At 47.1% G+C, this 72,089-nt stretch overlaps 2 protein-coding genes across 2 annotated transcripts; one reads left to right on the forward strand and one right to left on the reverse strand.

Moving 5' to 3' along the window:
- Positions 1-21,974: 21,974 nt before the first annotated feature.
- On the reverse strand, positions 21,975-24,205 carry GJA3 (gap junction protein alpha 3). Its single transcript, XM_030307419.1, is given in 4 exon segments — positions 21,975-23,050; positions 23,053-23,993; positions 23,996-24,187; positions 24,190-24,205. Coding segments are annotated over 4 exon segments (1,344 nt in total). The 3' UTR covers positions 21,975-22,855.
- Positions 24,206-28,488: 4,283 nt separating this feature from the next.
- Positions 28,489-41,957, forward strand: LOC116738357 (basic proline-rich protein-like). The gene is made up of 2 exons (XM_032595064.1): positions 28,489-28,526; positions 39,872-41,957. Exons 1-2 carry the CDS (start codon positions 28,489-28,491, stop codon positions 41,955-41,957), a joined length of 2,124 nt encoding a protein of 707 aa, XP_032450955.1.
- Positions 41,958-72,089: the final 30,132 nt, after the last annotated feature.

Genomic DNA, 72,089 nt, shown 5'->3' on the forward strand with positions numbered 1-72,089 from the left:
TCCCTCTCCCTGGTTCTGAGTTCGGCTGTGTCACTTGCTTTGGCCGCGGAAAGCGAGCAGATGTGACACAAGCGAGGCTTAAGAAAACGCTTGTGTGTCTCTATTTCCACTCTTATTCCTCGCGTGCCCTCAAGGGCATGCCTCGGTTAGCCTACTGGGACCTGGGGCACGCAGAACACAGCAGAGCCACCCAGGTTTCTGCCAGCAAACGTGTCCTATGTCAGCCAACAGCCAGCGACTGTCAACCATCCGAGTGGCCCCAGCAGCGATAAGAGAGCTTTCTGGCCCTACTGGCTAGCCTGATTGACACCAACAGTCCAGCCCAGATAAAGTGAAACCTGCGGTCTCATAAATGAAACAAATGTTTCTTGTCCTATGTCACTGTTTGTTAGGCAGCATTATTGTGGCAATAAATAACTGACACACCCAGGTTCCTAAAAGGTAACTCTGGGTTTTCCTTTTCCACTGATTCAACTGCCAAGGATGTAATCCACTAAGTAATGATATTAAAGAAGCAGAGGAGGGGCACCTGGGTGGCTCAGTCGATTAAGCGTCCGACTTCAGCTCAGGTCATGCTCTCACGGTTCGTGGGTTCCAGCCCCGGGTCAGGCTCTGTGCTGGCAGCTCAGAGCCCGCAGCCTGCTTTGGCTTCGGTGTCTCCCTCTCTCTGCCCCTCCCCTGCTCACGCTCTGTCTGTCTCTCTCTCAAAAATAAATAAACATTTAAAAAAAGCATATGAAAAATCTGAAATGTATTTGTGTACATCTCACGATTTCTCTATTTGCAAGGAAAATATTTATCTTCCATGTTAAATTACCAAGAACGTGGCAACTCTACCTGAAACTCTCCTACCCTGTTGGCACAGATATAAAATTGTACAACCACTTTGGCAAACACTTGAAAGCTTATTTTAAAAGTTAAATATACACTCACCATACAGCCCAGCCGTGGCACTCTTAGAACTAAAAAATATGTCTCCATAAAGGTTTGTACACGAATGTTCATAATAGCCCCAAACTTGGTTCAAGCTGGGTTGAAAAATGAACTCTTTGTGACGGTTCATTTTATCAGTCAACTGGACCGGGCCACAGGATGCCCAGATATCTGGTCAAACAGTACTCTGGGTGTTTTTCTAGGAGGGAGTTTTCGGACGAGATTAACATTCAGATTGGCAGACTGAGTGAAGCAGATTGCCCTTCCCAAAGCGGGTGGGCCTCATTCAACCAGTCGAAGCCCTGAAGAGAACAAAAACGCTGACCCTCCTGTGAGTAAGAGAGAATTCTCCTGCCTGACAGCTTTCAGTTGGAACGTTGTTGTTTTTTCTTGCCCTCAGACTTGAACTGGAACATGGGCTGTTCCTGGGTCTCAAAGTCTACTGGCCTTGGAACTAAAATTCACACCTCAGACCTCGCTGGGGTCTCCAGCTTGCCAACTGCAGATTGGGACTTGCCAGCCTCTATAATCACGTGAGGCAATTCCTCATGATACACACATACATATGTACATAAATCCCCCCTCTCCCCGGAGAACCCTAACACACTACCCAAAAGTTCATTAACAGGAGAGTGAACAGATAAAGGAATTCTCAGCAAAAAAGGAACAAGCTATTGAAACCTACAACAGACATGAATCTTGAAAACGTTATGTTGTGTAAAATAAGACAGACGTAGAGAGTTGATTCCCACTGTATAATTCCATTTATGTGCAACTCCAGAAAAGACTATTCCATGATGTCAAAAAGCAGATCAGTGATTGCCCAGAGTTGGTGGTGAAGAAGAATTGACTAGAAGGAGCTCAAGGGAAACTTTTGGGGTGACAGAAATGTTCTTGAGTGTGGCAGTATACATTTGGCATATACATGTGGTGAACACAAATTATATCTCAGTGAAGCTGGATTTAGAAAAAGAATTAGCTCTGGCAAGGGAATAAGCTTCTCTGATATCTATTCTGTGTCAGTTTAAGTTTAGAACCCAAGTTTTCATTCATTCAGTCATTCACTCATTGGGTCACTGTTAAGGGCCTACTGTGTGCCAAGCCATGGTGCAGGCAGACACGGTCCCAGCCCAGCACAGGGGGGCGAGGAGGAGCTATCCTCACTGGGTCCACTTCTAGGCTGTAACCCAAAGTTCTTACCCTCCTAAATGACTCATTCTAGAGGCATAGGGAAAGTTAAAGGTTGGGCTGGAATCAGAAACTGGCCAGTGCTTACCTTTTGGTCTTCTACCAGTCAGCGCCATACTTACATACACAAAATCGCCTGGGTGTCTGAGTTCAGTCAGGTGTCTATATAAATACAAACTCTGGAGGACACCGTTTCAGTGTGGACAAGTAGGTTTGTACCTGGAAAAGCAGCTGAATCCTCCAAGCAGGTTTTCATTAGAGAATGTTTCCCAACTTTAGCTCAGGTCGTGATCTTGTGGTTCATGAGTTTGCTGCCCACCCGCCCCCTCTCCGCCACCAGTCTTCATGAGTTTGCAGCGCCCCCCCATCACCAGTCCTCATGAGTTTGCAGTGCCCCCCCTCACCAATCTTCATGAGTTTGCTGCCCCCCCCACCAGTCTTCATGAGTTTGCAGCTCCCCCCTCACCAGTCTTCATGAATTTGCTGCCCCCCTCACCAGTCTTCATGAGTTTGCAGCGCCCCCACCACCAGTCTTCATGAGTCTGCTGCCCCCCTGCCACCAATCTTCATGAGTTTGCTGCCCTCCCCACCAGTTTTCATGAGTTTGCTGTCCCCCCACCAGTCTTCATGAGTCTGCTGCCCTCCCCACCAGTCTTCATGAGTTTGCAGTGTCCCCCATCACTTGTCTTCATGAGTCTGCTGCCCCCCCGCCACCAATCTTCATGAGTTTGCTGCCCCCCCTCACCAGTCAGTGTTCATGAGTCTGCTGCCCCCCCACCACCAGTCTTCATGAGTTTGCTGCCCCACCACCACCAGTCTTCATGAGTCTGTTGCCCCCCCACCACCAGTCTTCATGAGTTTGCTGCCCCCCACCAGTGTTCATGAGTCTGCTGCCCCCCCACCAGTCTTCATGAGTTTGCAGTGCCCCCCATCACCAGTGTTCATGAGTCTGCTGCCCCCCCACCACCAGTCTTCATGAGTTTGCAGTGCCCCCCATCACTAGTCTTCATGAGTCTGCTGCCCCCCACCACCAATCTTCATGAGTTTGCTGCCCCCCCACCAGTCTTCATGAGTCTGCTGCCCCCCACCAGTGTTCATGAGTCTGCTGCCCCCCCACCAGTCTTCATGAGTTTGCAGTGCCCCCCATCACCAGTGTTCATGAGTCTGCTGCCCCCCCACCACCAGTGTTCATGAGTCTGCTGCCCCCCCACCACCAATCTTCATGAGTTTGCTGCCCCCCCCACCAGTCTTCATGAGTCTGCTGCCCCCCCTCACCAGTCTTCATGAGTCTGCTGCCCCCCCACCAGTCTTCATGAGTCTGCTGCCCCCCCACCAGTGTTCATGAGTCTGCTGCCCCCCTGCACCAGTGGAACTGTTTCCTGTCTGTGCAGACCCTGCTTCAGATCTTCTGTCCCCCACTCTACCCCACCCCTACTCATGCTCATGTAATCTCTCCCTCTCTCTCAAAAATAAATAGACATTAAAAAACCAAATTTTATGAGGTCTTGAATAAAAAAAATAAGAAGCAACTATTTTCCATCTTAGCTGGATTTGCCAAATGGATAAACTCCAAATTTTTAGTATTCTGTCAGCTGCTTTGTGTCTTACCCAAACCAGCTACATCTCCGCCTACTAAAGGCAGTAATAAAAGACATAGTCTTGCAGCCAACGTTTGATAGTGATCTTGTTTTTGTAGTTAAAGAAATAGTTTTTCAACAATCCTTTCAGCGATATTAAAAATGCTTCCCAGAATTGAGAACTCATTCAAAGGAACATATCATAACATTAATAATCTGATTTTTGTCAAAAACACTGTATTTAAAATTCGTTTTTATTTTTTTTAATTTTTATTAAAACTTTTTTTATGTTTTTACTTTATTTTTGAGAGACAGAGACAGACAGAACCCGAGCAGGGGAGGTGCAGAGTGAGAGGGAGAGGGAGAAAATCCCAAGCAGGCTCCACACTGTCAGTGCACAGTCCGATGTGGGGCTCAAAGTCAAGAACCATGGGATTATGACCTGAGCTGAAATCAAAAATCAGATGATTAACCGCGTGAGCCACCCAGGCGCCCCTAAAATTCACTTTGAATAGAAATGTATTGTTGGGGCGCCTGGGTGGCGCAGTTGGTTAAGCGTCCGACTTCAGCCAGGTCACGATCTCGCAGTCTGTGAGTTCGAGCCCCGCGTCAGGCTCTGGGCTGATGGCTCAGAGCCTGGAGCCTGTTTCCGATTCTGTGTCTCCCTCTCTCTCTGCCCCTCCCCCGTTCATGCTCTGTCTCTCTCTGTCCCAAAAATAAATAAACGTTGAAAAAAAAATTAAAAAAAAAAAAAAAGAAATGTATTTTTTTGTTGAGGGCTTTAGGTTGCATCCTATGGTATGAAAGAGGCCAAGCCCCACCGGAGTGCACAACCCACATGCCAAAGATGGGACACTTTCCTACGAGTTCTGAAAGGCACCTGTGGGCTAGACACGGCGGGTGGTCAAGAGAACCAGCTCTGAAGCAGATCGTCTCACTGGAGTCCTGGCAAGTGTCCTCCTGACCTCAGGTCTCTGTGCCTCAGCTCCTATCCGTGAAGTGGAAGTACCTGTAGGACCCTCCTAATAGGGCTGTGAAAAGGACTCAGAGCAGTGACACTTAAGTGGTAGTGTTAGTACTAATGTCTTTACACGTGGTCTAATTTGCAGCTTCTCCCGGGTACATCGGCGATGATACTTTCTCGAATGGTTGTTGTGAGGCGTAAGTGACATGATTCATGTAAAGTGCCTGACACATTCAGTGAATAAAAGTTATTTATTTGGGAAGTTTATAGCTAGGCATATACTTGTAAAAATAATTGGGGGTGGTCATTTTAAACCTAAAATTATATATTTGCCTATTTTCAATTTGGAGATAGAGACATTTGTTTTTTAAAAAACTTTTTTTTTTTTTAACGTTTATTCATTCTTGAGAGACAGAGAAACAGAGCTTGAGTGTGGGAGACGCAGAGAGAGGGAGGGAGACGCAGAATCCGAAGCAGCCTCCAGGCTCCGAGCTGTCATCACAGAGCCTGACGCGGGGCTCGAACCACGAACCGTGAGATCACGACCCCAGCCGAAGTCGGACACTCAGCCGTCTGAGCCACCCAGGCGCCTCATGGAGACGGTCACACTTGGGTTTTACATGTTCTGTCATTTCACCGCAATCGCACGAAGTAAGGGTCTCTGCTTCACAGCTGAGGTTTAAATACCTTGTCCAAGGACACACGGTGGGTAGTGGCGAGCAGGGCCCGAAGGGCGGCCGGGCCAGTCTTCCCAAACCTGGGTCCTTAGATGGGAGGCCGGCCCACTTCCACATCACTCCCATGTTTCTACGTGGACAGTGAAAACCCGGAGTTGTCAGATGGCTTGTCCGAGGCCTGCAGCTGGCTGGAGGTGGCATTCAGATGCAAACTCAGGCCTTTCCGGTTCTGATGCCCAAATTACTCAGCCCTGCCTGGATGAGGATAGAAGGGTTGACGAAAAGCTAGAGACGAGACCAAGGAGAGAGGGTGGGGAGGAGCAAGGAGAGAAAGGGAGAGAGGAAAGCGGAAAAGGTGAAGCCAGAGATATACCGCTCCCCTCACAGCTGCCTGCGTCAACCTGGGGCGCACAGTGGGCTTGTAAACTGACGCCACGGGTGGAGAGATTAGAATTCACGTCTTTGTCTGAGCACACTTAGGAGTCAGTGTAGCAAGTGGCTCTGGTCATCAAAAAGCGTTCAACATTACCCACACTGGGTTACTATAGGTCTGTGGTATATCTTGAAGTCTGGGGTGGTGAAACCTCCAGTTTTCTTCTTTTGCAAGATTACTTCTGTGGTTCCATACAAGTTTTAGGGTTATTTGTTCTAGCTGTGTGAAAAATGCTGTTGGTGTTTTCACAGGATTGCATTGAATCTACAGATTGCGTTGGGTAGTACGGATAAATATAGACACATGGATCAACGGAACAGGATAGAGAGTCCAGAAATAAACCCACAATTGTAAGATCAGTGAATCTTCAACAAAAGAGGCAAGAATACACAATGAGAAAAAGACAGTCTCTTCAAGAAATGGTGTTGGGAAAACCGGACAGCGACGCGCAAAAGAATCAGTTTCTTACACTCTACACAAAAATAAACTCAAAATGGATTAAGGACCTAAATGTGAGACTTGAAACCATAAAAGTCCTAGAAGAGAGCACAGGCAGTAATTTCTATGTCAGCTGTAGCATCATTTTTCTAGATATGTCTTCTAAGTCAAAGGAAACAAAAGCAAAAACAAAATATTGGGACTATATCAAAATAAAAAGTTTCCACACAATGAAGGGAACAATTAACAAAAACTAAAAGACAACCTACTGAATGGGAGAAGATCCTTGCAAATAACATATCTGATAAAGGGTTAGTATCCAAAATATAGAAAGCATTTATACAACCCAATACCAAAAAACCCAAATAATTCAATTAAAATAGGCAGAAGAGACGAATAGACATTTCTCCAAAGAAGACATCCAGATAGCCAACAGACACATGAAAAGATGCCCAACATCACTAACCATCAGGGAAATGCAAATTAAAATCACAAGAGATATCACCTCACACCTGTCAGAATGGCTAAAATAAAAAATGCAAGAAACAACAAGTGCTGGAGAGGATGTGGAGAAATAGGCACCCTTGTGCACTGTTGGTGGGAGTGCAAACTGGTGCAGCCGCTGTGGAAAACAGTATGGAGGTTCCTCAAAAAATTAAAAGTAGAACTACCACATGATCCAGTAATTCCACTACTGGGTATTTACACAAATAATACAAAAACACTGATTTGAAAAGACGTATGCACCCCTATGTCTGTTGCAGCATTATCTACAATAGCTTAAATTATGGAAGCAGCCTAAATGTCCATAACAGATGAATGGATGAAGAAGAAGTCACATCCATCCATACATACATGTCACGGAATATTGCTCAGTCATAAAAAGCATGAAATATTCCATTATAATATTCCATTATATATACATTCCATTAACATATTCCATTATATATATATATATATATATATAATGGAATATTAGTCATAAAAAGCATGAAATCTTGTTATTTGCAGCAACATGGATGAGAATATAATGCTAAGTGAAATTAGTCATAGAAAGACAAATACAACATGATTTCACTCATATGTGGAATTTAAGAAAGAAAACAAATGAGCAAAGGAAAAAAAAGAAAGAGAGGCAAGAAACAAAAGACTTTTAACTATGGAGAACAAACTGATGGTTACCAGAGGGGAGGTGGGTGAGGGGATGGGTGAATTGGTGAAGGGGATTAAGAGGACACTTATTGTGATGAGCACTGAGTGATGTATAGAATTGTTGAATCACTATGTCGTACACCTGAAACTAACACAACACTGTATGTTAACCCTGCTGGAATTTTTAAAAAGTGTTAAACGTCTATATCAACAATGATGCCGCTTCCTACACCTGGAGGTGGCTTATATGACAACTAATAATCCAGAACATAAACGAGAATCAGACTGAAGCAAGCAAAACAAAATACAACAAAACAGAAAGCCAACTTTCTGAGAATTATATTGCATTTGGCCTATAGAAATTAAGGCTACCTCCCTTACCCCCTTTTGAGCCCACCCTTACTTTGGTTCTTTGGATGATGCGGTAGGTAGAAAGATGTCCACATCCTGACCCCCAGAACTTGTAGATATGTTAGCTGAAACAGCAAAGGGAGAATTAGGGATGCTAATGCAATTAAGGTTTCTAACAAGCTGACTTTAGGATACGTAGGTTATCTGGTGAGCCCGATGTAATCACAAGTGTTCTTAAAAGTGAACGAAGGAGGCGGGAGAGGAGGTTGGAATGATCTGGTCCCAGATGGACTCAACTATTCTGACTTTCAAGATGGTGGAAGAGCCACAGGTCAAAGAATGAGGGCATCTAGAGAAGCTGGAAAAGGCAAGGAGACAGACTCTTCCCCAGAGCTTCTGGAAGGAACCAGTCCTGCCAGCACCTTGATACTGGCTCAGTGAGACTCACTTTGGACTTCTAATCTCCAGAACGATAATAAATTTGTGTTGCCTTAAGCCATGAAATCTGTGGTAATTTGTTGTGGTAGCAACAGAAAATGCATTCGGGTGGCAATGGGAAGAATATATTTCAGAACTCCCAAATTTTACTCTCCCTTTATTTTCTGACAGGAATATTGCCGAGTTATCGAAACTTCCCAAGCTTCCTTTCTTTCAATGAAACAGCGATCCTTCCTTCGCAAGGTTGTGGTGAGACTCATGCCAGATGATAGTATCGTCGCCAACGTACACGGGACAAAGTGCAAATTAGACCACGTGCAAAAGCATTCATACTGACACTACCGTTAAGTGGCACCCACTGCTCTGAGTCCTTTACAACAGTCCCGTGAGGGGGGTCCCACTGATACCTCCATTTTACAGAGAGGAGCTAGGCACACGGTGTGAAGTCACTTGTCCAAGGTCATGGAGCCAGGAATCCAGCATGGATCTGGCCTCAGAGTTGGTTCCCTTGACCACCACTTGCATTTGCAAAAGTGCAAATAGGAAGTTAGGTATTAAGTATCACCTGGGTGGCTCAGTCAGTTAAGCCTCCGACTCTTGATTTTGGCTCAGGTCGTGAGATCAAGCCCCTTGTTGGGCTCTGCACTGGGCGTCTCCCTCCCTCTTGTGCGTATGGGTGTTTTTCTCTCTCTCTCAAAATAATAAAATAAAATAAAAATAGGTAAAACCTAAATTAAAAAAAAGAAGTTAGGTACGAGAATAAGTATTTCTTTAGAAATGGATTCAATGAGGAGTGCCTTTAGAATGCCCTCCAGCACTCCATGCGTGAGGGAGGGAAGTGTGCTGGCAGTTGAGTGGAAAGAGAATTGGAGGCTGAGCCAACTGTGGTTAAGTACTTTTGTGAATTTTACAAAACATCTGACTATGTAAACAGATTGCCACTTCCTCTTAGAAGGCCTTGGAGGGAACCAAGGGAGAGGCCTGAGGTGCATGCTTGATTAGAGCTGCAGGGCAAATCCTCGCAGAGGATGGGAGGAAGTGTGGTGGGAGGTGGTGGTTAGGAGGTTGTTCTGACCCTGTCAGTCCCTTGGGGTCCCATAGAGACCGACAATTACAATGTATTATTTTGGGGGGGGGGCATAGAAAATTCTCAAGTATATATGAGAATATACTCAAGGACACAGGTTTTCTAGACAAAGCAAATATAAGCAGATTTGCAACGTTAGAAGTTCTGTGACAATGTGGATATGCAACACTTCTTTTCTCAACGGGCCCTGAGCCCCGTGGTTGGCTTGCTTAAGAACTATGGGCGAGGTTCACCTCTGTTAACCCGCCTACTTCTCAGGAAAAGGGAAAAATAATAATTGGGTACCGTGATTCATTATAATTATATATAAAAATATATAGCTAGTTAATTGTAATGGTTATTAGTAATAATGACTTGATGGCCCCGGAGGTTTGAAGAGGTTATTGTACCTGGGGTCTCCTGTAACAGATGTCACAACATCCGTGCATTAAAATCACACTCTTTCTCACAAGATGCTCCCTCTTGGCCACTGAATTTTATATCACAAATATGTATCCTAGTATCTGCCCTTTATATCTGATGTCACAAGTACTTAGTTTATTATAAAACTGTAGAAAAGGGAAGCAAAATTCATCTGTAATCCCAGAAACAATCACTGTTATTTCCTTCCGGTCTTTCTTTAAGACGTACAATTTATAAACATTGCCGTTTCATTCAGACTTACTTGGACTTGTCCTACAAGCTCACAAGCTGAGGCAGGGCTTCTGGAAAGGCACTCCTTCTCAGCAGACAGCCTCAGGGCTGGACGCTAGACCGGGCTCCCCAAGGGAGGGGGACTCCGAGCTGATGGGTAGTGCAGTTGTAGAGCTTGGCACTGGTCACTGAAGTGTGGACATTTCACCAGAAAGAGAGGCTGATGCTTGATAGAGCATCAAACTACAAAGCCCATGAGGCCTGGTGGCCCAGAGTGCCGCAGCAAAAAAAAAAGGGAGGCCCAGTTCCCTTTGGAGCCATTGCCGCCCGGACACGGTCTTTCTCTCTTGCAAGGGAAGGGTGAACCCAAAGCTGGAAGGCTAGGGCAGGGACCATTCCAATGGAGTGAGTGGGACACAGGCACTCTCCTTGTGTCCCAGGATTTGAAATTTTAATACTGGCTTCTAATCCAGAATGGCCAGAACAAGCCCCCTGAGGATGGGTGTAGCCCGTGAGCCTTCAGTTTGTGATCTCTGCCTTTTTTTTTTAAGTAAACTTTTTATTGAAGTGTGATATGGATGCACAAATCTAATAAAGTCATTAGAAACTTTAAAAAAGTTATATATATATATAAACTATATATATATAGTGTTTGGGTTTTTCTGGTTTTTTTGAAGTTTTTTTAATGTTTATTTATTTCTGAGACAGAGACAGAGCATGAGTGGGGGAGGGGCAGAGAGCGAGAGAGAGGGAGACACAGAATCCGAAGCAGGCACCAGGATCTGAGCTGTCAGCACAGAGCCTGATGTAGGGATTGAACTCACAAACTGCAAGATCATGACCCCAGCCTAAGTGAGATGCTTAACTGACTGAGCCACCCAGGCGCCCCAGGGTTTTTCTGTTGTTTTTTTTTTTTAATTTTTTTTTTTTCTTTCCACGTTTTTATTTATTTTTGGGACAGAGAGAGACAGAGCATGAACGGGGGAGGGGCAGAGAGAGAGGGAGACACAGAATCAGAAACAGGCTCCAGGCTCTGAGCCATCAGCCCAGAGCCCGACGCGGGGCTGGAACTCACGGACCGCGAGATCGTGACCTGGCTGAAGTCGGACGCTTAACCGACTGCGCCACCCAGGCGCCCCAAGGGTTTTTCTGTTTTTAAATGTGACCTCAAAATAGATTTCTCTTAGAAATTTTCAGAAATGCCCTACGACCCAGAAATTGCACTACTAGGTATTTATCCAAGGGATACAGGTGTGCTGTTTCGAAGGGGCACATGCACCCCCATGTTTATAGCAGCTCTATCAACAGCCAAAGCATGGAAAGAGCCCAAAGGCCCGTTGATGGATGAATGGAGAAAGAAGATGTGGTGTATATATTACCAATGGAGTATCACTCGACAATCAAAAAGAATGAAGTCTTGCCATTTGCAGCTACGTGGGTGGAACTGGAGGGTATGATGCTAAGTGAAATTAGTCCGAGAAAGGCAAATATCATATGACCTCACTCATATGAGGACTTTAAGACACAGAACAGGTGGACACAAGGGAAAGGAAGCAAAAATAATATAAAAACAGGGAGGGGGACAAAACAGAAGAGACTCTTAAATACGGAGAACAAACAGAGGGTTACTGGAGGGGGTGTGGGGGGGGGATGGGCTAAACGGGTGAGGGGCATTAAGGAATCTACTCCTGAAATCACTGTTGCTCTAGATGCTAACTTGGATGTAAATTAAAAAAATAAATAAATAAATAAATAAATAATTAAAAAAAAAAAGAAATTTTCAAAAATGAGGGCGCCTGGGTGGCTCAGTCGGTTAAGCGTCCGACTTCGGCTCAGGTCAAGATCTCACGGTTCCTGGGTTTGAGCCCCGGTCGGGCCCTGTGCCGACAGCTCAGAGCCTGGAGCCTGTCTCTCTCTCTCCACCCTACCCCACTGTTCTCTGTCTCTCTATGTCTCTCAAAAATAAATAAATGTAAAAAAAGGTTTTTTTAAAATTTTTTTTTAACGTTTATTTATTTTTGAGACAGGGAGAGACAGAGCATGAACAGGGGAGGGTCAGAGAGAGGGAGACACAGAATCGGAAGCAGGCTCCAGGCTCCGAGCCGTCAGCACAGAGCCCGACGCGGGGCTCGAACTCACGGACCGCGAGATCGTGACCTGGCTGAAGTCGGACGCTTAACCGACTGCGCCACCCAGGCGCCCCAAAAAGAGTTTTCTTAAAGAAGTTTTCAGAAATGAAAATAGCCTTTTGAAAACTACGAAAGCAACATAAACTCAGAAAAATTAGAAAATAGAGACAAATATAAAGAAGTCACCTTTAAGTCACAGACACCCGAAGGATGTTAGAATGTAAAGAACCAGATAAGAAAGGTCAGGGCTTTGGGGTCAGCAAAGCAGCCCCGTGTTTGGTTTGAAGCGTCGGGAATCCTGTGTCCGGGGTCTGTGACACGGCTGACGGCGGGGCCGGAGGCTGAGTCGGGGTCCCGTGGGCCGAGTAGGGCCGTCGCCCTCACAGGTGTCCCCCGACCAGGCGGCGGGGCCTGCCGGTCTGTCGCCGGGGCCGATGCGGGGGGTCGAGGGAGGCGGTGCCTGTGTGCGGAGCACGCGCAGCAGGCCGGGCAGAGCGGCCCCAACCCAGCAGGTGGCAGGCGACTTTCCGCCCCGGGTGAAGTGGGAAGCAGCGTCCCCTCTGGACGGCTGTGCTTGTTACAAAGACCCTCCTCGCTCCCTCAAGTCTCCTCCCATTTGGGGTCAAACGGCTGAGTGTCACCTTCCACGCCAGAACCTCCGACACGAGCGGACACAGGATGGCGGTCATCTTTCCTCTGCAGCCTGACTTCTCAGCTCCTTCACCAGTTTCCTCTACGGTTTCCAGGCCTCCCTGGAGTAGCTCTACGCTTGCATCGCCCCGGCCGAATGTCCCCCACTGACCCTCACGGCCATCTCGGGAGGTCCCGCCGGAACCGAGGAGAGGTGGGAGGCCTCGGGGGCTGTCGCTGATCGCGCCAGGCACGTCGCACTGCTGGCTCCCGGGAGCTGTGTTCCAGCTCGTCACACGTGCCCCTGCCCGGAGTCCCTCTTACGCAGCTGGATTCGGGAGCCAAGACCAGCTCGTACCTCGATCTCTACGCAGACTCACGTAGTTGGACGCAGCCCGAGGGGCCAGGACGGCCAGGTATCGGGGAACTCTGAGCACCCCATTCCGCCAGTCCCTTCCATCTCGTTGCCTATCTATTCCATAAACTCTCTCTGCCCCTTCATCCACTTCCGGGTACAGACGGTGAGGGAAGATGGGGGCTGGGCACGCAGCACTGAAGGTAGGCCGTGAAAAGTGCCAGTCGCATCCCAAACGCTGCCTCCTCTGTGGTGGGCTGGTGGTGCTCCATGGGTCCACACCCCCGTCCCCAGGGCTTGAGACTATTACCTTAAAAGGAAAAAGGGACTTGGCAGAGGTGACCCCATTAAGGGTCTTGAGATGGGGGGATGATCATGGGTTATCAGGCCGTGCCCTCCGTGTAATTACCTTGTAAGGTTGAGGGCACAGAGGGAGATTTGGCAATCGCTGAGATGAATGCAGGTGACGTGCCCACGGAAGCAGATACTGACCGCAGGGACAGAGCCAGGAGCCGGGGATGCCACAGCCTGGAGAAGCGGAAGAGAGGAGTGGCGGGTTCTCCCGGAACCTTCTGGAAGGGACCGGCCTGCCAACAGCTTGGCTTTGTCCCAGTGAAACTGATCTCAGACCTCTGTCCTCCAGAACCGTGTGAGGATAAACCTGTACTGTTTTAAGCCACCGAGTTTGTGGTAACGTGTCACAGCAGCCGCGGGAGACGAATCCGCCCACTCTGGCTTTTCAGGGAGGGTCCCCCCCCATCCCCCCCCCCCCCCCCAGGCACGCGGGGGTGCGCGGTCCCGGGCTCTGACCAGTCCACCAACCACGATCCTTCCGTGGCCACGGTTGCTTCCTCAGCTTGGGATTCCCTGTCGCCTCACCTCTCAGACGGTAACCATACAAGAACGATTTCCAATTAAGTATAGAGATGATAGAATCAATCAAACTCAAGATCTAGTGTTTTGGCGTTAATTTCAGGTTTTGCATTCATTGAGTATATATAAGTGTATGTGTGTGTGTGTGTGTGTGTATATATATATGTACATGTTTTCTTTTAAATCAACTTTGTAGGCATATAAGTAATACACAATGAAATTAATCCGTTTTAAGGGTGCAGTTTAATGCATTTTGAAAAATGTATGTATCTGTGTAACCACCACCACAGTTAAGATGGAGCAGCTGGGTGACTCAATCAGTTGAGCACCCGACTCTTAATGTCCGCTCAGGTCATGATCCCAGGGCCGTGGGATCGAGCCCTGTGTCAGGCTCCGTGCTGAGCCTGCTTAAGATTCTCTTTCTCTCCCTCTGCCCCTCTCCCCCTCTCACACTCTCTCTAAAAATAAAATAAAATAAAATAAAATAAAATAAAATAAAATAAAACAAACAAACCCAATCACACACAGACTCATTCTCACTTCTTTAGTTTGTATAGTGCTGGACATTCTTATACACTTCATAATTAGTAATTGAATACAGGCCTTCGGATTTCTTTTACAGAGCATCAGCTCTCCCAGACTTCAAAGGTGGGGGGGGAGGGGGTGAAGGGGTTGCCTCCTGAAGACAGGGCGGCTCTGAAAGTTAAACTTGAGTGAACATCGTAAGAGAAACTTCCATACTTGTGCTTGGATCTATGATATTAGTGTTGGATTTTTCTTTCTTTCTTTTTCTTTTTTAGTTTATTTATTTATTTATTTACTTACTTATAGGCAGAATGTAAGTGGGGGAGGGACAGAGAATCCCAAGAAGACTTGGGACTGACAGTGCGAGCCGGATGCCGGCTCCGTCTCCCCGTGAGGTCATGACCGGAGCTGAAATCAAGAGTCAGACGCTTAACCCACTGAGCCACCCAGGCGCCCCAGTGTTGGATTTTTCTTAAGACAAGAAACAAAAATTCTTCCTTTCCAGACCCACTGCCTTTTCTCTGAACATTGTCTTGATTCCCGGCACATACCCTCATCCCCCACCTAGGGGGAGATGCCCTAGGGGAGAGATGTTTTCGTAGCACCTTTGGGCAAGAGAAACGCAAGCTCACCCCACGCTGGCGACTGCCGACTGCCGGCAGCTTCTATCAGCCGTGGGTGGCACGCGAATAGATTTGGTTGTGTACCTCCTCGTGTTTTGTGTGGCTTGGCCCTGAATATTTTAAGAACAAACCCGGAAGTGCAACGAGGAAGGACAGGCCCACACATACACACTCACACAGTGATACACAGACACACACACACTTGAGACAAATGCTAAAATAGAGGTGGGGATAATGTACTTTCTGAATGTCTTTTGAGGATCTTGGAAATAAGATTGTTCATTCAGGGATGCTTTTAAGACCATTCTTTATTCTGTCACAGGGGACCTTGTCTAGGTAATCAGCACCCCCATTTGTCTCCCTGCAGACACCATAAGTTAGGGATGATCTCACGAGATGCAGGGCCCTGAGCCTCTGGGCTCTGTGTGCCCTCAATTCTGCCATGTTAGGTGGCCTTTGTTTCCTGTCTACCGTCGTCCTGGGTGCTCGCTTCCTCCTGTCCACGTGGGCTGTGGCAGGCAGTATGAGTTTCCTTAAGGTGTACTATAAGAATGTATATGCTTCTTCTGAGCTCGTGCAAGACATGGCTGACTTTTGAGGATTATTTTTTCCCATTTATTTTGTTTTAAACTTTCAGGGGAAATCAGAAAGAAGGGCACCTCTTGTATTCCACAAAAAAGCATTTGGTTCCATAGTTGGGGCCTCCAGCCCAGTGGAGGCCCTCTGAGCCTGTCCCTCATGACTGGGAGGGGGTGGTGGGGCGTATTGTGGTGGGGCGTAATCGTAGGCAATACAACCTACAGTTCTGCGGGGAGGCAGAAAACGTCCAGGTTCGTGTCCTGGATACGTCACACACACACATGAATGCTGCACGTGGACAGATGAGTACCACTTTTCTGGGCAAAGTGGGCTATAGCCTGTTCATTGAAGGGACTCACTAGACCTATTAGAACTGAGAGGAGGTTCTCGCAGAAGGTGTAAGTTTTGATCCAAGGGCCTGGATGTGTTTGGCTCCCGTGGTGTGTGGTGAGTAAGCATTCATATCGGTTTGTTCAATACCTAGCACGTATTTGCTGAGACCGTTATCCAATAAAACGATAAATCATGAAAAAAATGAAGTCTTTTGTTCTTCCCACTAAAAAAGGCAATGAAACTCATCAAATGGCTCAAAGAAGGTTCCAAATTAGGGGGCAATTGTAGTGTCTGGGGTATGCTCAGAGCTTGCCAAGTTGACTTCTTTCTACGACCAGCACTCAACCGGATGGCTGTCCTTCCTTTTCCCTCCCTTGGTCTCTTTTGTTTCCATAAGGAATACTTTTAGCTGAATAGTGACAACAAGAAAAGGGTGAGGAGTGGTGATGTAAAAAAGAAAAAGGGGAGACTTCTGGAATAAAGAAATGTTCTGTTTCTTGCTCTGCATGTTGCTTACCTACGTGTGTTCAAATGCATGTGTTTTATTGTGTACCTAGGTGTTGCGTCCTGTACGTGTCTATTTTAGTTCCATTTAAAATGATTTTTAGCTTTTGAAAAAATGTATCTAAAGTTCTAATTATGGCAAAATGCACATAACATAAAATTTACCGTCTTAACTTACCACTCAGTGGTACTAAGTGTATTCAAACTGCTGTGCAGGTATCCCCACCATCCATCTCCGGACATTTGTCATCTTTCCAACTGCGCTGTCCCCAGTTCTCCCTCCCCATCACAGTGCAGTCAGTGCAATCACCCAGTATTTGTCTTTCTGTGACTGGCTTATTCCCTTAGCAAAACGTCCTCAAGGTCCACCCATGCTGGAGCCTGTGCCCGGATCTCTTCCCTTTTTAGGGCTGAATAGTATTCCACGGTATGTGTAACACCGTTCTGTTTTAAGATAAAGGCAGAAGGTGACAGTGTGCAGGCCCCAGAAACACTGTGGCGGGGTGACTTTTTATTTATTCTCGCTGAGGCTGATTAAGTGTTGTCATGGGTCAGGCACGACGCACGTGGTCCGTTCTCACTTCCGCCGCACAAATCTATTTCCGTTTTTCGAGGCGAAACCCGTCGACAACGTCAGAGGCTACCAGCGTCCCTGAAGTCACGTGGCTGGAAAGGAGCGGCGTGGAAGCCGACCCCGGTCCTGGGGCCCGGGACGGCCCTCTTACAGGAACTGTGTGTGGTCCCCAGACGAGGCTGCCTGCTAATTAAGGTACCATGTGCTTTATAAAGCGTCACCGAGGCCCGCAGCTGACGGGCGCAGGGTCCCATTCCTGTCCCCGAGGCCTGGCGGCAGCCACGTCCACACGGCGTGGGTCTGCGGGAAGCCCTCCCGCACCGGCGAGGGGACAAAGGCTGCCCCTGGTTGGTCGCCCTCTTGGATCCCCCGGGGCACCATCCCTCCGCCTTCCTGCCTCCTCCCCTCGCAGGGGTGCCACCGGGTGGGGTCGCGGGGTGGGCGTTCGGCCCCGCCACCCTCCCCCTAGGGCCGCCCCGCGGGGGCCCCAGCACCAGAGTGCCAGAGCCTTCTTTCCAGAACCTGCATCCAGAACAGTCTTTAGCGCCTATGGCCTGGAATGCGGGGGAGGGAAGGAGGGGGACTTTTCACCAGTTCGTGTTGGGGACTAACACTGACTTTGAATGTCGTGTTACTTTAGAGCCTCGAACGCAGCCAGGCCCCTCCCGTTTTGTTCCAGCCACCGCGTCCCTGGAGATCGGCCCAGAGTGGATTCATAAAGCGGGAGACGTGTAAATGGGCATCGCGTCTCGGGTAAGGACAGGGTCGGACACAATGACAGGTATTGCCAGAGGTCCGTGAAAGCAAAGACGGCAAGCACACGGTTACGTAAATACAGAAAAGTCTCCCCACGAAGGATAAGCTGCAGGCTTGCTAAAGTGACCTCTCCGCTCTTGAACCCCATTACAGCCTAGCAGGACCGTGCACGAAGGAAGAGTGAAGGGGATAGGGTTAGCATGCACATATTTCTTCTGCAGAACACATCGCAAGAGGTAGTAGCAAAGCTACAAGACCCTTGGAAGGCGCTACTTTAAGTTCCTAGTACCCTGTGAGGCCACGCAGAAATTTCTCAAGCTTCTTTTGTACAAAGAGGTTTTTGCTCCTTGTTCTATGTAGATGAAAATTTTACTTGAAAAGCTGCTCAAGGATTCTATCATAAAAACAATTAACCAGGAGCTGGTGATTTAAATTGATGGCCACTTTTTATTTCTTAGCTTATAAAATGCCTATTTTCAGTTACAATTTAGGCTACGAAGGATACCATTATAACACCAAAAAAATAAAGTTTTTAGTAAGAGTTTTTGTAAATATTATGATCTAAATTACATTTAGATACCAAACATCTTCCAATATCATACTAGAACAGTGGCACTGCTCTTAGAGTTATTTAATTCCTCACTGACCATAAAAATCGTGCTAAGGCCATTCCTATATGCAAAGAGAAGAAAAATATTTTGAGGATGAGAAATCTTAGAGCTTTGCAGTGCAATAATATAAAATTAGAGTGAGAAATAAACAGTTTCGGACTTTAATGAACACGCTATGTGTTAGCCTGTATTTAAAAGTGATTTAGAGGGCTCCTGGCTGGGCTCAGGTGGGAGAGCGTGTGACCCTTGATCTTTGGGTCATGGGTTCGAGCCCCATGTTGGGTGTAGAGATTGATAAATAAACTTAAAAAAAACATAAAGGTTATTAAGAGAATATCCTGGATTCCATGGAAGTGGGGGGTGGGGAGGGAGGCAGTAATCTCCTGATCTTTACAAAAAACACACTTTGAAATCATGCACCGCTTTGTATAAGAATTTGTTTGGTGGAGATCCACAAATCATGTTACAAATATCAGAAGAAAAAGTTCACAAGAAAAAGAAATTCAGAAAAAGGATTCTTCTGAAAAAAAAGGAATTATAGTGTTAATAGGAAAAAACTGAAAAGAGACTAAATCTCACGAAGTTAATTTTTTTTAAAGGATGCGTGAATTGTATTCATAGTTCTAATTCTAGATGTTCTTGCATAAGAAATCCACAACCTAGTCACTTACTTAACAATCCAGGAAAGCCAGATGGACCAGAGATATTCTGGCTTGCTCTTTCCCCCTTTCTATTTTCTTTTTAAACTTAACGTATTTTTTTTGTTATTTCATGGAAAATAATAATTCAGTAAAATGAAGTTTAAGAGGAGAAAGTGAATGATTATAGAAGAAATGTTTTTAGAATTTAATACATGGATCTGGGGATGGATTAGTAATGATGGGACATTGTTAGAATTATCACACATTATGTAGCGTCACCGATAACTGAGCTTCTGCAACACAGATGCAAAAGTAATTGTCTTGTATGCGGCAGATTAAAGAGTAACATGTGTTGTGGGCGCCTGGTGGTTCAGTCGGTTGAGCCTCCGACGTCAGCTCATGTCAGAGCTCACGGTCTGTGAGTTCGAGCCCCACTCGGGCTCTGTGCTGATGGCTCAGAGCCTGGAGCCTGCTTCAGATTCTGTGTCTCCCTCTCTCTCTGACCCTCCCCCGCTCATAGCTCCTCGTGCGTCGAAAAAATTAACATAAAAAAATTTTTAAAAAAATGTGTGCACTACTAGGTAATTATCCAAAGGATACAGGTGTGCTGTCTCAAAGGGACACATGCACCCCAATGTTTATAGCAGCGCTATCGACAATAGCCAAAGTACGGAAAGAGCCCAAATGTCCATCGATGGATGAATGGATAAAGAAAATGTGGCATATATACGCAATGGAATACTACTCGGCAATCAAAAAGAATGAAATCTTGCCATTTGAAACTACGTGGATGGAACTAGAGGGTATTATGCTAAGCGAAATTAGAGAAAGTCACATATCGTATGACTTCCCTCATATGAGGAATTTAAGATACAGAACAAATGAACAGAAGCGAAGCAAAAATAATATAAAACAGGGGGGGACAAAACAAAGGACTCTTAAATATAGAGACCAAAAAGAGGGTTGGGGGAGGGCGGGTGGGAGGGGGGACGGGCTAAGGGGGGGAGGGGCATCAAGGAAGACATTTGTTGGGATGAGCACTGGGTGTTACGTAGGGGATGACTCACTGGCTTCTCCTGAAATCATCACTGCCCTATATGCTAACTAACTTGGATGTAAATTAAAAAAAAAAAAACAACGTGTGTACAATTATTAGGTAGAGCATTTGAGTTTTAAAATAAGCTTTATGGAATTATAATTTATTTCCTTAAATCAAGAAAAATAATTTTAGTGAAATTTCCACATAATTAACAGGCTAGAGAAAATATAGCTGGAATCTTAACCATAGGGAGAGGTGACTTCTATCCTATTGCACTTACTGATGCTTACGGTGATGGAAATACTTACTGCTCATGCCCCCAGGGCAGAGAAGGGCTCTAGCCTCCAGGGCCCTGGATACCTCACATAGCCACAAAACGTTAACGCGTGCTTTGATATTTTACGTGAATGGAAATCACAACAGCCCCTGAAAAAACACCATCGGCCCTGTTGGATTGCAGAATTCTACTTCTTAATAAATTTGTGATTTTCAAGGAGACGAATCTAATTTCACACTCCTACCCATTCGCTAAATGGGCCAATTAGACTATGGTCAGTTCATAATACTGGCATCTTCATCAACGTATGGTGAAGAAAATCCAATTTTAAAGTGCAGAAACTTAAAAACTTTTTAAAGATGACTGAAATGTAAAAACTATAATTATAGTTCTCATTCTCATCTCCAACCCCACTCAGAATTCCATCCTGGGTAAGTCAGAAGGTTATTACTAACATTTATAATGGTAGGACTTGAAGAACCTGTGGTCACATCCCCTGAATGAGTTGTGCTTTCGCCATTAGCTGCAGTCGCGACCAAAGCTTTTTTTTATCGGGACGCTTTTCAAACCAGGGTTTTCCGGTGGCCCTCCTCGGCCAGGCCGGCCGGGCCCTACTGCCTGAGCCTAAGGCGTCCACTGTATGCGACGAATGTCTGCGTCTACAATGGCACTAGCTATGCCCAGCTGAGGGAGAACTGGGAGAGCAGTCACTCAAATAGTTTTCTGTAAGGCTCAAATCTGAGAGAGGCTGAACGCGTGCGTATGGGAAATTAGCATTTCTCAAGCCGCGGAGGGGCGGTTGTCCACGTCTGCAGCAAACGTTAACACTCTAATGAACATGCTGCACCCATTCATCCGAGAATGGGAATCACAGTCTTTTTCATCAGATGCTGGTGGGTCACTCTTTATGACATAAAACACCAAGTGCGTTTGGAGTGTGGCTCCAGAGGGATTGTCAGGAAATTGGAGTTCATTCATATAGAGAAAGGAATCAAGTTGGAAAGTGTTTGGTGTTTTGCTGAATAAGGGCTGACAATACTCAGTGGAAGTTGGAGGGCGAGAAGGACCAGGCTCAGCATGACTCCCGTTCATCGGTCTATAAACAGAGACGAAGACAGGACAGCAGAGTGTGCAGTACAGAAAATTCTGCCGCCTTCCAGCCACAACCCACAGAGAAATAGCCCTGTCAGTGCAGCGATCTGCATGGGTGACAAATGAGGCGCACACACATCCGAAATCAGCACATGCATTTACACAGGAAGTAAAACCCAGATACTTTTATTTACACTTTAGAAAGCAAACAGGCTGCCCACAAACAATGGTTAGGAAACTCTAAGAGGTTTTTTTTTTTTTGGTTTTTTGGTTTTTTTTTTACTCTTAAAAAAATGTAGGTCATTGATTCATCTGTATAAATCATTTTTCTGGCAAGAGTGGTTAACTTTTAACCTCCCATTCAAAAACTTCACAACTTCAAGTATTTGAAATGCACTTAAAATTTCCCCTGCTTTTATTTTGTATCGTACATTCTCGTAGCCGTTAGCGGACTCCTGAGGTCGAAGAATTTCTTTTAAAAGAAAATCCAAATCTTTACTAGTATGTAATGGGACAAATTAGCATTCTCTCGGTCACTATTCATCTTAATGGTACTATTTTTCCTTCATTTTTCCTGAAAGAAAGTCGGGGGGGGGTGGTGGATAGGCATACCTGTACAATTCAGATCAAAGCACAAAATATCATTTAAAAAAAATACCTAAGGCATACCTGCCACACTTGTATTTCAATTTCCTCAACTGTTTAAAAATTACCCCAAGTGTCGCTGCGTTTCTACCTGCTCTCTTACCAGCAACCTCCGTGGCTCTCGCCTGTTGGATCTCCGCCCCTGCAGGGTACCTGCTCATCGTCACTCGTCACGAAGCGTACAGTGTGGAATCCTGGGCTTCCCAGGCAATTTCAGAAACTCAAATGACAGTCTACGGACTCGCTCTAGGTCTTTTTTTAGTGCAGTTTGGCAAATATCCCGAATGAAATTCAACTCTAAGTTAAAAGTATCAAACAGAGATAGTGCTAAGGGCATCTGTGACTTTGTGGGCTGCCCAGAGGCTCTGGGGAAGCGTAGGAATGGAAAAGCCAATTGCCCCCAGGTAAAGACACCTGTCGCTTTACCACAACGGAACAGTTACCCACAGAGACGGCGGGAGCCCAAGGCCGGACAGCAGCAGCACCTGCAAAGGCGGCCCAGGTTGTTGGACTCTTGGGTTGCCGTGAACATCTTTCAAGGTCAACAGCCCCTGCACCCACGTTGCCCCCACCTCCCCATCTCAGCAAGCACTGACGTTCTCCCCACTCTACCTCACAGTGTTAAGAACAGCAAGCATGGACACACAGAAACCTGCTCTCCTCCTCGTGATCTTCCCCTTCCGCCACTGCAGTGCCCTCTCCCTTCCAGGCTCTCTGTCTACCTGCAGACTGGAACTGCACTTTGGTTTTGGTTGCGAGAAGAAACGGTGATTATAAAGCTGTCTGGAGAGACGCCCGCTAGATGGCCAAGTCATTCGGTCTGGCCCGGCCGCCGCTGCACTTGCTGGCCTTGCTCGACCGCCCGGGGTCTGCGGGGGGCAGAGGAGGCGCGAGCACCTCCCCCTCGGGGCTCGCCGCCTGCTCCCCGTCCAGGTCGGGGGTCCCCGCCGACTTGCCGTCGTCGCCCAGGCTGCTGCCGGTCCCGTCCGCCAACGGGCCGGGGCGCTGCCGCCCGCGCCTGCGTCCTGAGCCAGCCGCCCGGTGCTGCCCGCAGGGCTCAGGGAGGCAGCAGCGGACACGGGCGGCGAGGCCTTTCTCCGGGCCGCCTGCTGCTCGGCCTCCTGGTTGGCCCAGTTCTGCTCTGCCGCCAGCAGGCGGTGGTTGCCGTTGTGGAACCTGGCAGGGCGGGCCTCCTCGCGCGCCTCAGACGGGGCGGCCGTGCCGAGGTCGGTCGCCGGCGGAGGGGCCCCGGGGTAGCCCGCGGCGGTGGCCGGTCCCAGGGAAGAGGCGGAGCGGGTGTAGTACGGCGGGAATCCGATGGTGACCGTGGGCAGGGCGGAGGGAGGGGAGCGGCAGCGGGCTCGCGCCGCCAGGCTTTGCGGCCCCCAGCCTGGATTCGGGGAGTCTGAGCGGTAGTGGTTGGTCATCCCCTGTTTGAGCTTCTTCCAGCCCAGGTGGTAGATCTCCAGCATGTTGAGCAGCAGCGACACGCAGGCCACTGCCAGCATGAAGATGATGAATATGGTCTTCTCCGTGGGCCTGGAGATAAAGCAGTCCACCGTGTTGGGGCAGGGCCACCGGTCACAGCGGTAGAGGGGCTTCAGCTCGAAGCCGTACAGAAAGTACTGGCCGGCGATGAAGCCCACTTCAAAGAGCGTCTTAAAGATGATGTTGAAGACATAGGTCCGCAGCAGGGCGCCGGCGATGCGGACCCGGCCCCGGTCATCGCGCACCGGCGGCCGGTCCTTCTGGCCGTGGCCGCCGGGCCCGCAGCGCGCGGCCGGCCCGGGGTGCGGGCCGTCGGCCTTCAGCAGCTCCTCCTCGCGCTCCTTCTTCTTCGCTTCCATGCGCACGAGGTGCAGCACGTGGCCCAGGTAGATGAGCGTGGGCGTGGACACGAAGATGATCTGCAGCACCCAGAAGCGGATGTGGGAGATGGGAAGGCCTTGTCGTAGCAGACGTTCTCGCAGCCGGGCTGCTGCGTGTTACACGTGAAGTCCGACTGCTCGTCCCCCCAGACCTCCTCCGCCGCGGCGCCCAGCACCAGGATCCTGAAGATGAACAGGACCGTCAGCCAAACCTTGCCAATGACCGTGGAGTGCTCCTGCGCGTTCTCTAATAGTCTCCCAGAAAGCTCCAGTCGCCCATTGCTTCAGCTTGCTAACCTGCAAGGGAACATCGCCGGTTAGTAGAAGGAGGCGGGGGGGCAGGGGAAGGAGGGAGAGGGAGGGGAGGGAGGCAGAGCGGCGCTGGCCGGTCGCTCCCCGCGAAGCCGTACTCGCTGCCACAAACGAGGGGGGGCGCGTGGGGGACCTCCAACGGCGCGCGCGCGAGGCAGAGTGTGCGTGCGCTACGTGCGTGTGTGGCGGGTGCTGTGCACGGCGTGCGTTCCCACCGTGGCCCGAGCCGGGTTACAGCCACGCCCGCGGCGCCCGTGCCCCTCGGAGCTGCTGTCGCAGGACACGAGTGCGGCACGAACCAGATGCCCACGGGTGACCGAAGCCCTGAAACCCTGTGTCTCCATCTAAGATGGGACGATGGTCATTGGGTCATGCGCAGTAAGCTGCTTCCTAAAGGAGGGACGGAGGGCCCGTGGACCCCCGTGGAGGTAGCTGTGGTCCTCGGACGCGGGGGCCCAAGATGAGAAGGGGTCCTCCGTGTCGCTGCTGCCCAACAGGCCTGACGCTTCCAACCGGAACTGAAAGGCAGCTCCATTCTCTGCGTCAGGAGAGCCGTCTACGCGGTGAGTTCCGGCAGCACTGAAGGACACTCTTCTCATTTTGAATTTTAAAAATGTTCACAAATATTAATTTTTATGAACTGGTGTGAAGACAAACAAAACATAACTTTACTCACCATGATCTAAAGAAACAAATGTTAACGCTCTCTTGGAATAAACTTCCAACCCTTTGTTTCCGTCATTCGAGGTCTTTGGAGAAACGTTACTATTCACATATCCTACCAGCCTCCTTGCCCCTGTTGTGACTGGCGTCTGTTCTATTTGGCATGTTCTTACGAGGGAAAATATTTTAATGTAGAAACTGAATTATTGGACATGAAACAACCCACTCTCGCAGGAAGGATGTCAGGTGTCAGGGAACCGTTCTAGATGACATCCTGCTTACCCTAAACCCCGGATGTCATGATGTCTCTGACCGCCCTCTCTGCCCATAGCCATGGCCCTTCCCTCCACTCTGCTGAAGCGTTTCCCCTGGGGCACAGGACAGAAGCCTTGACCGTGCGTCCCAGCCCTCCGTCCCTGATCCAACACCCTGGTGACGCATGCTTCTTGTGATCCCTGAGACGGCCTTGATGCCTTTGCATGTCCTGTTTCTTCAACTTCTGACTTGGCCCCAGGCCAGGCGGGACTGGCCTATTGACCTCCACTCTCCCTTCAGGAGGGGCCAACTCAGGCTGACACGGGCGCCCTGTGTTTTCTCTTCCCCTTATCATGGCCTGGCTTAACGACTGTTGCCCCCTTTGCATTCCAGGAGGTTCTCTCCGTCCTCCCACACCTCCCACCTTGCTAAGCTGCGAACGGCATCCTCCCTCCTTGCTGTCCCTGGACACACACAGCCTCCAGAGTTTCTACAGAAAACCACCTTTAAGCACCTTGACTGCTTGTGGACTTTCTCCCTAATTCTAGTTCTGAGGTTGGGGTTTGTTTGCATGTGCACCCTTTCCTCCTTGATGTCTGCAGGCAGAACAGCTGGGCCGTAGCATTTCTGGAAGTCTCTAAGGAAAGGTCAGTGCGGGAAATTTATTCTTCTTCCTGCCCCCTTCCCAGGTGTGCAGGCAGGTTCTGCCTTGTCCACAGCATAATGTGCTAAAAGGGAGTCAATGCGATGTGCCTGGTGGGTTCTCCCCACAAGGCTGGTGGCACAGAATGCCACGAGGGAGGGCCTGCTTGTCACAGGGCCTGGGAAGTGTTGCTGGCATTGCCCTGCAGGGCCAGGGAAGCAAAATGTTCCATAATGATTGGGGCGTCCCCCACAGTAAAGAGCTGGCCCGCCCCAAATGTCCATTGTGCACCTGTTGAGAAACACGGGGCCAGGGAAACATTTCTTCAATTAGTAAATCAGACGAGGGGGTACGGCTGCTGACTGTGGCATCTTGTTACTCACCTTTGCTGGCCCAGCCTCTCCAGAGTTCTTTAGGTCCAGGTGCTGCAAACACTTTCAGACAGGTACCCTTAAAATGAATTGTGACCTCTGGGTGCAGCTACGGAATCACAACGTGTAATCATCTGCATACTTTGTGGGTGCTCTGGCATGTGTCAAAGCTCAGGAAATCCTAAAGAGGGGACAACTAAGAATGTGTCCGGTGGGGGGGGGGCGGGGGAGAGCCCGCGGCTCATGCACTGCGTGATGGCACACACTGACAAGGTCTTTCTGCAAAGGAGTTCAGTAATATGTAAGAAGAGAGATAAAAATCATGATACCTTGGGGCGCCTGGGTGGCTCGGTTGGTTAACTGTCTGACTTCGGCTCAGGTCACGATCTTGTCATAAGTGATCTCATCTCAATCTCATGAGTTCGAGCCCCACATGAGGCTGTGCATTGCCAGTGCAGGGCCTGCTTGGGATTCTCTCCTTCCTCTCTCTCTGTCCCTCCCCCGGTCGTGCTTTCTCTCTCTCTTAAAAACAGATAAACTTAAGATCATGATACCTCTAACCTCTAACTCTACTCCTGGGACATCATACCAAGGAAACAATCAGAGATTTTGATGAATGGATGAACATGGACGTTGACTGTGAATTATTCATAAGTAGGAATAATTGGAAACGGAAGTGCCCGCTAAAGGATGAGCAATTAAACACATAGTAGTGCCCAAGGCTGGTATCGGGATCTGGCTGACCCCGGTCCTGCTCCCATCCCCCTCTCCCTTGCCTGCCCGTAATGTGATCGGGAAGGGAAATTCTTGCTTTCCCACCTCCTTTTGTTGTCTCCAATGAGGTGTAAGAAGTCGGCTGGGGAGCTTCTGAGAAAGCTTTTGGTTTCCTAATAAAAGGGCAGATGGCTACCTTTGCCGTCACTCTCCCTATGTGCCTATGGTGAGGACAGATGCGATGCCTGGAGTGGGGCAGTCACTTTGCAGGCGTGTATCAATAAGCATGAGGGAATGGTCAAGGAAGTCCCAAGGCACCTGTTGTGACACTGTGGGCCTGCTGAATCAACCGCACACAAGCTCTAGACTTATGTGAAGGGAGAAAACCCTGTTTGTTCAAGTTAGGTTTCCTATTGCTTGCAGACAATTCCTACACTCTCTTAAATTATTTACAGGTTAAGGCCAACTATACATGAAAAGCTGTGACTCATTCATAACTACTAAAATACAAGGTAGTCATTAGACATAACTTTTAAGATCATTAGTGACTTGACGATACGTTCATGCCATACTGATAAATGACAAAAACCTAATACAAAACCATAGCCTTTTACCCGCTATTTCTCACACATTCATACATGCAAAGGAAGAGCGGAAGGATACTGAAATGTGAACCACAGCGTTTCTAGAACTGGGTGATTTTTATTCTCTTTTCCCATTTCTTTGCATTTTCTGTAACAACTTATTACGTTTATGGTCATAAAGGATTAATGACCGTGACTCACGTTTCAAAGTTCTAGTTTTTGAAAAAACCTGATTCTTTGTTCATTGTTCTTTCATTAGGGTGTCTATTCCTTTGACCTCTTTAATCATGTCCCTGGTAAGCGCTCAAAAGACAAATTGATACATGGGACGTGAGCCCAGTGTCAGATTGGAGACTGACCCTGGGGTCTCTGAGATGCATCACAGATCCTGACAACGGCTGTCACCGATGACACAGAGCTTAAACTGGATTCTCCCGCCACGGCAGTCTGCCGAGTTCCCCCAACGCAAGGGCCGGCCTCTTTGTATCCTGATGTTCGCTGCTGAGTCTTAGCACTACCACGCTTCACAGTTTGGGTTTTCTTCTGGAAAATACATGAATGAGTGAGTAAAAACATTAACCAGAGGAGTATCTACGACAAGGCCGGCAGTATGGGTCAAGGTCAGATAGATGGGAGACCCACGGTAGAAGTGACATCCCCTCTCTTCAGAGTCGCCCCGGTCCGCTCCAGATGCCGCGCAGACGTTCTTACGGTGTTTTATCAACACCACTTTTGGATCCTACCCCTCATACCAGTTCAGTAAGAGGACGAGAGCAGAGGATGAAAAAGCGCAGTCTGAACAGCGAGGCTCTGCCGCTAAGTAAGGACGAGCAACGGACCAGAGGAAGCCTCACGATCCCCTGGGCATTGCCAGCCAGTGACACGAACACAAGGTGAGCGAGTGAAATAGCTTCCTGCTTGAGGAGAAAACGGGTGTATTCTTATTGTCGGCGTTGGGCCATTTCGGGACGCAAGCAGAGCAGCTCCTGGCGGCTCCCAGGGCTGAGCGCTTAACTCCGCGATGCCCGTGAGCTCACTGCAGAGCGTGGTGCGCTCTAGGTGACTGCTCTCCCACAGCGGCAGTGGGGTCCTCGAGTACCCGGACGTCAGTTACCTCCACGAAGTGGCATTTAATGGGATTTTCGCTTTTATCTCAAGGGAAACTTTGGTTCTGACACCAACACAGAACAAGAGCTGATGCTGCCTAGTGTATACGTGGCTGCTTCCCCTTCTTCTGACCGTTCTACTTTCCCTTCCAGAGGTATACAGGTTCCCCTCGGCCTTCAGGAGGTGTTAGGTGTCCCTTGGGATCAATCAGTGGCTATCTATTCAGTGACCGTCTTGTGCTCAACTCTGGGCCACAGGTTCTGTTGAATACAGTGGAAGTAAACACATGGCGTCTATCTGGGAATCTGTTTGTGGAGATGGGAGAACTCAGGAAAATGGGGAGCTGTACAGGTGCAGAGGGATCTCGGAGAAAAGGAGATTAATACGAGGACATGCAGGCGGGGAAGGCTAGCCAGGGGAGAGTGGAATTTGAGCGGCGATTGAGAGAGGTGGCTTTGGGCAGGGGACAGGAGTGCACTTCAAGGCCAGAACAACGCTCCCTTGGCAGCGGAATATGTGTGACCTGGTGTTAGGAAGCGGTGAGTTTAAACGGCTGCTTCTGCACAGAAGAGCTGTGTGGCCTGCACATAGTAGGCGTTCAGTAAACACGCGTGGGACAGATGAAGGAAGGACCTCGAGGGCCGCCAAACCACTTGGAGAGCGGGAGATAGGCCGAAAGTGCTGTTCAGGAAAGAAGGGGCCCCTCTAACGGCCAGTGGGGACTCAGGAAGAGTGATAATCTCCAAGTGAGTGCTGAAGGCCTGGGCTGAATGACAGCAGCAGCAAATGGAAAAAGGAAGGACAGAAAGGAGACACAGTCTGGAGACAAAAATAAAGCAGGATGTAGAGTCTGCCGAGAGTCAGTGGAAGGGAGAGGCATGAATTAAAGACGAAGCTCACATTTCTGAGCCTGAGTGGGAAAATCAGGGGGTCGTCTGAAGACAGAAACATTGAGGGAGGCTTGCTAATTTGGGATTGGGAGACAAGGTGAAGACTGGTGGTTTTGTCTTTCCGGATCAAAAGCCGGTGGGAGAGATGGGTGAGCTGCCCAGGAGGAAGCTGGAGACGCAGAACCAGAAAAGGCTGGAGAGGGTCCGCAGTGTAGCTCCACTCTCCGGGGGAAGACGACAGAGCAGAGAACAAAGGACGGACGTCTGTGGAAAATCCAGCGAAACGGATGAAGACAGCATGGGAAAGGACTCACCGCCCTCGGCGTGTGTGGTCCGTGTTCGATGAAGGATGGCGGGACTGGCCGACTGGGTAAGAGCCTGAGACTAAGCAATGACGGAGAGCGGCGATGCCCGGACAGTGTGGAGGGAAGGGACCTTCCCCAGCGGGGGCCCGATCAGCTCTGCCAGACACGTTCACCTTGTCTGGCTTGTAGTTGCTTTTGCTTTCAAAGTAATGTCAGAAGACCCTTCCTTCTTTACCGAATTGACCCCAACACAGAGCCCTGGCTGAGCTACTAAGATGCAAGATTACGTTGGGCGTCAGTACGAGCACGGCCCACGTCGCTGCTGGAGCGCTGTTCGTGTCTCCGAAGGCACATTCTCTGACCGCTGTCAACACGACCGGAGAACGAGGGTGACACGGAAGCGAGGAGGCCGAAGGAGGACTTTGAAGAAGGAGGTGACGACCAGTGTCAGCATTCTTTGTGTGTTCGAGAAGGATGGGCATAAAGCACAGGCTTTGATCTCACAATAAGAAGGCCACTGATGGTCTTTAAGTGCCCAGTCTAGTGGGAGCGTTGGGGCAGAAACAAAAGCCTAGACTGGGAGCTGAAGAGGCAGAGTGTGGGAGGGAAATGGAGGCATGACACAGAGAGTCCTGTTCAGTAGGTCTAGAACCTAAAGGAAGGGCGACACGAAACGGGTAACAAGGCCCAGTGGAGGTGTTTTCAAGATAGGGAAGGCTGTGGGTGCTTGGCATCAGAGAGGCGGAGTCACAGGGACAGGAGGGGGGGGGGGGGTCAGGCTGCCCCGCAGCAGGACGGGGCAAAAGGACGGGAGGGGTTGCTGCGAGGGCAGACGCAGGACGAGCATCCTCCGCGGTGATGACAAGGCTCTTCTCGGCGGGGTCGAGCAGGCGGTCATCTTCTCAGGCAAGGGCAGGACTTAAGCCCCTGAAGAGAAAAAAGGTTTGATAACCAGGGAACAGAGGGGATGAGAAAGGGACCGGGCTCCCCGAGTTCCCCGCACAGCCAGACCACAGGTTGCGGCCACTCAGTGAGGACTGAGCAAAGGCCACACTACCTGTGAGGTGCTCAGTGCTGAGCGACACAGAGCACTGCCTGGTGCCACGTAGGCTGTGGCGGGAAAGATGTGGGACAGAAGAAGAGAGGTCAGGTGCTGCGTGCTGTGGGCAGACGGAGAGCTGCGGCGGGGCAGGGGGAAGCACAGAGGGCAGTGCAGGGGCTGCTGAGGGCTGGGTGAGAGGGTGACATCACAGAGAAGAACTGGGCCTCAATATGAGGACGAGTCCAGGCAGAGGACGAGTCCAGAGGAGCAGACAGGTAGACACAGGTCAGGGAGGAAGTCTGGAGGTGGACAGATGGCGGCAGACAGTGGTGAGAACTTCGGCTTATGCTCCAAGTGAGACGAGAGGGCACTGGAGGGTTTGAGCGGAAGAGTGACGTAATCCGGCTTCCATCTTCACAGGACCCTTGTGGTTGCTGTGCCGAGAACGGCCGTGGGGCGGAGGGGGTGGGGTGATCGCGGAGGGTCCAGTGAGGAGGCTGTGCTAGGATCCAGAAACGTGACAGTGGTGACAAATGGCTGAGTTTGCACAGACTCTGAAGGTCGGTCCAGCGTGATGTGCTGATGGGTCAAGGATCGGGTAGTGCTGAGGAGAGCCAAGGTTTCCACCCGAACAGGAGGAAGGATGGGGAGACCAGAGGAGGTACAGGTTTGGGAAAGGCATGGAAATCAGGAGTCCTGTTTTGGAGATGGTAAATGTGAGACATCTATCAGACATACAAGTGTCGAGGCCAGAGATAAACACTGGGGAGTCATCACCAAATCCAAGACTGGACTGAGATCGTCTGAGGGCAGGGGAGGACAGGGGGCTGAAGACCAAGCCGTGGGGTGCTCCAGCATTTGGAGGTTGAGTACGGAAGGACAAGCTTACAGAATAGCTGCTCATTAGGAAATGCAACTTTTAGTTAGGACTCTGGGAGATTAACACCCAAAAGGTGTCATTTGTATTTTTACTTGATTCCCTTTTGTAACAACATTGACACTAAAAATACTGTTACTTGGTTTTTAAGTTAGAGGTAACGAAACATGAAGCATGGCTAGGCAAATTAATTTTGTGTTACCTGTGACTGCCTAGAACATTGTTGAGTAGGACCAAGAGGGTCACATACAGGCTTAGCCGGAAAGAGTTCTATGTTCGATTAGTAATATCTGCTAAGGTTTGGTATGGGGCAGTGTGGCCCAAAAGCCAATTTTTGCCAGCCCTGAGTTGGCACAAATTTAAAAGAACACGGAAGGCTGAACCAGTCACGAATGTGATGCAATGAAAAGTGGCTTATCTAATTATCTTTTTAGCAGGTGGAAAAACTGTTTTCCATTAGGTTTAAACCTTACCTGCCTATTTCAAGCTTTCACATTTAAAATAGTAATTTCCAGATGCCATGGGCACCGTCCCCTACGTATTAAGTACTTACCACAGTTTTTCCATAATTCTGGTCTCTTCAAAAAGGAAACAGAATTCAAAATAAGTTCACCAGAATAACAAAAGACCCCTTCTTCTTTTACACTATAGCCTCACCTCCAACACTTAGTGTTGTCTGAGCTCCTAAGACTAAAGAGCAAGATGGGGACTGGGCTTTTAAAAGCTGGCTCGGTGCCACTTACAATTCAGTGTCACAGCAACGGGAGAAGTTCAACCACACAGACAAGCATAACAGGGGACGAAACCGAACCCCTGAAGTTTCAGACTGAGTAACGTGTGACTTGTTTTCCATCTCCAGAAGACAACCGGTCACACCAACCAGCAGGGCACCAATGGCAACAGTCCTACATACACGTGACTGTCTGGTAGGACGAGCCCTCAACTTCGTTCTTCACAAAGTTGGCTTTTTTGTTCTTCCCTATGAAATTTAGCTTGTCAAGGCCCACAGAAATCTTAAACGTGACTTTGTTGGGACAAACGAAATTTATGGTGGCTTCAAATGTAGCTCTTTGTGAACTAGTTTCTCCGCCAATAAAGCACAACTGACCCACCGCACAGACCTTCTTCATGCCCTTCAACAGTGTGTTAGGACACTGGAGCTAAAGGTCTTACACGTCTTTTGTTAGCTTTATCCCTAATTTATACTTGTTCGATTTGTTGTTCCAAATAGTTTTTTTTTTTAATTCTTTAATGTTTATTTATTTGAGAGAGAGAAAGAGACAGCAACAGACAGACAGAATGAGCAGGGGAGGGGCAGCGAGACAGGGAGACAGAATCTGAAGCAGGCTCCAGGCTCTGAGCTGTCAGCAGAGGCTGATGCGGGGCTCGAACTCACCTCGGTGCCCCTTAATTTTTTTAAGGTTTATTTTTGAGAGATTGGAGAGAGAGAGAGCGAGCATGAGCAGGGGAGGGCAGAAAGAGAGACACAGAATCTGAAACAGGCTCCAGGCTCTGAGCTGTCAGCACAGAGCCTGACGCGGGGCTCGAACTCACAAACCGCGAGATCATGACCTGAGCAGAAGTTGGATGCTAAACCGACTGAGTCCCCCCAGGCGCCCCTGGAACATTGTTTTTATAAACTGATCTTGTCTCCAGAAACTTGTTCGAAAGCTCTTACTTGTTCAAATAGTTACGAGACTCCTTTGGATTTTCTATGTAACATATACATATAACCATTTCATCTGCTATTAAGGATAGATTTGTTTCTTCCTCCCTAATTCTAATTCCCGTTATTTCTTTTTCTTGTCTTGTTTTCTTGTACTGACCAGCACTCCTAGCACAATGTGATGATGGTGACATCTTTTCACATTTTTGTCTTAAACATGAACGCTTCTTAGGTTTTAGCATTGAGTGTGATGTTTCAACTTTTTCAGGCTAAGGAAGTTTCCTTGTAATCTTTGTTAAGTTTGTTGGGTTTTGTTTTCTAAATCATGAAAATCATGAATGAGTTTCTGAATCATGAATTTACTAAATCGGATTTGGTACTTTTTTTCCCCCTGTTGTGAATTTTTTAGATGGTGAAGCACCGTATTACTCATTTTTAATATACTATCACATTCAATTTGCTACTTTATTTTGGATTATTTGTTCATACCTAAGATTGGTCTCATTTTTTGGGGTACTACCATTGGATTTGGGTAAGAACATAATTTTAGCCTGAAAAACTAAACATGTCCCTGAATAAGCTTGTATAAGAATGTCCTATAGAAGAATCTGGAATTAATGTCTTTTTTTAAGGGGGTCAGGAGGAAGCCTAGATTACAAATTCAGCTTCATTAACTGTTATCAACATAAACAGGGCTGCTATTACTCTTAAGTCAATTTTGATAGCTTATATCTTTTAGAAAATTTTCCATTTCATCTAAGCTTCAAATTTATTGGCATAAAATTATCCATGGTATTTTCTTATGATTTTGAAACTGTATGGTATCCGTACTTAGATCCCTTTGTTTGGTTCCAAATATTGTTTATTGGAAGCTTTTAAAGTATAAGTCTTGCTAGAAGTTTTTCTTTACAGAATTTTGATATGCTTGAAAAAGAATGAGTTTATTTTTGTTATTTTTCCCAATGTCTTATCACATATGCTGTATGTACAGTATACAGAGCAAATCTCCAAAGATCTCCTATGGATCTTTTAAGTAGGGAATGTAGATTTTGGGATTTGCTAGTATTAGTATAAAATACACATACATAATTTAAGGGTATCCTCTATCTTAGTGTAAAATTATTTATTACCATACAGTTCCAGGGGATTCCTTATTTTAAATGGAAAATGTGCGTGGGCTCTATTACTTAACTTTTCACTAATCTAATGCGCTGGCAGGAGACATCACTATCGTACAGACTGATTTAATGAAATCGTAAAACACCGATTTTCCAACTTCTTTATCAATAACTTTAAAGCACCGCTAGAATTATATATTTTTGTTGTCAGAGAATAAATCTCTAGAAACACGAAATTGTTTTGAAATTATACTTCAGGGGCGCCTGGGTAGCTCAGTCAGTTAAGCGTCCGACTTTGGCTCAGGTCATGATCGTGCAGTTCATGAGTTTAAGCCCTGCGTCAGGCTCTGTGCTGTCAGCACAAAGCCCTCTTCAGATCCTTTGTCCCCCTCTCTCTGCCACCCCTGCCCCCCACCGCACATGCCCATGTGCTCTCTCTCTCTCTCTTTAAACATTTCAAAAATTATTTTTTTAATAAAATTATACTTTTTTTAAAAAGATTTTATTCTTCAAGTAATCTCTACATGCAACATGGGGCCCGAACTTACAACTCCAAGACCAAGAGCCACTGACTGAGCCAGCCGGGCACCCCTTAAATTATACTTTTATTTATTTTATTTATTAAATAAGAACGTATGCAAAACACCTGCCATCCATGTATTATTATTATTATCTCTATATTTTCTCTTGCATGTGGGGATTTTAATTGTTTGGGGGAGGGATTTAAATTGTTTATAAACACCTGAAAAGTCACATGCTCTAAAGTCTTTACTTGGCTAAGGTAAATATGGTTAATACTTTTCATCCTTAGTCAAGCGAAAAACTCAGTTTCTCTTTTTTTTTGACATTCTGTAATTTAAAAGCTGAGCGAGAGGTGATTTTAAGTTGGGAGCAACTTAAACAACTGTTATTAGTTTAAAAACAAATGTCTTCAAATTTTATATTCAATAATTTTTTTAACGTTTATTTATTATTGAGAGACAGAGCATGAGCATGGGAGGGGCAAAGAGAGGGGAGACACAGAATCGGAAGCAGGCTCCAGGTTCCGAGCTGTCAGCACAGAGGCCTACAAAGGGCTTGAACTCACGAGCTGTGAGATCATGACCTGAGCTGAAGTCGGAGCTCAACCAACTGAGCCACCAAGGCGCCCCTATATTCAAGAATTTATGTTGGAGAATTTTATATTCAAGAATGACAACACTAAAAATACCCTTAACTTTTTATCCACGGTATTTCTTCTTTAAATACTGTGAATAAATAAATATCCCTACCAGAAACCAGTATTAAGTCACCATTTCCACAATTAGAGTTCTAATATTAAGCTAGAAAATTAACAGCTGGTTGAGCTTCAGTTCAATTGACAGAAAAATGTAGAAAGTCTGGAGCATAATTAGAAACGCGACTGTCTTCCAGCACTATTCATGCCTTCCTGGCTTCCTTTTTAAATCCTCCAAATGTCTGCCCTGTTCCATCACCCTGTGCAGGCCTCCAGTGTCTCCTGCCGATTAGTAGATGGCATTAAAGTTTTAAACATCACTTCTGTGACAGACCTAAGAATACCATTTGAAATTTCGCTTATTTAAACATTTTATGTACACATTTTGGTGTCATTTAGGGTCAATTTTAATGTATTTCCGCATCAGCACTCAACTTTTAATTAGTGAATAATGAAAACAAAAGTCCTACTCTTGAAATAAAGCTGAATTTACCAATACCTCCTGAAGGGTGGCTTGGGGCGCGGGTGAATGACAACAAAGAAAATTCCAAATATGGAGAACAAACAGAGGGTCTCTGGAGGGGTTGTGGGAGGGGGGCATGGGCTAAATGGGGGAGGGGCACGAAGGAATCTACCCCTGCAATCACTGTTGCACTCTATGCTAGCTAACTTGGATGGAAATTCAAAAAGAAAAAGAAAATTACAGGGGTGCTTTCGTGAGTGCTCTGAGCAGCCTCTTGTCCTAAAAACAAGATGGGGCACTGTGAACGCTATACCAAGTACTGACTTCCTAGAGTCTGGTCAAGTAAAAGGTAGTCTCCCTAAATAAATCCAAGCGACATCCTTCAGGAGTCTTACTCATCCACCGAGGAGATACGGAATCACGGCATCTTGGAGCCAGAAGAACCTGGGAAGCCGTCTGGTTTATCTGTTCTCTTCACTTCACAGACTGGGAAATGCGGGGGCCCGAGAGGGTACCGTGATTTGCCGAGGGCGACACAGCTCGCTGAAGCCGGCACGAAAACTCCTGGCTTCTGCCTCTGGGTCCGGCCCACCTTCCCCTTCCGCGTGACTTCACGGGGTTATGCACCAGGCAGACTGTTGGGCTGACTACAGCTGCCCTTGCTCTTTTCTCCCAGTCCAAAGTGGCTAAAATTTTGGCTAAATATTACTGACATGCTAACAGTCCCGTTACTCCATCATATACATTGGAATTGTCATTTAAAAATGTTTTAATGTTTATTTATTTTTGACAGAGAGGCAGAGCACAAGCAGGGGTGGGCAGAGAGGAGAGGACACAGAATCTGAAGCAGGCTCCAGGCTCCCAGCTGCTAGCACAGAGCCTGACACGGGGCTCGAACCCGCAAACCGTGAGATTGTGACCTGAGCTGAAGTCAGACGCTTATCTGACTGAGCCACCCAGTTACCCTGTAAATATTTAATGTTTTTTTTTTCTTTTTTTGAGAGAGAGCACGAGCAGGGGAGGGGCAGAGAGAGAGGGAGACACAATCTGAAGCGGGCTCCAGGCTCCGAGCTGTCAGCAGAGAGCCTGACTCAGGGCTTGAACTCACAAACTGTGAGATCATGACCTGAGCTGAAGTCAGACGCTTATCTGACTGAGCCACCCAGGTACCCTGTAAATTTTAATGTTTTTTTTTTGTTTTTTTTGTTTTTTTTTTTTGAGAGAGAGCACGAGCAGGAGAGGGGCAGAGAGAGGGGAGACACAGACTCTGAAGCAGGCTCCAGGCTCCGAGCCGTCAGCACAGAGCCCAATGCGGGGCTCGAGCTCACGAGCCGTGAGATCATGACCTGAACTGAAGTCGGAGGCTCAACAGACTGAGCCACCCAGACACCCCTGGAATTGTCGTTTTGAAGCAAATTCAGATAACTGTCTTTACTCTTGCTTAGTGAACGAAACCTCTCGGCCTTATACTCATGGTGTTTTATGGTTACATTTATATTACTGGCACAGATGCCATCTGTCAAAATGGTTTCTATTTTTGCAATAATTTCCATAGTATAAATATAATTTCCCTTTTATTCAAACCTACTTTTATTAGGATATAACACGGAAATCTCATGTATGTTCTAGAATAAAAGATTCATTTTAAAGCTAATACAAAATGGAGGTTCATGAATAAAGAGTGTTAGTTCATGGAGATAATCAGGTCGTGAATGAAAAAAATTAAGTGATTTTTACATTTTAGTATCATTAGTTTGTTAACGCTAAGTTTAGAGCAGACCACTAATTCCTCAAATTAAAGAAATGTCAGAGTGCAGGAACTGCTCACATTAACCATTATGAAGTCATACTTTTGAAGATCCGAGATTTTAAAAAAGCACCAGAGGATGAATACTAACCCAGTTATTACGATGAAGAATTTCCTGCCACTGTAAGAACGAAAATTCAGATTGAACTTTATCGCTATTTTATTCCTTTTACGCATTATATGGAAATGGCAAAAACATAGTGTTTTAGAGACCCATGCATGCTGTTTAGGGCCACACGCGTTGGACTTTTTTCCGTCTTCGATTTGGCGAACATTTAGCAAAGGCCTGTCGTGTGTGTGTGTGTGTGTTGTGTGTGGGTGTGTGCAGTGTGCTAAGTAAGACACGGCCTCACCCTCAGGCGGTTCATTCACAGTCTGTGGGTGAGACAGACTTGGGACAAAACTAATCGAAATATGGTGTGACAAGCGTCACACAGTGCTGTGATGGCCACGCCACATTGGAGCGGGGAGAGACTCCCCAGTCCTTGGGTTTGGTTGAGTTTCTTAATACACAGATCCTGAGAGTCATGCTATCTGCACAGGGCGAAATACTTCTCAAGGGCCGTTCCGCTGTCTAGAACGTTCTGACAATGTTTTAGCACATTACAAAACCAAGTGTTTATTCGTGCGTTTACATATGATACTGAGGTAAAATCCTAAAAAACTAATCTATCCTATTTCCTGTGTCAGGGGCACGTTCAAGCAATGGTAGCATCTGGAAGACTAATTATAGTTTAAATTCTTTACATACATGAGGCCAAAATGGTAGTGATACATACACACAAAGTTTCAAGTGTGTATGTAAAAGTTGTTTTTGTTAAGGAAATGAACACAACTTAAAATTTAAGTAACATTCAAGGAAACTGTGTCAAAAATCAAAAAAAAAATTTAAGTTTATTTTTGAGAAAGAGAGAGAGAAGAGGGAGAGAGAGCGCGCCCACGGCGGGGGGGGCAGAGAGAGAGGGAGCCACAGAATCCCAAGCAGGCTCCAGGCCCTGAGCTGTCAGCACAGAGCCGGACACGGGGCTGGAACCCAGGCTGTGAGATCACCACCCGAGCCGAAGTCCGACAATTACTGACTGGGCCCCCAAGCGCCCCGCCAAATTCTTTTCTTATTGGCAAACGGTGACATTTTGTTACATTTCATTATTTCAAGGTGGCTTTAAGCTGGTCAATAACAGCACCGTCTCATTTGTCACAGCAGTAAAATTTTCCTGAATTACTTTATGCTACAGGAGCACGTGCACTGCCGCCCCCCCCCCCATGCTTATCGACATGAATCAAACTGCTGCACCAGCGGAATATGTGCCAAATTAGCTGTCGTTTACTTTGAACACACCGACCGTTGGAAAACTAAGCCCCCCTGTCCCTCTGTAAGCTTTCAGTGTTTGTTTTGCGGTACATTTCACAGCACATCGACGGGCCGTCGGAAGCGATGCGCGTATCATAAACCACCGATTTGAATTCCCTAGTAATACGAACCGAGGCATAATTCCCGTCTCAGCTGTTTTCACACGGCCATTCTTAAATGACATATTTTGACGCTCTCTTGTAAAACAAACACTGGAGGACTCCACTCGTCCCTAGAGTCTCGGTCACACAGTTCCTGAGCCGAGAAACCTGGATGGATTCTGTTCACTAGGGCGTCCACACTGCGACTCACTGTCAGAAGCGCCTTCAGGAAGGGGTTACTACAGAAGGCAGAGAAGGGTTTCCCCGCTCTTCCGCGAGTTCTTTCCCCTTAAGCGCACCATCCCAGGCAGAGGGGCCAAGAAACGAGTCCTAGGTCCTGGCACTTACGATTAAAGCACTTCTTAGGAAAAAAAAAAAAAAAAAAAAGACTCTCGAAAAGTTTCTTGGAAGAAGTAGGCGAGCCAACGCCGTCCCTACAAGACGCCGACGCCCCCGCACAGCGGCACCCGGCCGCCAGCCGCACCCCAGCCCCGCGCCGTGCGTCCGCGGACGCGGCTCGAGCGCCCGCCGCGGCCTCGGCGCCCCGCAGGTCCGAGGCCCCGGAGCCTCGCCTGCTCGCCCGAGGCGGAAAACGCCGCCGGGAAGCCCCCGCCGGCCGGCCGGCCTCCGGCCGCGCGCCGGCGCTCCGCAGACTTCTCGGGGCGCGCGGGGACGCCGACTATTCCCGAAGTTTCCCGAGCCCCCGTCTCCGACCCGTCACTGCCACAGCTCCCCGGACATCCCCCCGGGATCCGGAGAGGCCGGGGGCGCACGCGAGCGGCGGGGCTCGCGCTCCGGCCGCTCCGCCCCGCCCGCCCGGGCAGTCGGGGCGGTCGGGGGCGCCGGCGTCCCGCCCGTCCTTCCGCCCCGGCGCTGCCCCGCGCTTACCCCCTGTGCCGCGGCGGCGACCCGGTGCGCTCCCTCTCGAGCAGGGCTCCCGGCCGCTCTGAAAAGGAGAATCTTCTCTTACACGTGCGGTGCAACTTCACGCGTGCGCCCGCGCCAGCGCCCGGCCTCCCCGCCCCGGCGGCATCCCCGCGGCCCCACGCGCCCCGCGCTCGGCGCCCCCACGCCGCAGCCCCGGCCGCCGCGCCACGCCCCCCGCCGCCTCCACCCCGGCCCGGGGGCCGCGCGGGGGCGGTGCCGGGCAGGCGCGAAGCGGGGGGCCCCCGCCCCGCGGCCCGCCCGCGCCCCGCGCGCTCGCCCCGCACCCGCGCCCCGCCCGCGCTCCCCGTCCCGCCCCCCGCGAGCAGCCGCGCCCCGCACCGCCTCTCGTGCGCCGTCGGTCTGCACTTGCCCCCGCACCACGCGTGGCGCCACACCGCGCCTGTACCCCTCGTTCCGCCACAGTGTCCGCATTCCCACCGCACCTGCCCCCGTCACCCCGCACCGGGCCCGCATTCCCACCCGCACCTGCCCCCGTCACCCCGCACCGGCCCCGCATTCCCCCCCCCCCCCGTCACCCCGCACCGGGCCCGCATTCCCCCCGCACCCGTCACCCTGCACCGGGCCTGCATTCCCACCGCACCTGCCCCCGTCACCCCGCACCGCCCCGCATTCGTACCCGCACCCTCACCCCCGCACCGGGCCCGCATTCCCACCCGCACCCTCACCCTGCACCGGGCCCGCATTCCCACCCCACCTGCCCCCGTCACCCCGCACCGGCCCCGCATTCCCACCCGCACGCGTCACCCCCACCGGCCCCGCATTCCCACCCGCACCCGTCACCCCGCACCGCCCCGCATTCCCCCCGCACTTGCCCCCGTCACCCCGCACCGGGCCCGCATTCCCACCCGCACCTGCATCCGTCACCCCCACCGGCCCCGCATTCCCACCGCACTTGCCCCCGTCACCCCGCACCGGGCCCGCATTCCCACCCGCACCCGTCACCCCGCACCGGGCCCGCATTCCCACCGCACCTGCCCCCGTCACCCCGCACCGGCCCCGCATTCCCACCCTCACCCGTCACCCCGCCCGGGCCCGCATTCCACCCACCTGCCCCCGTCACCCCGCACTGGCCCCTTATTCCCCCCCTCACCCGTCACCCTGCACCGGGCCCGCATTCCCACCCGCACCTGCCCCCGTCACCCCACACCGGCCCCGCATTCCCACCCGCACGCGTCACCCCGCACCGGCCCCGCATTCCACCCGCCCCCGTCACCCTGCACCGGCCCCGCATTCCCACCCCCCTGCCCCGTCACCCCGCACCGGCCCGCATTCCCACCCACACGCGTCACCCCGCACCGGCCCCGCACCCACCCGCCCCCCCTCACCCTGCACCGGCCCCGCATTCCCACCGCACCTGCATCCCGCGCCCCTACCCACGGGAGCGCCCTCCCACTCGGGATGTGGGCCCCGGGGCTTTTTCCCGCCGCCGGGCTCCCGCGGGCCTCGGGTCTGTTCTCCACTGAAAGTTCTCGGCGCTCAAGGGGCGGAAGCGGGATCAAAGGGCTCCCGGGTTTCCGCCTTGGCCGCCCCCGGGGCACCCCTCGCGCGCACGTGCGCCTGCCCTCGCGGGGCCGACCCCGGCTCTGGGGGCGCTCCTGAGCCGTGGGGCGTGGGCGTTGGGCCCGCGGCCCCGCCCGCGTCCCGCCGCCCGGGGACGCAGGTTCCAGATGGCTGGCACGGAACAGGGCCGCTGCGCATGGGGTTCCCAGTTAAGCTGGCCACATCGGCCACAGAAAAGCCAGAGCCGCGGCGTGGATGCTGTCGGGGGCCGCGCCCAGGCGCAGGCTGGAGCGTCCCGGAAAGGGAGCCGAGGAGCTATAAATAGTGGCCGCGAGCCTGGTTCCCATCAAACACACTTAATTTAGCCGGCGGCCATAGGGATTCTTATTTATTTATTACTTATTTTTAAAGCACTTGTTCCGATGCACTTGAGAATTGGCCCTGCCTGGGGGACAGGGAAGGTGTCCCCCTAGGTCACTCATTCCCGCCGGTCCTCGTGACCAGATGCCAGGGCGAGGCCTAGCCTGCTTGCCCAGACTGGGGTGAAGGTTTTAGTATCTTCTTTCCTCCCCACGGTTGGTATCGCGCACATTTGAAAGCCTACCACGAAAGCCCACTGAGCAAGAAAGGAAGCCCGTCCTTGTCTATGATTGTCTCAGTTTAAGTGTTCTCTCTGCTTCTCAGGATTCGCTTTTGCATCCCCAGGTTTAGCACGGGACCTGGCCTGGACAGGAATATTTAATATATTAGTTGACTGAATTTTGTTGACCCTTCTAGAGGCTGAAAATGATCTCGGAATTCCCTTTATGAGTGATGGACTTATTGCGGGAATGTGGCAAAATCAGAGTCTCTGATTGTTCAAATTTCCACGAAGCAGCTTCCGATCGCTGCTTTATTGGAGTCCGGATCTGCTCTGATTGGCCATCTTCTTTCCCTGGAGAGATCTGAACTGAAGGTTATATCCTAGGGAAGAAAAAACCCTAAGCTTCTGAAAGCACATCTTAAATATCTTCTCCCTTGTAGAACGTGAAGGTCTATGTATGTAGCAGGTGATGGTCATGTAGACTTAGTTGGGTGTTTTTTCAATTGAAAAATACTACTCTACCAGGTCTTCAAATAATTTTCTGTTTAGTTAATTGATTGATAGAGTTTATCCATATTGAGATAGAATGAGAGCGCACGAGCAGGGGAGGGGCTGAGACAGAGGAGAGAGGGAATCCTAAGCAGGCTGGGGGGGGGCAGCAGAGTCCCTGTGTGGCCTTGATCTTACCAACCAGGGGATCATGACCCAAGCTGAAATCAAGAGTGGGAAGCTTGAGCCACTGAGCCACCCAGGTGCCCCTATTTTTTATCTTTCATTGAACTATGGTTGACATACAATATTAATATTAGTTTCAGGTATAAAACATAGTGATTTGACAATTATGTACACTGTGAAATGGTCACAGCAGTAAATGTAGTTACCATCTGCCACCATACCAAGTTATTGCAGTATTATCGACTGTAATACTTTATGCTGTACTTTTCATCCCTGAGACTGGTTTATTGTATACCTGGGAGTTTGTAAGTGAAATAAACCAGTCACAAAAATAAAAGACAAATAGTGTATGACTCTACTTGTATCAGATACCTAGAGTAGTCAGAATCATAGACACAGAACGTAGATTGTTGGTTGCCAGGCACTGGGGGAAAAGAGAATGGGGAGTTCGTGTTTAGGGGGAACAGAGTTGCAGTTTGAGAAGATGAAAACGTTCTGCAGACAGATGGTGGTGATGGTTGCAGAGCAAACAATGTTCTTAGTCCCACAGAACTGTATAATTAAAAATGGTTAAAATTGTAAATTTTATGTTATGTATGGTTTACCACAATAAAAACATTAAAATGATAGCGTATAAAGACTAGCAAAATTAAGAAAACACTAGTTTGTCTACCTTACCTGTCATATGGTGTATTTTCAGGTCGACAACTAGGATCTTAACCATGTGACTTACTTTTTTATTGTAAATTGTTTGCTTCTCATTTAGTTTCAGGAAAGATGGTATTCGGGATAATTTCAGGGGGAAATGTCGATGTGTATGGACATATGCACATACGCCAAACTGATTCGAGCTGGATTTTCAACTGGCAGGTCCTGTTTCCATGTGCTAGTAACCTTTCTTGCAGGAAAGGTGTACCGTGGACAGACACCTGACTGCACAGTGGCTCTCTGAGCTAGGAATGCTTCACACGGGATGCTGGAGAGGCGCCACTCGGTCCTCTTTTCCTTTCTACGAACCACTCAGATGTGCTTGCTTAGGGTGCCCCCTGGTAGTCAGGGCCGGAATTACTTTTCTGAGACCTGTATTGAATCTGCCTAAATCTGCACTTTGCAGATGCTAATGGAAGTTCAACAAATATTTGTTGAGTATTTATGTCCTGGCTGGAGGTGGCAGCCCAGAGTGATCTTGTGTGCGATCATGTGAGAGCTCTTCCTAAAGCACCCAAGTTTAAGATGGGTAAAAAACCCTTATTTTTTCTTTTGATTTAAAATTACTAGTACAGACAGTACCGTTCGTTACCTAAACTAATTGGCAATGCATAGTATTTTACTTCCTCTGTGGAAGTATTTATATTATTTTGTAAATCAGTTCAACTACTATTTATTAGACTTCTGCTCATACAAGACCGTAGGCTGGATGTTGAGGGAGATGAGAACTTTCTCCACCCCAAGAATTGATTGTGCTGAGCTCTATGCCAGTCTCTGTCCACTGGAGGAATTGACAGCCTGTTCTGAATTACAAAGTATTAATTGAAAAACACTTGAAACACAATTTACTTCATATGAAGACAGTAGTGAGTAAATAAAAAACATAGTAATGTAAATAGTTTCTGGCACAGTCGTAAATGTTCTGTGCACACTTTTTTAAGAGATGTAGTCAGACACCTGGTGGATGCGAGTGTCCTTTGGACACTTAGGAGCAGGGCTCTGTTTTGTTGTGAAAGCCTACATGTGTGTGAGTTTCTGCTGAATCTCTTGACAACGGGGTTTGATTCCTTGATTTTAGGGCATTTCTGTTTTTAAAAACTGCCCCACCTTGATTAAGTCCAAAGTTTACAGGTAGCGTCATGTATTGAAATTCTACCCCAGACCAGTATTTTCCCAAGAGCATTTAGGATGAATGCCTTCAGAGACATTACTATCAGTCACCTTGGAGCCCTCCCCACTGCTCCCCAACACTTTGGGGCTACTTAGCAAGTGACAGTGTCTGTATTTGCTACATAGCGTTATTGTTGGTGTTTTAATATTTCTTGAGGATTTCTTAAGACAGAGCCAGAATCTTAGCAATTTATATATGAGATGACTGTCTCGAATAAACTCTCATCTTAAGGTTTTCGAACCAGCGTGAAGAGTCGTAGTGTTGATCTTCTTCTGCCCTTGACTCCACATCCCCCACCTCTCTCACTGCAGACCCCAGCTCAGCGGGTCTGAGTCGTTAACTTCTCATCGTCTCTGGTGAGTATTCCCAGCACAGGTTACACTGCAGAAAGGAAGGAATAGATAATGGAGTTTCTGCTTCTGAATTTAGCACTTGACCTGTCTCAGGCTGCGAAGCGTCAGTCCTCATGATTCCCCATCTAACCAGACGGCCCAGCTTTATGATCCAATAACCACATGCTCCTGTTTTGCTAGGTGATTGTTCTTCAGTTTCCTAAGCATCTGTTTTCTTTTTCAATTCTTGCAAGGTTATGAGAATCTGTGAGATAATTTCTAAAAAGTTCTTGCAATTGGGAGAAAAGTATAAACGTACAGTCGTCAATTTCTTTTTTGCATTTAAAAAAAAAAAGATCCGTTGGTCCCATGTGGGCTTTGCAGGCCTTGGGAATGTGCGTTGTGGAAATTCTCTGAGCAATTGCATGAGCTGTACGTAACTTTAGTGTCAGTACTTTACTTAATTACAGAAAATTTTGGGTCAGAAGAGAGGGCAGCGGAGATATCAGAGCAAGTCGAGTCAGTAGAAGTAGAGCTTTCTGGAACTGCTGGAGTGAATAAAACGTTCAGGGATATGATTTTGCCCAAATTTAAAGTACCAAAAATTTTAAACCAGAACACTGGGATGATAACATTTATTTATCCACATAATACACATTTTAAAGAATGTTTTTACTTTCTGGCAGAGAGTTAAATCTGATAATTTGGGATTCCATCTCCTGTGGGAGTTTGCTTTGTAATCCTAGTGACGATAAGGCAAATAAATTGGACTTGACTCCTGACCTTATTACTGCAGCATACAATTTCATGAATACTTTAAGAATTACACTATTCTTTTTTTTTTTTTTCAACGTTTATTTATTTTTTTTGGGACAGAGAGAGACAGAGCATGAACGGGGGAGGGGCAGAGAGAGAGGGAGACACAGAATCGGAAACAGGCTCCAGGCTCCGAGCCATCAGTCCAGAGCCCGACGCGGGGCTCGAACTCCCGGACCGCGAGATCGTGACCTGGCTGAAGTCGGCCGCTTAACCGACTGCGCCACCCAGGCGCCCCAAGAATTACACTATTCTTACACGGATGACTATATCCAACTAATAGACGCATCTAGAGTGTGTTAACTGAATCCTCTTTGGTGAAATTTGTGTGTTGTAAGCAGAAATTTTAGATTAATCTGCCGAAACGTTCCTTTGCAGCTGCTCTTTCTTTTCTTTGGCTGCACATTTTCTAAGAATCTATAGTCTCTTGGTTGGCCAGTCGGGATAAAGGAGGGCTGGGAAATGCTGGAAAAGGTGTGCAGGAAAGGCAGAAGGAACGGCATGCTGCGGAGGGATAGCAGGCTTTGTGGGGCCGCGCGCGAAAGTGCCTGGAGCAGGAACTAGAAGAAGAAGAACAAACTAAACCCAAAGCTAGCACATGGGAGGGAACAAAGGGTAGAGGAGAGACAAGCAAAATAGAAAATAGAAAAGCAATGGAGAAAATCAGTGAAAACAAAAGTTGAGTATTTTAAAAGATCACTGAAATTGACAAATCTTTAGCTACCTTGACAAAGGAAAAAAGAGAGAACACTGGAATTACTAAAATAAGAAATGAAAGTGGGTCATTACTACCAAATCCACAGAAATAAAAAGGATTTTGAGAGAGCACGACGTACAGTGTATAAGTTGGGTAACCTAGATGAGATGGAGAAACTCCTAGAAACCACTAAGACCAAATCATGAAGAAAGAAAATCTGATTAAACCTAAACATTAAAGAGATTGAAACAGTAATCAAAAGCCAAAAGAAAGCCCTGAACCTGACGGATTTTCTGGTGAATTCCACCAAACATTTAAAGGAGGACTAGTACTAAGCTTTCTCAAAATTTTCCAAAAAATTGAAGAGGAAGCACTTCCTAACTCATCCTATGAGGCCAACAGTACTCTGATCCCAAAGCCAAACAAAGACCCTACAAGAAAGGAAAACCGTAGACCAACATCTCTTATGAACATGGATGCAAAAATCCTCAACAAAATACTAGCAAACAGAATTCAGCAGCATATTAAAAGGTTTATACAACATTGACCAAGTGGGATTAATTCCTGGAATGCGAGGATGTTTCAACATTTTCAACTTAATCAGTGTAATGCACCACCCCAGAGAAGGAAGGAAAAAACCCACATGACCATCTCAGTTGGTGCAGAAAAATCATTTGGCAAATGCAACACCCTTTCATGATAAAAAAAAAAAAAAAAAAAAAAAAAAAACCAAAAAACGAAAAACAACCACACAACAAACTAGGCTATGAAGAATCTACTTCAACATATTAGAAGTCATATACGAAAAACCCATAGCAAACATCCTACTCGATGGTGAAAGACTGAGAGCATTTCCTCTAAGATCAGGAACCAGGCAAAGATGCCCACCTTAACCACTTCTGCTCAATATAGCACTGAAAGTTCAGGACAGAGCAATTAGCAAAGAAAAAGAAATAAAAGATATCAAGATTGTAAAGGAAGAAGTGAAGTTATCTCTGTTTGCAGATGCTGAGACCTATATGAGAAAACCCTAAGGATTCCACACACTCACACAACACACATGAACTATTAGAACAGATAATAATTCTGCAAATAATACATATTATTATGTATATATATACATATGCATACATATTCACATATATTCATATATATGTGGAATATAGATATTCCACAGGGGCAGCTGGATGGCTCAGTCGGTTGAGCGGCCGACACTTCAGCTCAGGTCATGATCTCATGGTTTGTGAGTTCAAGCCCCACGATGGGCTCTGCTGACAGCTCAGAGCCTGGAGCCTGCTTCGGATTCTGGGTCTCCCTCCCTCTCTGCCCCTCCCCTGCTCACACTCTGTCTCTGTCTCAAAAATAAATAAACGCTAAAACAATTTTTTTCCTTAAAAAGTCAACAATTAAAAAAAAAGCAACCTGATTCAAAAATGGGCAGAGGACTTGAATAGATGTTTCTCCAAAGAAGATGTACAAATGAAGTAAGCACATGAAAAGGTGTTCAGCATCACTAATCGGGGAAATGCAAACCAAAACGACAATGAGATAGCACCTCACCCCCATGGGGATGGCTACTACAAAAAACAGAAAACAACACCCACAGGAAGCAACGAGTGCTGAGAAGCACATGGGATAACCGGAACCCCTGTGCACTCCTGGCGGGAATGTAAGGGGGTGCAGCCGCTGTGGAAAACGGACGGCAGTTCCTCAGAAAAGTTAAAAACCGCATCATCTTCTGATGCAGTCATTCCGCTCCTGGGTACACACCCGAAAGAACCGAAAGCTGGGCCTCAAAGAAGTACTTGTACCCCCGTTCATCGCCGCGTCGGTCGCAACAGCTGCAACGTGGAAGCAACCCACTGTGCACTGGTCCATGGTTAAGCCAAACGCGCCATACGCATCCGATGAACTGTGATGCGGCCTTCGGCAGGAAGGAAATGCTGCAACACGAGTGAACTTGGAGGGCATTACGCTATGTGAAATAAGCCAGTCTCGGAAGGACGAATACTGTACGATCGCACTTATAGGAGGGACCTAGGGTATTCGGACGCATAGAGACAGAAGATGGAAGCGGTGGCCAGGGTCTGGGGAGGGCGGAATGGGGAGTTGGTATTTAATGGGGACAGAGTTTCCGTTTTGCAAGGTGAGGGGAATTCTGTGGATGAATAATAGTGATGGTTGAACAACAGCGGGAATGCGTTTAGTGATGCTCAACTGTACACATGGAGATGCCTACAATTTACATTTTATGTTTGTGTATTTCACCACAATTTTTGCAAAGTGGAAAAGACCCCCGTGCTTTCTATAGGACCCTACAAACTGAATGGAGCAGTTCCTGGGGGGCGATTCAGACAGGGAGCTTGGACAGCTGTCTTTTCAAGTTGAAGGGAGCCAGCGTGCTTTCGAAAGCAAGTAGGAAAACGGTTGGTAAACTCAGCAAACACGTCGGAGGTGCTTCCTGCTCGGTGCATCAGGCAGGATTGGTGTTTGGTGCGGCTCGGAAATAAAGATGCTCTTGGTGGAGTGAACTTACTTCTTTAAAAAAATTTTTTATAATGTTTCTTTATTTCTGAGAGAGACAGAGACAGAGCATGAGCGGGGGAGGGGCGGAGAGCGAGGGAGACACAGAATCCGAAGCGGGCTCCGGGCTCCGAGCTGCCGGCACAGAGCCCGATGCGGGGCTCGGACCCACGAACTGTGAGATCATGGCCTGGGCCGAAGTCCGGCACTTAACTGGCTGAGCCCCCCAGGTGCCCCCGAGTGAACTTATTTCTGATAATGATAATGTAACTGTTGACAGCTCCTTGGTGAAGGTGCTCGATCTTCCCGGAGCCTCACAAGCAGAGTGTGAGGCAGAGATCGCTTCCCATGTGGCAGAGGGAGAGGTGGAGATGCGGAGGTGAAATGGTTTGCAAACGTTTTCCGCTGCTAGGAAGTAGCTCACAGGCCCAGGCCTTTGGATCGCAAATCTAGTACTTTTGCGGAACACTTGTGAGGCTTCTGAGGTTGACTGGGAATGAACTTACTCTATAGATTAGGAAGAGTCTTGGTCTCATCTAGAAATATTACCAGCGTTAAGCTGCCAGGTTGTGGTTCTGGGATGATGGGTCTTCCTGTTACCATGACAGGCGTCAGGATGCCGGTACGTTTTCGTTTCTTTCTTTTCCTGAAATGTTCTTCATCCTCTCTCATCTTCTGGGGGAGATGTTGCTACTTTTTTTTTCTTTTTTCTACTTGAAAGTTATGGAAACCAAGACAGAGAAAGGATGAATGACTTTTCAGGAGAATGAAGTTCTTTGGTGGAAAATGGATCGCACGTTTCAGACTGAGGTCTTAAAGTCAGAAGAAACAGGGCAGCAATCTGCACAGTGAAGGTGAAACCTTGGAATTGGCCTCAGGCGAGATTTATTTTTAAGGAGTTGGTTTCTGCTTTGGTTCCCCTGGCCTTCCTGGTATAGAGCGGATGGGGTATTTCATGCAGTTCGTGGGGACAGGGCTGCCCTTGGCGCGTGGGCGACATACCTCGTTACACGTGAACCTGGATGGACCCTCGTCAAGCCTTCTTACTCAGCCTGGCTCCCGCAGTACTGAGGTCAACACGAGGGGCTTTGAAAGCTGTAGTCGGAATGCGGTCTGTCCCCTCCAAACTACTGGGGCCACCGCGGTACCATCTAAAGGCAATTGGAGCAGCCGGTCGCGTCTCCCCTGACCACCTGGAAAATGGGGTGCCCACCGGCCGAGGCTGCAGCGTTATGGGGGAGACCCCTTTGGAAAAGCCCAGGGATTTCGTCTCCGCCAGCACCTGGGCTGCACCTCCTCCCTGCTGTCATTCCCCTCCCCCACTGACCGCACCCATACCAAGCCCCTTCTGAGCGCTTTGTGACCCGCGGTAAATGTGGCCTCCCTGACGACTCGTCTCGGTGAGACCCACTGTCCCGGGGCGCGGCCTTCGGCTGTGTCAAGAAGGGGACGCCACTCCTTTTCCCGCCCCCGCGGGCCCCAGGGCCTGGAGCCTGCATCTGTGTTCTTGCCTGGTCACTTGTCTGAAACCTTCCACCCTGTCCCAATTCCTCACGTCTTCCGAGGCGGCTCAGATGGGCCTCGGTGTTCGATGACGGTCAAAGCACAAAGAAAGGCGCCTTTAAGAGGTATCAGCATAAGTTCGTCTTTTAAGCCATAAAAAAAGATTAAGGAGGTAATGAATCAAGGCAAAATAGCAGCTCGTGGCCATTTGTGTTAATGGGATGCTATTGACGGAAAAGGTCTTGCGCCATCGAAGAGGGACCTACTGAAAGCTGCTATCCAAAACAGGGAGGTGTGGTCCCTCCACTCTGCTGTGTGGACCACATTTTAAGGAGCGTAGCTAGTTTTGGACACAATCCAATCAAAAGGTTGTTTAAACGGGACACCACCCATTTAAAAGCTGGCTGACCCATGTAAAGGGATGGGACAGGGACTGAAAACCACACGACGTGACGAATGGTTGAAGGCACTAGGGATATTTTGCAAAGAGAAAGGACTCAGAGGAGACTGAATCCATTTGGTGAGTACTTACTATGTGCCAGTCACTGGGCTAAGAGATTTACATATATTCGCTCATTTAATCCTCACAGAATGTCCACCGATGGATGAATGGATAAACAAAGTGTGGCACGCCCACGTGCACAAACCCACACACCACCCCCCCCAGGAATATTACTCAGCCATATAGAAAAAAGAATTATCTTGCCATTTATGACAATATGGATGGACCTTGAAGGCATTGTGCTAAGTGAAATGAATCAGACAGGAAAAGATAAACTATATGATCTCTTTTAAATGTGGAATCTAAAAAAAAAATAATAATAATAAGGGGGCGCCTGGGTGGCGCAGTCGGTTAAGCGTCCGACTTCAGCCAGGTCACGATCTTGCGGTCCGGGAGTTCGAGCCCCGCGTCAGGCTCTGGGCTGACGGCTCGGAGCCTGGAGCCTGTTTCCGATTCTGTGTCTCCCTCCTCTCTGCCCCTCCCCCGTTCCTGCTCTGTCTCTCTCTGTCCCAAAAATAAAAATAAAAACGTTGAAAAAAGAAAAAAAAATTAAAAAAAATTAAAAAAAAAATAAGAAAGGAAAGAAAACGAAACACACGTAAAACAACCCCTTACCACAGCTCAATATAAAGAGCAGATTAGTGGTTGCCTCAGGTGGACACTAGAGGGTGAGCAAAAGTGAGGGGGTCAAAAGATACAAATTTCTTGTTATAAAATGAATAAATCATGGGATGCGATGTACAGCATGGTGACTACAGTTCATAATAATAATATATTGCATATTTGAGAGTAGCTAAGAGAATGGATCTTGGGAACTGATCACAAGAAAAATAATTTGGTAACCATGTATAATGATGGATGTTCACTGGATTTATTGTGGTGATCATTTTGCAATACATACAAGTATTGAATCATTACACTGTATACCTAACACACTAATATGATGTTATGTCAATTATACCTCAAAAAAAAATCCTCACAGGAACCCCGGGAGGGTCATAGGGCCCCCAGTTTTCCAATGAAGAAACGGAGGCTCAGAAAGGCTAATTAATTTGCCAAGGTCACAGAGCTAGTAAGTGGCAAAGCAAAGATAGTAATGTGAGTCTGCTGGCTCTTAAGCCCTTGCTTTTAACCAGTTGTGTGTGTATACTTATATATATGGCAGAAGATTTAGGCACGTTTTGTGTGTCCTCCAAAGGGACAATTATGACCCAGGACAAGGTACTGGAGAATGGCTTTTGCTTCAATCCAGTATATATGCCCTATTGGAGTCGTCAGGAGGTAGCTGGCTTCAGGAAGTGATGGCTCCTGCCTTCGGAGGGGGTAGAGACCGCGGGAGTGTTTGAGGAGCGGGGGATGCCTCTGAAAGTGTGCTCAGGGGCTGCATCTGTGCTGGGCTGGTGGAAGATGGCCTTCTGGAAGGAAGGGATGAGTTCAGATCTAATGAAGGCAATATTAGCGTGTGTCAAAGCATTAAATGAAACCCACTTACTGACCCAGTTGATTTTGGAAACTTTTCAAAGAACATCTGAGCCACCTTGTGCAACCTGCAGGACGAGGAGAAGGGTGTGTTTTTGAGTCACCCCACGGGAGGCCCGACGTTCTCTGAGACTTGCCTCTGCCCAGTGGGCATGGAGCAAGACTGAGGCGGAGGGGGGTGTGAGTGTGCCCTGAACTTCCGGGTCCATCTCCTCAAAATAACCTGTGCTCTTAGAGGAAGGACAGACAGCTCAATAGCGCCAGAAACTTCTGGAACTCGAGTTTGGAGGCGCTGCTCCTCGTGGCGTTGCCTGAACAGGTCTTGCTCACTGATTGCCTCTCCGATACCTCGTCTACTCTTTCGCTTCTTGGCACCTACTGGCTACATTTTCTTCCCTTGCTCTTCTGGAATCCTCTCATTTTAATTTTTCTTTTCCCTAACGTGTAACTTCTTCTTTTCGTCACCTAGTTCCTCATCACTGATTGTTCTCTCTGCCTCCCCTGCCATGAGTCTTCCTCCCCTGTCCCTTGCCGGCTGTGTCGGGAGCGAGTAAAGGTGGTGCGGACAAGCCTCTCCGCCGAATTCCTGCCGACAGATTCCCTGCCATCAGTAGCAATTACCACACAAGTATATTTTTATTTTTCAGAATGACTAAGAGAATGTCTGAGTTCAAATCACCGGTCTGCCCCTCTTTAGCTCTCTAGCATGGGGCAAGCTTCATGGGCCCACATTGGTGCAACTTGGAGATTATCCACATAGGACTGTTTTGAAGATGATTCAAGGTGACCCACGGTGTGAAAGAGTTGAATACAGTGCCTGGTACATAGTTGCTGCTCAAAAAAAAAAAAAAATGGCACTCATTATTATTACTTTGAAAATTTTGTAGCAATCTGTCATTGCTATGGCATTTATGTTGTAATTTACAAAAGTATTAGTCTTCAGGAGATTAGGAAAAAAAGTAATCTTTTACTACGGATGGTTTCAGAAGCACTCGGTCTAGATGTCATTATTTCCTCTCTTTTGCAAGCTGCTGACTCTGAATAGGGGTGTTTATCTAATTAGTGAATTCTTCAAACGTTGAAAGAATCCTGCGAAACTAGCCTCATATTTCCCTTTGGGCAAGAATAAACAGGTAGAATGAAAAAGCCTTGCTTCTATTAAGGGAATCCATATCTTCCCCTTTCTTCCTTGTGCCCCCATGTAAGGCCCCTTTTGTTCATTCGCAGGGTGGTTGTTGAAGAATTTGTCTGTACTCATCTGGCCCAAACTCCGCCTCTGTTTTCACACTCGATGAACCCAGACCAGGATTCATGACCCCTCAGAAAGGACAAACTTGATTTCCTCCTTCTTCAAGGTTCAGTGTATTCGATACTAGGGACAATGTATTTATAATATTTGGCAGCTCCCAAGAGCGTAGAAGTGTGTGTCATTTTCCTCACAGATAATCATCAACCCTCCTGAGAAAAAAGAATGACAACTTTTAAATGATTCCTATGTAACGTCCCCAAGGAAGAGTGTGTTGCAAAATGAAAGGTTATGCGTGTATAGAAATTTCCGAAACAGCGTTCTGTTTTACAAAGCCGGTCAGGTGTTTTGTTAAGGGGAAAAAAAAAAGCATAAGCCACTGGCTTCTCCTGACAGGACTTTCCTGCTTTTTCCTCTAAAAGAATGAGGTATGGTTATCCTTTTATTTCTATCCGAGAGCACGGAGCTCAGGCGCTAGGTGCTATCTAGCTTGATATTCATTCAGCAAGGGTCCAGAGCCGGTAGTGCTGTTCTAGGGTTGTGACCCTTTCAACATGTATTGACTAGCTTCCTCAAAGAACTTACAGTTCATCAATCATCAAAAGGTGGGTCAGAGACTGAGTGAGGGAGGCCTGGGGGTGCCGTGGTGAGCTGGTTGGCCACTGCTTTCTTGGAACTTTCACAGTCTGATGAGACAATCGCCAAGCAGGTAAATCACACAAGCAGACACATCCTGTGTTTCATCAAATCAAAAGTACCATTGATTGCAAGATATACCATTACTTATGTTCACCAAAATAAAAGCTGTGATTTTGATGGTAAGATGTCATCATTGTGACACACTAAGCTCTATTGCAGAGATGAAATGTTTGTCTGAGGATCTGCATGTATGAGAATTAACTTAGAATTAATTAATTGTTAATCATGGTGAGTGCTTCAAAGGGGAAAACATATGGTGTTACAAGAAAGAGTCACAGAAAGGCCTACTTTAGATTGGTGATGTTTGAGTTGAGTATTAAGGGATAAGGGATCGTGAGAAAAGTCAGATGCTTCTTGAATGAGTGATATAGGAATGAGTGAAGTAGGAGCTTGGAGGAGGGAGAAATCAGTTTGGGTAGGAGAGTCAGGTAGAATTGAGCTGGAATCTGAATGATTTGAATGATAGGTGGAAAGGAAGGCCAAGACAAGGACACAAAAGCACAAACGCAAAGAGCAAAATCTATAATTAAAAATATCCATCCTAAAATCCTTTGGAATCTCAAGGAACTCCAAAAAAAAAAAAAAAAAAAAAAAAAAAAAAAAAAAAAACAAAAAACCCCCAAAAACCAAAAACCAAAACCAAACAAACCCCAAAAACCAAAAAACGAAATGAATTTGAAAGGGAAGGACAAAGTTGGAGGACTCACACTTCCTGATTTCAACACTTACTGGAAAGCTACAGTAATCAAAACAATGTGGTATTGCATAAAGACAGATATATAGACCAAGCAATAGAATAGACAGCCTAGAAATAATCCTTGTAAATATGTCACATTGTTTTGATAAGAGTGTCAAGAAATTCAATAAGGAAGGACAGTTTCTTTTTCTCTCTCTTTTCCTTTCTCTTTCTCTCTTTTCCTTTCTTCTTTCTTTCTTTTCTTTTCTTCTTTCTTTTTCTTTCTTTCTTTCTTTCTTTCTTTCTTCTTTTTTCTTCTTTCCTTCTTTCTTTTTTGTTTTTTGAGAGAGAGAGAGAGAAAGCACATGCATGAACCAGGAAGGGCAGAGGTGAGAGGGAGAGAATCTTAACCAGTCTCCACACTCAGCATGGGGGTGAGGGGGCCGATATGAGGCTCAATCTCACAACCTTTGTATCATGACCTGAGCAGAAGTCTAGAGTTGGACGCTCAACCACTGAGACACCCAGGCGCCCTGAGGAAAAGAGAGTTTCTTTAACAAATGGTGCCTGGACATGAAAAGATGCTCAAACGTCGCTCCTCATCAGGGAAATACAAATCAAACCACACTCAGGTATCACCTCACGCCAGTCAGAGTGGCTAAAATGAACAAATAAGGAGACTATAGATGCTGGAAAGGATGTGGAGAATCAGGAACCCTCTTGCACTATTGGTGGGAACGCAAACTGGTGGCAGCCACTCTGGAAAACTGTGGAGGTTCCTCAAAAAGTTAAAATACATCTACCCTATGACCCAGCAATAGCACTGCTAGGAATTTACCCAAGGGATACAGGAGTGCTGATGCATAGGGGCACTTGTACCCCAATGTTTATAGCAGCACTTTCAACAACAGCCAAATTATGGAAAGAGCCTAAATGTCCATCAACTGACGAATGGATAAAGAAATTGTGGTTTATATACACAATGGAATACTACTTGGCAATGAGAAGGAATGAAATCTGGCCTTTTGTAGCAACGTGGATGGAACTGGAGAGTGTTATGCTAAGTGAAATAAGTAATACAGAGAAAGACAGATGTTTTCACTCTTATGTGGATCCTGAGAAACTTAACAGAAGATCATGAGGGAGGGGAAGGGGGAAAAAATGTTAGAGAGGGAGGGAGGCAAACCATAAGAGACTCTTAAAAACTGAGAACAAACTGAGGGTTGATGGGGGGGTGGGAGGCCGGGGTGGGTGGATGATGGGTATTGAGGAGGGCGCCTGTTGGGATGAGCACTGGGTGTTGTATGGAGACCAATTTGACAATAAATTTCATATTTAAAAAAAGAAACAAATGGTGCCTGGAAAACGGGATATCCACATGAAAAGAATGAAGTTATACCCTTACCTAACACCATACACAAAAATTAACTGAAAATGCATTAAAGATATAACACAAACACTGTTACTTTTAAAAGAAAACACAGGGGTAAAAACTTTGTGATGTTGATCTGGTGATGATTTCTTGGCTATGACACCAAAGGCACAGGAAACACAAGAAAAAAATAGACAAATTGAAGTTCATGAAAATTAAAAACTTTTGTGCATCAAAGAACATGATCAACAGAGTTAAAAGGCAACCCACAGAATGGGAGAAAAGATCTGCAACTCATGTATCTGATAAGGGATTAATATCTCGAATATATAGAGAACTCTTAAAACTCAACAACAAAAAAAAACCAAACCAATTCAAAGCACCTGAACAGAAGACATGCAAATGGCCAATAAGCACATGAAGAGATGTTCAGCATCGCCTATCATGAGGAGAATTCAAAAGCAAAAATGAGATACCACCTTGCACCCACCAGGAGGGCTACTAACAACAGCAACAACAGCAAGATTACAAGTGTGAGAAGCATGTGGAGCAACCGGAACCCCTGCGCATTCCTGGCGGAATGTAAAAGGGTACAGCCGCTGTGGAAAACGGATGGCACTTCTTCAAAAAAATTAAAAATAACCGTTAACATCTGATCCAGCATTCCATTTCTGGCTACGTATCCAGAAGAACTGAAAGCAGGGCCTCAAAGAGACATTTGTACCTCCATGTTTATAACAGCATTAGTCACAGTAGCTGAAACACGGAAGCACCCAGGTGTCCACTGACAGATGAATGGTTAACCCCAATGTGTTACATACCTACAATGAATTATGATTCAGCCTTAAAAAGGAAGTCAGTTTTGCAATATGCTACAACATGGCTGAACTTTGAGGGTATTATGCTAAAGGAAATAAACAACCACAAAAGACAAATGCTACACGATCCCACCTATATGAGGTACCTAGAATAATAAAGTCATAGAGAGAAAGTAGACTAGTGGTTGCTGGGGGCTGGGAGGAGCAGAACGGAGAGCTGTTTAATGGGACAGAGTTTCAGTTTTATAAGATGAAAAGCTCTGGAGATGAATGGTGGTGATGGCTTCACAGCAGCGTGAATGTGCTCATGTCACTGAACGGTACACTTAAAAATTATAAATTACATGTTATGTGTATTTTACCACAAATTGGTAAAAAGATAATGGGGCACGTCTGCAGGTCCAGGAAGAGATCACCTGGGTTGGTGCGAAGGACTTCATTCACTAAGGAAGTAATAAAAGATGAGTTTGAAGGCACAGACCGGCACCAGATGCCAAGGCCCTTGGATGACAAACGAGTAAGGCAGGATTTATCTCTCAGGCAACAGGAAATCCGGAAATCCTGGGAGGATTCTCTCACACTCCCACCCATGCACGTGGGCCCCCAAGTGAAGAGATAGGATTAATTCATCTTCCCAAAAAGAGTGCGGACCGAGAGACTGATCATTCGTTAGAGGTCAGGCAGGCTCGGAGATCTGCTGGGAATGAGTAGAACCAGGTCTATACAAAATCAGGTCACACAGAGACCAGAAGTCCCAGATTGGTCTGTGGGTGACAAGAGCAGTTGTGCAATTTTCCCTGGCTGCAGCAGGTGCAGAGAGGATGAATGGTGAATCACTTCATCCTGGGGGATCACCATGCTAGGTGTGTCCAAAGGTCAGTGAGTTGAAGGATTGAGGTCTACGCCATGGGGTCTGGGGGGCGAGGTGTGAAGCTAGGAAGGGTGGTAGGCAGGGAGGACTGGATGCTCTGAGGGCCTTGGGTAGAAGACCTAAGTGAATGGTAACTATGGAAGCTGAGTGGTACCAACTCATGGACTTTCTTGGGTATTTGCCATGTGACCAGGTTGAGCATGGTGTAATGCTATTAGGAGAAGCCGAAAAGGTATGGATTAGGCTTTTCCATTCCCAAAGGATACTCTGTGTAAGTTATAACAAGGGAAGAGAACAGGTTGGAGTGTTCTTTAGACTAATGCTTACCTCATATGCTGAGAAGGGTTCCAGACTCATAGTCGGAAGATCTTGGTCAGTGGGTGAAGAATGCCCACCTCTCCAAACTCCAAAGAGATAGGGCGTGGGAACTGATATCAACACTGTCGGTGATGGGCTGGAGAAGGGGGGCACACCACCGACTGGATGGTGTCTCATGCACCTGGCCCTCCTGACCGGGTTGAGGAGGAGGCTATGAGGGCCCTACAGTCCACTCAGCCCTTTGACATTGTTGACAGTTGGAGGGTGAAACCTCGCCATCAGAGAGGTGAGAAACCAGGAGGGTCATCTCATTCCCTCTCCCCAACCCTGACAGCTACCATTACATTTTCTGTCTCTGTGAATTCTCTATTCTAGGTGACTCATGTGAATGTTTCTTTACGATTTCTGAGTTAGAAAATGAAGAGTTCACTTAAAAGCTCTCTGCTTCTTTTTGTATCTTAGAAATATCAGCTTTTCGGGGCGCCTGGGTGGCTTGGTCCGTTAAGCGTCCGACTTCGGCTCAGGTCATGATCTCACGGTCCGTGAGTTCGAGTCCCGCGTTGGGCTGTGTGCTGACGGCTCAGAGCCTGGAGCCTGTTTCAGATTCTGTGTCTCCCTCTCTCAGACCCTCCCCCGTTCATGCTCTGTCTCTCTCTGTCTCAAAAATAAATAAACGTTAAAAAAAATAAAAAAAAAAGAAATATCAGCTTTTCTCTCAATGACTAACCTATTTTTTACTTTGAGGGTTGAAACAGAGAAGCGTGTTTCTTTGTATCTCTTTGGCTGAGAATTCCCCCCAAACACAGCAAGTTCTGGGCAGAGAGGAACCTCTCAGAGGTATTGAAGGAAGTTCCATATCATGTGACTATGATCCAAAAGAGTGGATGGAGATCATCAGAGTAGACATCTACTCTGTGTGATATCCGGGCGTTGGCACATCATCTGATTATAGCAGAATCTCCTAATATGGTGGTAGGGATCTGATGGACAAGAAGACTCTGAATGTTCCAGAAATGATGGAACTTGAAGGTGGGTAAATAAAGGCAACGGAGAAATCGAGAGGGTCTTTCAGTGGCCATAAGGGCATCGGAAGAGGATGGCTGTGGACTTTGCTAGAGGAGTGCTGACCCTGATTCTGGGTAAAGTGTAGGAAGTGAGTGAGTCTCTGAGGGAAGCCCTGTGGTTGGCATTTACTGAGCACACAGTTCTTCCTCACTCAGCATCCTTTGAGGCTTTGTTCCGAGGATGCCACTGCCAAGCATCCCCAGGCATGCCAGGCAGAGAGAACCACTCCTCCTTTGTCTGTGGATATAGATTCAACAGATATTTGGCCACTGAATGGAAGAGGGTGGCTTCTGTGCTATCGTGGAAGTTCACTTAATCCTAGGTCTATGTTAGGGTTTGGTGAGAGGAATCCCCTGAGCGCCCCTCCCCGAGTTCAGAGCCAGGTGAGAAATAAAACACAGGACAGGCAGGTAGAAATCAAAATGTCAGCTCTATAAAGGCGGGGACGAGAGAGCTTTTGATACTTCTTTCTTCTTTCCAAAATAGATAGAATTAGCTACCTGCTCATTGACTGCTGGACTCTTCTGCAGGGGCACAGCCCGCCGGGTCAGCTGACCCCACAGCACAGAACGGGCCAGAACGCACCCCTCGGCCTGCAGACAGACCAAAGTGGAATGGCCACGGGGCCTCGGGCTTCACTGGGCCCATTCCGTCTTCCTGACTGCCCCATGAGGTAAGTCTCCTCCTCTCATGGAGACGCATGGATGAGACAGGAGAGGAGAGAGAGACAGGGACAGAACACCTTGAGATGCTGTTCCATCAGGAGCACCCCCATGGTGCGTGCTGGGATGGAGTGCCATTTGGAGCACGTCTCACACCGCGTGATAGCTGTCCTTCTGTCTTGGCTTTTCTTTCAGTGAAAGCTTTGCCAGCAGTACAGGTTGCCTTATCACCTTTGCGCTTGGGCATTTAAGGGGAGAATCAACACACGTCAGCACTTCGTGGGTGTTGTTTGAGTAAGCGGAATGGGAAGGAGACAGGAACACCTCCTTCCAGAATCCAGGGGAACTCCTGGATGTCATGTTCTCCAATTGCTCGGGTGTGGGCTGGAGTGCCCTCAGGCCAAAGCAGTAGCATGGTTGACATGATTTTTCTGATCTCCCAGAGGATTCCTCCTGGCCTCCTTGTTGGGTTGGTTGCTGACCAAGTTCTTATGTGGCCTGCACCCTGGTTGTCTGGCTCACCCGTGTAGGCTCAGTGCCTAGTAGCTGGCCTACCTCCGCACACACTGCCGTGTCGTCCGGACGGGGCATAGGCCTCAGCATTGCAGGGCATAGGCCTCAGCATTGCAGCTTCCCCAGTCCCTTCTACGCCTAAAGGCCCCAACCTATTATTAGACCTTCCTCGCTGAGCACTTTTTCTGCCCCTTCATTGGTTGTTGAAGAAGAAGCCTCACACCCTTTTTGGAAACTCATCCTAACCCAGTCTTGCCTGTGATTAGGACTGACTCAGAAGTAAAAATGCTTGCTGAATCACCACCACTTCCTAGAACACCCTAGCATTTTCATTATTAAGGCCTCCCTGCCACATGTTGAATCACTCCAGCCTGGGATCTGAAATTAGGGTGCGCCCCAGGTGCAAGGGGCTATTTAATGAGCACAACTCCGTCTATGCTTTACTGGGACTCCGGAGCACAGGGCTCTTCCCGCCCTTCTCCTTCGGTGGCTGCGTCCTCCAGACAGGAGGAGTGCGAGCATATGGTACAAGATCAGTGTCCTTCTATTCGCCTTGGCATAGACATTTCAGAATTCAAACTCGCATACTCTTGGCATTGTAATGGTCGTTTTTACTTTTTGTCTTCTTGTGTTTTGAAAGTACTTTCCTCTCAAACAAGCTTTAGTTAAAGCCACTGGTTCTACTCCATTTTGAAACCAGGCAATGTCCTTACGTTGAGTGTCAGTTGCTGAAATACTAGGAAAGCTTCACGTAATTTACCAGGTACATAAAAGTTTTCTTGGGCATATATTCGAAGTGACTTATACATGTGAAGGCCACAAAAGACCAAGGGCTTTCCGATCCTGATGGGGCCCCTTGCGGGCTGTCTTACTTTGGGAGCGTAGTTTGCTCATCTGTAATGAGGGGTCGCTGCTGTAGTAATAGCACCACAGAGGTGAAATTCAAGCGAGAAGGAACAAACTGTATCTGTGGAGGCCTACTCTGTGTCGGCTACCCGGCCAAGTGCTTTTCACGTTGATATTTTATTTTATTTTTATTTATTTATTTATTTATTTATTATTTCACGTTGATATTTTAAAAAATGAGTCTGATGCTTAAAAAGTCAATGCAAATGTTGGTTATTATAAATTGTGTAACCATGGGAGAAGTCTGTTTATCTCTCTGAACTTAATTTCTTCATCTGTGAATCCAGAATAATGCCACCGAACTCAAAGGGTGTGTCAGGCTCACATGGAATTATCCAAGTAAAGGTGTTGGGTGAAACTTATAAAGCAGCTTACAAGTGTTAGATATTATTATTGGTGTTGATGATAAACCTTTAAATACCTGCTCACAAATGAGTTCGACAGTCTTCTTCAAGGGATATATCTCTCCAATCTGGGTGGCGGTGGGGTCAATGACAGTGTGGCAGAGTATCTATGTATCCTATCCAACCCAGCCTGTAGCTACACCCTCTGATTAGTCCACACTGGCAATTTTCGAAGGGACTCAGAGCTCAGACCGGCACTGCTGATGAGCCCCTGGGGCTGCCATCGCAAAGTCTGGAGGCAGAGCTCTCACGCTCTGAAAATTGGCATGAGCGTTTTTCACGGTGTTTGTGTTTTGTTTTTAGAACCACGCATGCTTTGAGATCTTTCATCTTAAGACTCCTGATGGCTGTGAAAGAAATGCAAGTAGCCATTCTTGTGCTAGTCGCTCTACAGTGAGTAGTTTGTACCACGTGAAGTCAGCTCAAGAAATTTTAGGTTCCCGCCTGGAGGGTACCAGGGTCCCTGCTCACTTTCTTATTTCTAATTTCTACTGCTCGGGCTTGGAAGGTAGTCCTGTTTGGGTCTTCTTCTCTGTCTCACCAAATTAATCTGTTGGCAAGTTCTGATGATTAGTAGTACATTTTTTCGTACATATTTCTTCCTCTCTTTCACTAAATGAATTTGGCCCCATGCCACTGCATCTGATCATACCAGTAGCTTCCAGAGAGCGTCCCCGTCTCCCTTCGACCTTTCTTCTACAACCGTCCCGGAGTCAGAGTTATCTTTCTGGAGCCCTGCTTGGATTGTGTGCCTCTCCAGCCCTGCAACATTCAGTGGCTACCCGTTGCCTGCAAGACAAACTCCATCCTCTTTGCCTTTCTGCTTACCAGCCCCGGCCCCCTCCCCCCACTCTTCCAGCAGCCTCTAATACATACCCAGGCTTCTTCCTTTCCCTTTGCTCATGTCATTCCTCTACATGAAATGTCCCCCTCCCATTTCCGTCTCACCCCCCCAAAGGGAGTTGTGAGCAATCTCTGCTTCCTTTGCTCTCATCTTCCTCCGCAAGGTCTTAGAGACCAGGACTGAGCTTCACAGGTCTTTAAGCCTCCTGCAGAGCTTTGTTGGGACGGAGCTGATGAATCTAGAATTATTTGGTGTTCTTTCAGCTAGTTCATCCTTGGGGTCAACTGGGTCTTCTCATGAACCTTCTGGGCTTTCTGTACCATTCTCTGCACAAGCATAAGTAACTCATAGAATCAAAAGTGCTGGACAGTTGCCGGTTCTCGTCTGTTTTCCTTCTTTTTGGGCAGGACCACATCTTAACTCTGTTCTGACTTTGTTAAGTTACCACTTGTTAAATGGAGCACACTGTGCCAGAATGTGAGCTGCAGTTTGACCACAGACCACAAGAAAAATTGAGATAGAGAAGCTCATTATCCACAGGTCGCGAGGCATGTCTCACAGCATGCCTCGAGGGGCTACACAGGGAAGTCAAGTCAGGGTACAGGCAGAGAGAGAGGCAGGACCTGAGGCACCTGTCTTTATTAAGGCCCATGGATGGAGTTCTTTGGGTCTCTTGGGCTAAGGCTGGACTGGTCAATTCAAACCCAAAAAAGCTGAGTTTTGGTAAGCTCCATGGGGGTCTTATGTCTGGGGCCCATAAGGGGAAGGCCCTGGGAGGTGGGGTGACTGTTTATCACAAAGCCAGGAAAGTCATGGCTGGGCTGCTGTTTAGGGCATGCATGCACTTGCACGAGGGGCTAGGGTCAGTTTCAAGCCCCCACGGGCCAAGCAAAATAGTTGCCGAGGCAGCAGTACCCTGAGTAGCTTAGCTAAACCCTTGAGGATCTCCCAGGCCAATAAACAAAATTATTTCCCATTCATTACTAAGCAGAAGGAGCCCAGAAATCATTTAAAAAAAAAAAAAAAAGACTACAACAACAACAGGTGTTAATTCCTTGTTTCTCATAAATATGTTGACTTTGCTACTTCCTAGAGCATTGGAGCACCTTTTTGGAAACTCAAAGGTAGTAAAAGACTCCTAAGAATGAAAATCCTATGAAAAAAAATTGTTTATGATTTTAAATTTCTTTTTTTTTTTTTTTTTTTTTTTTCAACGTTTATTTTATTTTTGGGACAGAGAGAGACAGAGCATGAACGGGGGAGGGGGCAGAGAGAGAGGGAGACACAGAATCAGAAACAGGCTCCAGGCTCTGAGCCATCAGCCCAGAGCCTGACGCGGGGCTCGAACTCACGGACCGCGAGATCGTGACCTGGCTGAAGTCGGACGCTTAACCGACTGCGCCACCCAGGCGCCCCTATGATTTTAAATTTCTTGTACCATTTATACAGCTGGAAGTTTGCTGGCTGTTGGGAGAAAATTCTTCCAAGCCCCATATGCTTCTGGATATACAGGGTATGGTTATTATTCAAACTTTTGCCTCTGTTTGGGATATAAATGAAAAGTAGTCGAGATTACTAGAATGAATTCTAATTGATACCAGCTTTGGGAGAATTAACAACAACAGAGGAATGTAGAGACGTGAGCCTTTAAGAGCTGGCCATGGGAGGTTCCCTTTGCCCCTACCATTTTTATCACTATTCCTGGCAATTATTTTGTTTTGTTTTGTTTTGTTTTGTTTTTAGTGGGGGAAGGACAGAGGGGGAGAGACAGAATCTTAAGCAGACTCCACGCCCGGCATGGTGACTGATGTGGGGCTCAGTCTGACGACCGTAAGATCACGACCTGAGCTGAAATCAAGAGTCAACTGACTGAGCGACCCAGCCACCCCTCCTGACAATACTTTTTATTTATAATATTCTACCTGGTATGGGCTACAGAGAGAACTATAAATATTTCTGAGACTCGGAAAGGTCACTTCTAGCATGCCACTTGAACAGGAGGCAGAGTCACTTTCTGGTACTTATTCCCTAAATGACTTGATCTGACTTGAACATGATTGTTTTTCTTAGGGCAGGGAAAGACTCAGCTGTGTGTTCAGACTTGTCTTATTAGTTTAATGTTTATGGTTAATATACATGGGCTTAGGAATTTATTTTGGTGCATTATAGCACTAATAAAATAGAATAGAGACATTAATAGCGTTTGATGTGTTTCAGAGTTCAAAATACTTCTAAACATACTGTGATCACAATCAGTGTCTTTCAGTGGGGAACATCCATTGTCTCTTGTGTTGAGAAAAGAGATGTCTCTTTTCTCACTTTAAAAAGTTATGGTAAATACACATAACATAAAATTTACCATAGTAACCATTTTTAAATGTACATTTTAAGCACATTCACATTATCTTGCAACCAACACCACCATCCATCTCCAGAACTTTTCTTAATCCCCAGCTGAAACTGGTAAACAATTACCCCCATCCCCCCATCCCTGGCCCCTGGAAACCATCATCCTACTGTCTGTCTCTCTGGATTTGACTGCTCTAGGTGCATCCACAAAAGTGGAATCGTATAGTATTTGCCTTTTTGTGGCTTATTTCACTTAGTGTTCTCAGTTTCATTCATGTTGTAGCATGTGTGAGGATTTCCTTCTTTTTTAGGTAAAGTAATATTTCATTGTATGGATGTACCACATTCTGTTTTTTCATCCATCTGTTAATGGATACTTGGGTCGCTCCTGCCTTTTGGCTACTGTGAATAACGCTGTTATGAGTTCCCATGTTATGTCATGGGTGTTCAAATAGCTATTCAAATTGAAATCTTTCTTTAGGAAAAGGCAGGGCAAATGGGAAAAGGTTATGCTTTCTTGAGCTATTGTGACTCAAAATTGCCCTAAACCCATTTTTCAGATTTTAAAAAGTAGATATCGCAATTAATAAGGAACTGGAAAAATTAAAGTGGACTATATTAGGTGATTTCCACCCCCCCAACATAAGGAAATAAAATCAAATAACACTGAATCTTTAAAGATTTGCTGTGTTGATGTTAGATGATGAATTGAAAAAATTTTTCAAATAACACATTCACCTACCCATACAGATGAGTGTTGAGTAAGAAATAATCTCACCATGGCATTTATGGTCCTAGATAGTAAGATTTCAAAATTCAAGTGACAGAATGCTTAAATCTAAGGGAAAACCTAAATGGGAAATTTGTGGAAAGCCACTGACTATGAGCCATGAGATTACAGAAGTTTGCTAATATTGCTTATTATACTCTTTCGCAGAGGAAATATTATACGTTTATGTGTGAATTTTTGGTTTTCGTTTTTTATGGTTACCCTGACAAAACAACAATGGCTAGGTATCTACAAATTGGAAATACAAACCCAGAGCAATGGAAGCAATAGGGTTTTTAGGAAGGGGTAAGTGTGGCTGTTCGGGTGTAGAGGTTTTGTAAGAAACGCCCCACAGGCCCAGAGGGAAGCCACGGGGATGGGAAGGATGCCGCGCCCTGTAGTTACCCTTGTTGGCGGCAGATGGCAGCAGAGAGAGGCTTTGCACACCTCTGGGGGTTCTGGTCTGGACCGAGGGCTTCTGAGAAAAGGTTCAGTGATCACATCAAATAGTAGAAAGGTCTTTGATAAGTTATTCAGCTTCTCCAAGAAATGGAAAAAGCCAAAGTAACCACGTCGCAGGTCTTTTCCTGGCCAAAGACAGCCATCTTTCATGATTTAGCTTTTTGTTTCTGAAGGCCCCCAAGACAAACCATTTCACACTCTGTGCTTTCGGTGGTGCTTTGGTGTTCCTGCCTCACCCAGCTGGTTCCATACTGTACTTTTTTTGTATGTTTTTTTTGTTTTTTTTTTTCTTTAATGTTTATTTATGTTTGGTGGGGGAGGGGCAGAGAGTGAGGGAGACAGAGGATCCGAATCGACCTCTGCACTAATAGCAGAAAGCCCGATATGGGGCTTGAACTCACGAGCGAGATCATGACCTGAGCGGAAGTGGGTGCTTAACCGACTGAGCTGCCCACGTGCTCCCATACTGTACTGTTTTGTATGGTAACCGCCTCATACGCCTCTGTCCTCCACATTGCGACCCTTTAAAATCATCTTCGCATTTGCCAGAGGCTTAGACAATGCTGTGCACATAGAAGGAGCTCAATAGATGTGTTTTTTTTAAATGGATAATCAAATGGTAAATATTATTAAATATTTTTGTAAGATACTTCACAAAGTTGGTCATAATATCCATGCTATTAAGATGAAAACTTGTGAATTAGATGCAGCTAATTCACTCCAAACTCAAGTTATACTGGTAGATGGACTGACATGAGTTGGAAGGAAATCTTGGGTGGTGTTCCATATACAACATTTTTATTGGCTTAAGTAACTATAGAGAAAGCAGGCTAATTAAACTGACACATGACATAAAGTTGGAAAGAATTGCCAACAAACTGAATACAGGGCTCAGAAAGATCTGGATGGACTAGAGGGATGAGCCAAAATCAGCAAGATGAAATTCGACAGGGAAGACGTTAGAGGCTTGTATTTAGGTTGGAAAAATCCATGTGACATGTAGTATACATTTTGATAGGAGGTGGGAGGCGGTGGGAAGAGAAGGGGAGGGGGAGTACTCTGTGAAAACTTGGAAACAGAGCGACTGTTCATGGACAAGGTGGCGGTTCAACAGTTTGTGGCTCCGTCATTCTATGGAATATTGTACATCTGTTAAAAAAAAAAACAAAACAAGTTAGATCTATACATACCGACCTGGAAAGATTTCCAAGACGTATTACTAGATGAGAAGCTACCACGGAAAAAAGTATGTAAGAAATGCAAACCAAAGTAGTTATGTATGTATATCTCTATATCTATATACACCTGCCATTGCATAGAAAAAAGATTGGAAGGATGTACATTGAGATGTTAATACTGATACTTCTGAGTAGGACTATGAAATGAGACTTTCACTTGACTTTATATACTTCTGCGTTTCATTTTAAATGCAAATGTATTTGTATATTAATTCTGTAATTACATAAATCATCTTGTAACTGAAAGTGAGGAAAGGTGACGAGGCCGTTAAAAATCTCCCTCAAAATTAACGTGTGATACTGCGTCTAGAATAGTCACCCCAATGCTGGGCCACGCTGGAGTGCTGCACCTAGTGCTGGGCACCGTCCGCCTTCTGGAAGACACTGAAGGGGGAGCCTAGCAACCCCTGGCACACTTATCCCTGCTTGACTGCCAGAGGTTAGAAAATATGTTTTGTTCTCTCTTATTTGCTTGTACCTCGTAGGTTGGTACACAGTAGTTGCTTCATATTGGATGAACCAATGAATGACTGAGAAATGTGGGGCTATATAGCTGGAAAATAAAGTTGAGGTTGAACTTGGATCTGTTCTCACCTCTTTAAGGTTCTTAAGTGGAAAATAGACTTCCTCTGGGTCCACCAGAGGGCAGAACAGATGCTGGAAAGCTGGTGTTATAAACAGGCAGATTTCTGCACAATAGGGAATTCTTCTGATGGCCTCCAGCCCCTCCTTCTTTGGCCTCATCTCCTCCCAGTCTCTCCCTGACTCTGGTGTCCCGGCCTCTCTCTTCCTGGATGACTCTTCCCTGAGATATCCGTTTGGCTTGCTTCTCCTATGTCTCTTAGCAGAGAGGCCTTCCCTGACCACCCTACATCGAACAGCGATTCTCATCGTCCCTGGCCCTTCCTAGTTCCCGTATGCACAGAAAGTTCCGCTGCACTTATCTGCAGCATATACAATCGACAGGGATTTTTTTGTAGCCTGCCTCCTTCAACATGAAGGCAGAGATTTTGTTTTGTTCGCAGTCCCGGTGCCCAGTAGTTCCTGGCACTCCGCTGGCCCTTGGTAAATATTGGCTGAGTAAATGAATAATTCGAGATGCGCAGGAATGGAATGGAGTGTCTCTAGAAGTCAGGACTTCTTCTTAACCCTATCAGCACTGGGGAAGATGGGGCGTCCCTATGGTGTTGGCTACTAGCTTCAGGAATTAAATGCACTGGGAGAATTCTAGAAGTCCAACCCACACCCTTTGTGTGACAGGACTGTCTGCTCGTGGCCTTTGAGTATGATATGTTACCTCCCGGAAAGGCACCTTCCTGGTCCATTCAATGGGAATAGTACTATCCGAAGGCCTAAGACTGCCAGAGAATCTGTGAGGGTTAAATGAGATCATACGCATAAAACACGTGGCAACAGAGACTAGCTAGATGAATGGACGCTTTATGACCCTGTTGACTTTTCTTTAATCATAGACTAACATAACTGTCGGAACCCTACCTTTTCACGCCATGGCTTTTGCACCCAGCCTCTCCTCTCTCTCTATTGTGCTTACATCAGTTTTAGTACAAATGTGCCATTTTTTTTCCAGCTTCCAGTTTGTCAAGCTCTGCTTGAGTCGTTTCTATCTAAAATACCACCCATCATCTTTCCAGCTTGGGATCTATCTCATGGAACACAGATGGCAATATTTTACTTAGCACTTCACTACGTAGAAAGCTTTTACAGAAATTGTCTTACTTAGCTTTCCATTAACCTTGGAAAGCACCAGTAAGCCCATTGTAAGATGAGAGAACTGAGGTCCGGAGAATTAGGTGAGCTCTTGCAATACCCACCAGACGCCCCTCTTGGCACGTTGCCTGCTGCTGTCTAGTTGACTGCTGAGGTCGGTGACAGCAGTGATGGTCAGCTCGGGCCAGGCCACCCTGGAGAATACTGCCTGCGTCCTCCTGAGTCGGCCCTCATTCACTCACTGCCAATTGCCACCCGCCTTTTGACAGTTGCGCACCTACGGAAGAGTTGAGACCACGAGTGCCAGCTTACTAGCAAACCTTGTGCCAGATAAATTGGCAGCTGGGCCGCACCCACCGTTTCACAAGCTTTCAAGGTCAAATACGTGGATGCCCAGCCAGTGCGGAGGCCCTGCTGGAGGCTGGCCGATGGCCTTGATGCAATCAGGCCGGCCCAGGGTCTTTTGGTGGTCCCTTTTGAAAAACAAAAACAAAAGCCCCAAACAGAGGTTTTTCTTACCTAGCACAAATGATAAATTCGAGATATGTACTGAGGATTAAATTCATGTTCAAAGTTCAAGCTCTAATTTTCAGGCGTGTGGCCAGACCGCTCTATAAGCTCTTCAAAGTGGTCAGTAGTGATCTGGAATTATTTTGGTCTAGTCTTTTAAAACCTTGAGAGTAACAACCTTCACAGCTTATAAGAATGAACACGTCTATCTTAAAAATCGTGCGCCGTTTTAACAGCCTGTGTGCAGAGCACTTTGGAAGATGACCAGGGACTATTTTTCTCTTTTCTATTACCTGGATGAAAGTTCGCTATTTTTTTGTCCTCTTAAATCCATTTAGAAAGCCAGCGCATGGCATACGGTTCTCCATAAAAAACATTCCTAAGTATTTATGTGTAAAATGCTGAGGTCCTCGGGCTCAAGGTTCCTCTTACTGAAAAGCCAGAGCCGCTGCTGGCCGGCTGGGGGAGAGCCCCTGGAGGCAGGCAGGCCCGCAGACAGCAAGCACTCCCACACACAGGACAGGCTGGCCTGCCTACGGGCTTATTTCCCTTAGAAATGGGCGATAAGGAATGCAGAGCAGCTTCATCAGACCAGATTCGATTACCTACAGATATACAGAAAGTACATCTCCCAGAAAAGACCCCTTATAGAATTTTTCTCATGCCTCAGCCGAACTTCACCATGAATGACATTTTCAGCTCCCGTGATTCTTCTAGGAGCCAAACCGGTCACGTGAACCCAACTTGGCATCCTGCAAGTTACAAATCCGGTCCACACGTCATGCTGCACGTGTGTTTGTCAAAAACCCGTTGGAGGTGAGCATGCGGCCGGACAAAAATACTCTTTCCCCCTCTCCTGTCAATCTTTCTGGTGACAGAGGCTTTCCTGTGCCTGGGCAGAAGAATCCCAGAATGGTGGATAGACACCCTGGTAATTTACCGAGTTGGTGTTATAAAATATAAAATATTAACATAGAACACTGGCTATGGGTTAAAATGAAATCTGCTCTTCTATTAAAAACTGTAAGAGATTTTAAATAGTTATTTTACGAATTAATTATATTTAATATTTTAAATGACATTTGAGACATTACAAAATTATTTAGTTACAAGCATATAATTAAAGCTATGATTTATTATTACAAAATGTTTTTACAGTGCTATTCTTGGCGACAGAAAAGTGTTTACCCTCATGAAAGTATGTCGAGTACCATTTTTTGGAGACCATGTCAAGCACAGTGATAATATTAGGGTCCAGTTTGTCCCATAGAACACCTAAATATTATCTAAACTCTAATTTCTATTTAAAAACAAAGGCCTACCAATTCTATTTCACTTAAGAAAACCGGATGCTAAAGAGGGAAGCAAACTTTTGAAGTAGACGAAACTCATTTTTAATCATTAGAATTTCGAGTCCATCTAAATTCTTTAAAAATTTGTTTCCATCTATTCTTTAAAAACAGTAACTACCACTCCCCCCATTTTGTTCTGCACCATTAAATTGTACTGTGGCAATGAAGCATTCCCAAGCAACCTCTTTAAATCAGTGCTCCCACTGTTGACCACAGTAATGGAAAGGGCAAACACTGTGGAGAGGGTGGCTTGCCCCAGCCTGTAGTCACTAGTAGCTGGTGGTCCATCCAGCGTGTACTTCTCATGCAAAATTACACCTAAGTTCTTGAAATAAGGCTCTTTGCTAATAATACAAGCCACCCCTAAGAACTTCTAGTTCGTTCCACGTGTGAGAGGCTGAAATGCTTTTACGGGCTACGTACCACAATGAATACAGCCA

Source organism: Lynx canadensis, chromosome A1 (genome assembly GCF_007474595.2).
Source record: "Lynx canadensis isolate LIC74 chromosome A1, mLynCan4.pri.v2, whole genome shotgun sequence".
NCBI lineage: Eukaryota > Metazoa > Chordata > Mammalia > Carnivora > Felidae > Lynx > Lynx canadensis.

Coding starts and splice junctions, on each gene's coding strand:
- LOC116738357 (XM_032595064.1), top strand. CDS start 28,489: ATGCCCGTGAGCTCACTGCAGAGCGTGGTGCGCTCTAG. Junction 28,527..39,871: donor CAGAGCGTGGTGCGCTCTAG/GTGACTGCTCTC, acceptor GCCCCCGCACAG/CGGCACCCGGCCGCCAGCCG.